Source organism: Musa acuminata, chromosome BXJ3-2 (genome assembly GCF_036884655.1).
Source record: "Musa acuminata AAA Group cultivar baxijiao chromosome BXJ3-2, Cavendish_Baxijiao_AAA, whole genome shotgun sequence".
NCBI classification, from domain to species: Eukaryota; Viridiplantae; Streptophyta; class Magnoliopsida; order Zingiberales; family Musaceae; genus Musa; species Musa acuminata.
In genome coordinates, this window is record NC_088350.1 from 13,603,725 (window position 1) to 13,675,813 (window position 72,089).

The following is a 72,089-nucleotide window of genomic DNA, read 5'->3' on the forward strand; positions in this document are numbered from 1 at the left end:
AACCGGTGACCCCTTAGTCATCCTAGCGCGGAAGAGGCTCTTGGATATCTCATATCGCTGAGTCCTTCCCTATTCCTTAAACAATTTATGGACATATAGGAGAATGGATCTGGCATCCATCTTTTCATGTTGTCTCTGTAACTCAGGAGTCATAGAGCCCAACATATAGCATTGAGAAAGAGTGGAGTCATCAATGTACTTTACGTAGCGAGCGATCTCATCCTCACTTGCCCCTTCTTCGGGCATAGGCATCACTGTATCAAGGACGTACAAGATTTTCTCCGTCGTGAGAAAAATTCTCAAGTTACGGAGCCAATCTGTATAATTTGGACCAGTGAGGCTATTGACATCAAGTATGCCATGTAAGGGATTTGAAAGCGACACTTTCTAAAAATAAAGATGCGGTAGAAATGAATAATATGCAGATTTTGCATGAAGTAAACTATCAAGATATGAACTTCTATCTTAATATGCTCCCACTATTTTACTAACGAGTCACGCGACACCCTCAACACGTGAAACGGAAGTCTCCGATAGACTTCTAGTGGGGATCAGGATCCAATCAGCGTCTTAGTATAACCTCGAGGGACTCGACCAATCACACTAAGCCTAAAAGGTAGGCAACTCTTGCCGATCACAACTCCTTGTGATTCCCGTCCTGTTCGGCCTCCGAATCACCATGGCCTCGAGGGACTCAACCAACCATGATGCTCGGTTAAGTCAACACCTTCGTTACAAGATGAGTCTGATTTGATGATATACCCTCGAGGGACCCGACCAAGCATACCATGTCCTCAGGTCACCGGTGACATCTCTATGTCGTAAGAAAGATAGCGAATCACGATATAGGTGAGTCTCGAGGGACTCGACCAACTCAACCTACACCGGGAATCGGTTCCTACTTATAACGATGGAAGGCCACGTGGGTCAATCTAATTGCCTCACGTTTACCGACTTAATATTATCGAGAGAGATGTTTCTATGATTTGGTCTCCTAATATGACATGTCACACATATGCATATTTAATATATATCTACATTGCATGCAAATGTATATACATATCTAGTATGTGTATAAGCAATCACACCAGATGATCATGGACCACAACCTAATGTGATTAGGCCCGAGCTAGTAGGCCTAATCACTCACATCAAGTTCTATGTGTGCAACGGTACATCTCCATGCCCTGTGATCGTCCATCTCGTCCTCGTTGGTTCCGTCGACATCTTGATGCATCTTCATGCATAGCGATTGTCCGTCTCGTGGGTCCCGCTATCGCATCCATGCTCCCGCTGCGCCTCCTCATGTGATTATAACTTAATCATAGGCACGCAGGCCCGACAATAAACGAGAAATATAATGGAGGCTCATAGACCTCAATAATAATAATCACAAGTACACACATCACATGGTCCATGATCATCCGTCCACACATCATACATCACATGTATAAATAATCATCATCATGTAGGACTACTAGATAATGATAAAAAATGATAATCAATTAAACCTTTTAATTAATTAGTATTTTATGAAATTAGGGACATATAGGAAATTTCTGAATTCATAGGGGTATTTTCATAATTTGGACAAAAGACAGAAAAGTGAATTTATCAAATTCCGAGGGGCAAAACTATCTTTTGTCCAGAAAACCCTAATGCCCTACTCCCCTTTGCTGCTGCCGCCGCCGCCACCCTGCTGGCGACGGGCTGTACGACGGGGCGGGGGCGCCGCCCTTGTAGGTGGGCGCCACCGTGGGTTGGCGCCCCTACGGGTGGCGCTACCCCCGCGAGCGCTGTGCCCGCGGGTGTAGTGCCCCACCGGGCGGCCACCCTTGTGGGGGGGTTTGTGTTAGGATCGAGAGCACTAAGAGGGGGGGGGGGTGAATTAGTGCAGCGGAAATCTTTATGCGATTAAAAACAAAAGCTGCGTTCGATAAAAATCAGTTTTGAAGCAAAAGCCGACTCTAAGATAACTTATGATTAAGTGCAGTTTACGTCTAAACGTAGTTTACATCTAAACACAATTTACGTTTAAATGCAATTTGCGTCTAAACGTAGTTTTACGTCTAAACGCAGATTTACGTCTAAACGCAGATTTACGTCTAAACGCAGATTTACGTCCAAACTCAGTTTACGTCTAAAACGCAGTTTTATGTCTAAACGCAGATTTACGTCTAAACGCAGATTTACGTCTAAACTCAGATTTACGTCTAAACTCAGTTTACGTCTAAAACGTCTAAACACAGTTTGGACAGTTTTACGTCTAAACGCAATTTTACGTCTAGACGCAGTTTCAATGGGATCTAAACTTAGAAACTCGTTTGTAAAAGCGCAGAAGACAGTTTTGCAGAATCAAGGCGTAAACGTAAAGTGCAATGTAAATATCGCACGAAAACACTGGTTTACGTCTGAAAACAGATTTGGAAGGATCAGCACTTAGAAACTTGTTCGTGAAGATGCAGAAGACAGTTTTGCAGAATCAAAACGTAAACGTAAACTGTAATGTACGAAAACACCGATTTACGTCTGAATGCAGATTCTGAAAGAACAGCACTTAGAACTTGTTCGTAAAAGCGCAGAAAGCAGTAGTTATGAAGGAGGTTTGCTGTAATGATAAAGTGCTCAAAATAAATGCAAACCAGAGATTTAGAGTGGTTCGGTCAGTCTTGACCTACTCCACTTTTGGCTTCCTCCACCGACGAGGTCACCGATGTCAACTAGAGGCCTTCCTTCAATAGGCGAAGGCCAACTGCCCTTTTACAGTTTCTCTCCTTTTGACAGGCTCAGGAGACAACCTTTACAGACCTTTCTCTCCTCACTTTACAACTCAAGAACTTGAAGAACAGAAGGAGGAGACTTAAAGGCTTTACAACACTTTTGAGCTCTTAGAATCACAGAAAAGATCAAGATTTCGGTGTAGGTCTGTATCTTTTCAGTACTGAATGGGTGGGGTATTTATAGGCCCCAACCCAATTCAAATTTCGAGCTCAAAACGATCAAATCCCGGAATTCCGGGATCAGGCGGTTGCACCTCTTGACTGGAGAGGTTGCACCGCCTGGCAGAGCTCGAAGACCGAGCACAGGCGGTGCCACCTCTCTGTCAGGGAGGTTGCACCGCCTAGTCTTGCTCGAAGACTGAGCTCAGGCGGTGCCACCTCTCTATCAGGGAGGTTGCACCGCCCAGTCTTGCTCGAAGATTGAGCTCAGGCGGTGCCACCTCCCGACTGGAGAGGTTGCACCGCCTAGTCTCGCTTGGAGGCTTAGCCCAGGCGGTGCCACCTCCTGGCCTAGGCGGTTGCACCTCCTGGTGCAATCAGGGTCCGAATGGTTAGTTCCATTCGGCCCAATTTCAGTCTTTCAGGGGCCCAATTGCCCCAAGATTAAGCCAAAGGGATCACCTCCCATTTTCCAACTTAATCAATGTGCTAACTACGATTAAATCTAAGACAATTTCTGCAGCTTTGCTTCGGTGCGTCAATCGCTTCTTCCGGCGAGTTTCCGGCGAACTTCCGTTGATCATCCGATGAACCCTCGGTGATGCTCCTGCGGACTTCCGGCAAACTCCTGGACTTTGCGACGATCCACTTGGCAAGTTCCGACGAGCTTCGCTTGGCAAGCTTCTGGACTTCTCGGATCTGTTCTCGCAGAACCTCCGACGACCGTCCGAACTTCCGTCGAACTCTCGAACTTCCAATGTGATCATGAACTTGACTCCGGCGCAACTCCTGCTGCTTGTCTAACTTTCATCGTAGATAATCCTGCACACTTATCTCAACACATAGATTAGACAACAAATGACAATTGACTTCATCATCAAAATCCGAGATTCAACAATCTCCCCCTTTTTGATGATGACAATCAATTGATAATTGAGTTATCCTTAACTCCCCCTATCTATATGTCATAGTTGAGATAAGTCAATCTTGAATTCAAGACCTAAGAATTCAAGTGACGTATTGATAAGTTAGATCAGTTAAACTTATCAATACTCCCATCATGATACTCATCATGATGTATCTCTTCAAAGATGATGTCAAGGCTTGACATACATCAACAAGTTTGTATGATTGTGTTTGTAACTATTCATCATGTAGTTTAAACATTATCATATAAAGCTGTGAAACACTATTACATGATGCACACATTTGAAGTATTCTAGCAAGTTTTGCATTTTCTTCACATGATCAATTTAGGGCATAATGCAAACTTCAGCACATGTTCATATGTTCATATATTTCTTGATGATGCAAGGATGGCATAATTATAGCAGTGTTTATCAATTCATATATTTCTCCCCCTTTGTCATCAACAAAAGGCATAGTAATTATGATACCAGAAAAATAAATATTAGCAAGCTTATAGAGGAATTTTACGTAGATTGCTTTAAAAACTTCTTCCCCCTTTATAAAGATTTTGCAGGATGGAGTACATACATATCACTTCATCAAATTTATTCATGAAAGTGTACGAGAAAATCTGTTTTTATAGCATTCGAATAAATAAGATGCATTCGGACAAGATTTTGTTGCAGATTTTCACATAGAAACATGGCAATCAAGTGATGCAATATAGTCCGAAAAATAATTTTAGCAAGTTTATCTATTCGGACATATCAACATTCCTAATTCTCTTCTTATGAAATAAAAGCACAAGGTTTTCAAAACTTTTTAGTTTCAAAGCACAACATTCTTAATTTGGATACATCACATACCAAACAGTAATGATACCATAAAAATCTGAGATAACTTTTACCACAAGGCGCAAGATATAAGTTTATCACAATAGATGCTTATATCAGAAGTTTACAACAACAACAGGTGTTCAACAAGTTCATTGATGAGGTGGAAAATTAAAGTGCCTAAACAAGGAGTCAAATTGACTATGAATTTGCTGGAGCTCAGATAGGATTTGATCTTGTCGTTGTTCCATCCGTTCTTGTCTCTGTTCAAATCGATCCATACGAATCCCAATTTCTTCGATGGATGTATGAGTTTGCTCAACTGGATGTGTTTCCTCAAAGGGAAGGATCGGAGGAGATTGGGTACCCCTAAATACTGGTGTTTCCGGTTCTGGTTCAGGTTGAGGGTGATCAGTCCTTCTAGGGATTCTAACCCAGTTACCATTTCTATAGTAACATCTTAGTTGGTGAAGTAGATTTTTGTTTATTATGCTGAATCGATCTACTTTCATTACTTCTTCTTCTGGTGGTATTAGAATGTCGTAAGCTTTTATTATTCTAGTGATTATACCACCATATGGGAGCATCATATCTTTCTTAGATAATTCTAACATGTTTTGTTGAATAAGATAACCAAGACAGATGTCATGTCCCTTCATGATTAAGTACATAGTTCCTAATTCTAATTGACTTATTTCATCATGATGGTATTGTTTAGGAAGAATTATACTAGTCATGATATGATGGAGTATCTTAGTGTTCAAAGACAATAGATGTTCACAACTTTTAGGAACTAATGCTATGTTAGGATTGGCAAAGATTGTTCCTAAGGCTTCAACATAGGATGTTCCAATACTTTCATCATCCCATGATCCTCTAGAGTAAAGTCCTATGCTTTTTATGGGTATGCCTATCATATCACAAATGAATCTATCAGTGATTGAGATGTGTTGTCCTAAAAGATAGGTGGACATCCGTTCTTCATCATCTATTTGTATGTTATTGTAAAATAATCTAACTAGCCTAGGATAGATGGGTTCGTTAATCTGCAAGATCGGAAGTAGATCTAGGTTTGCAAACCATTGGATAGTCTCTAAGTCTCTTAGTTCATTTAGATCTACGTATTTTCCCTTATTGATACATCTAAGTTCGAAAGAGGGAAATTTTTCAGCATGGTATTTTGAATCGAAAAGAGTGAAATCAAACTCTTCTACTAATCTCCTCTTTCCCTTGTCCCTTGAGGATCTTCTAGATCCCATAACAACTGCTGTTTTGAGGGATGATGATGAGCAAGAGTAAATGAAGAACAAAACAGAATTTAAGGGCTTCTTAGAGAGTACCTTGGTGAAATCTTCAAGAGAAGGAAGGACTCTTGATGTTTTGCTCCGAAATGGGAGGTATTTGGAAAGCTTAGAGGAGTGAAATGAGGATGGAGGAGACTTGGAGGAGTAGAGGAGGGAATGGGAGTGAGTTGGGGTCGGTTTCACCGCCGGCCCTAGCGTGGGTTAAAAAGGCAGAGTTGCGGGCGGTTGCACCTCTGGCTGGAGCGGTGCAACCGCTGGCAACCCGTGGTAGCTGGAGGTGCCACCTCTGGCTGGAGAGGTGCCACCGCCTGCAGCCAGTGAGTACCTAACGTGTTTTAAAACAATTTTAATTTAATTTAATTTTTTTTTGTCTTGAGAAGAGTTTTCATTCAGAGCAATTAACTTTTCTACGTATTTTTATTTTAAGGCAAAGATTCTTGTACAATCAAGATGCATACTTCCAATGTCGTACACATGTTTGTGATAGTTTGTTCAAGTTGGTAACCCTTTCAAGTTCATGACGTGCTCAGTTTCTTCATAATACAAGGATGGATCCAAAGATGATGAATGAATGAAATCGATAGGTTCGAAGATCAAGGGGATATGTGAATTTGGGAATTATACGTTTCTAATTCTGAAAAGTTAAATAAGGTTGTAACCAAATCGCATTTGTGATTTCATGATTTTCACTTGTTATTTAAGCATAGCAAGTTCCTTTATGAATTAAGGAGCAGAATATTATTTCTTGCTCCAGTCTAAAATTTTAATGTTTTTACAGGAAGGGATGATTTTTAGGTACCCATTTGTTTTTGGGTGCCTCACAAATAGATCTATATTTTCTATCATGTTGCATAGAATTTGTCATGGTTCCTTTAGGAACCCAAATCAATTTGTTTGGACTTATATTCTTGAATGGACAACAATGTGTCTTGTGTCCAAATTTGCAACAAAAGTTGCATTTGTTTTGATGTTGAACGTGTAAGATGGAGCCTTTTATGAAGGTGGTTAGATTTTGGTGAGAACTTCTCACGAATCCAATTCCACTTCTTTTGGGAACGTGACCCTTATTTGTAAGGATCATGTTCAATGACTTGCTACCAACCTCGAATTTTTTCAAGGTATCCTTGAGTAGCAGGTTTTTTTTTTGGAAAGTTTCTAAATCATGACATTTGGTACATGAATTTAAACTATCATGACTTTCAACTTTTAACTTGTCAAACTCACAAGTAAGACTATCTATCATGCACCTTTTTCAGCAATTTATATTTTCTACTAATACTCTTGCATTCGTCAAATAAGTCATTGAAAGCATTTAATAATTCATCAAAAGATAAATCAGCATTTAATGAATTCGTTACCTCCTCTCCGATAGCCATTAAGGCGTAATGAGCAACTTGCTCGGTGTTGGACTCCTCTTCCTCAAATGCGCTCGAATCTTCCCATGTTGCTTTGAGTGCTTTCTTCTTTGTTGTTCTCTTTTTGGCTTGGGGACAATCACTCTTGTAGTGTCCCGGCTTTTTGCACTCATAGCAAATAATTTGATCCTTCTTGGGTTCAAGTTTATTTTTAGTATCATTCTTAAACTTGTTTCTTTTAATGAATTTTTAAAATTTTCTAGTTAGAAGTGCCAAGTCGTCGTCACAATCCTCATCACTTGAGTTTTCTCTCAAGTGATCTTCAGAAGTTTTGAGTGCCATATCCTTCCTGTTCTTTGGAAGGATGCCTTCTTGCTCTTCATGAGCTTTACAAGTCATTTCGTAGGTCATTAATGACCCGATTAATTCTTCAAGAGGGAAATTTCGCAGATCTTTTGCCTCTTGAATAGCCGTGACTTTAGGATCCCAACTCTTAGGAAGGGATCTTAGTATCTTATTAACAAGCTCAAAATCCGAAAAGCTCTTTCTGAGTCCTTTTAGACCGTTAACGACATCCGTGAAACGGGTAAACATGTCGCCAATGGTTTCACTCGGTTTCATCCGAAAAAGTTCGAAAGAATGTAACAACAAATTGATTTTTGACTCTTTTACTCTACTTGTGCCCTCATGGGTCACTTTGAGTGTGTGCCAAATATCAAATGCAGTTTCACAAATTGAAACACGGTTGAACTCGTTTTTGTCAAGTGCACAAAATAAGGCATTCATAGCCTTTGCATTAAGAGCGAAAGCCTTCTTCTCCAATTCATTCCAATCGATCATTGGAAGAGAAGACTTTGAAAAACCGTTTTCGACAAGGTTCCACAGTTCAAAATCCATAGAAATAAGAAAGATCCTCATTCGGGTCTTCCAGTAGGTGTAGTCCGTCCCACTGAACATGGGTGGATGAGTAATAGAATGCCCCTCTTGGTTTCCGGCATATGCCATTTCTCTTTGGGTTTTAATCCGTTAGAGAGTTAACCTTGCTCTGATACCAATTGTTAGGATCGAGAGCACTAAGAGGGGGGGGGGTGAATTAGTGCAGCGGAAATCTTTTTGCGATTAAAAACAAAAGCTGCGTTCGATAAAAATCAGTTTTGAAGCAAAAGCCGACTCTAAGATAACTTATGATTAAGTGCAGTTTACGTCTAAATGTAGTTTACGTCTAAACACAATTTACGTTTAAATGCAGTTTGCGTCTAAACGTAGTTTTACGTCTAAACGCAGATTTACGTCTAAACGCAGATTTACGTCCAAACTCAGTTTACGTCTAAAACGCAGTTTTACATCTAAACGTAGATTTACGTCTAAACGCAGATTTACGTCTAAACGCAGATTTACGTCTAAACTCAGATTTACGTCTAAACTCAGTTTACGTCTAAAACGTCTAAACACAGTTTGGACAGTTTTACGTCTAAACGCAATTTTACGTCTAGACGCAGTTTCAATGGGATCTAAACTTAGAAACTCGTTCGTAAAAGCGCAGAAGACAGTTTTGCAGAATCAAGGCGTAAACGTAAACTGTAATGTAAATATCGCACGAAAACACTGGTTTACGTCTGAAAACAGATTTGGAAGGATCAGCACTTAGAAACTTGTTCGTGAAGACGCAGAAGACAGTTTTGCAGAATCAAAACGTAAACGTAAACTGTAATGTACGAAAACACCGATTTACGTCTGAATGCAGATTCTGAAAGAACAGCACTTAGAACTTGTTCGTAAAAGCGCAGAAAGCAGTAGTTATGAAGGAGGTTTGCTGTAATGATAAAGTGCTCAAAATAAATGCAAACCAGAGATTTAGAGTGGTTCGGTCAGTCTTGACCTACTCCACTTTTGGCTTCCTCCACCGACGAGGTCACCGACATCAACTAGAGGCCTTCCTTCAATAGGCAAAGGCCAACTGCCCTTTTACAGTTTCTCTCCTTTTGACAGGCTCAGGAGACAACCTTTACAGACCTTTCTCTCCTCACTTTACAACTCAAGAACTTGAAGAACAGAAGGAGGAGACTTAAAGGCTTTACAACACTTTTTATCTCTTAGAATCACAGAAAAGATCAAGATTTCGGTGTAGGTCTGTATCTTTTCAGTGCTGAATGGGTGGGGTATTTATAGGCCCCAACCCAATTCAAATTTCAAGCTCAAAACGATCAAATCCCGGAATTCCGAGATCAGGCGGTTGCACCTCTTGACTGGAGAGGTTGCACCGCTTGGCAGAGCTCGAAGACCGAGCACAGGCGGTGCCACCTCTCTGTCAAGGAGGTTGCACCGCCCAGTCTTGCTCGAAGATTGAGTTCAGGCGGTGCCACCTCCCGGCTGGAGAGGTTGCACCGCCCAGTCTCGCTGGGAGGCTTAGCCCAGGCGGTGCCACCTCCTGGCCTAGGCGGTTGCACCTCCTAGTGCAATCAGGGTCCGAATGGTTAGTTCCATTCAGCCCAATTTCAGTCTTTCAGGGGCCCAATTGCCCCAAGATTAAGCCAAAGGGATCACCTCCCATTTTCCAACTTAATCAACGTGTTAACTACGCTTAAATCTAAGACAATTTCTGCAGCTTTGCTTCGGTGCGTCAATCGCTTCTTCCGGCGAGTTTCCGGCGAACTTCCGTCGATCATCCGATGAACCCTTGGTGATGCTCCTGCGGACTTCCGGCAAACTCCTGGACTTTGCAACGATCCACTTGGCAAGTTCCGACGAGCTTCGCTTGGCAAGCTTCTGGACTTCTTGGATCTGTTCTCGCAGAACCTCCGATGACCATCCGAACTTCCGTCGAACTCTCAAACTTCCAATGTGATCATGAACTTGACTCCGGCGCAACTCTTGCTGCTTGTCTAACTTTCATCGTAGATAATCCTGCACACTTATCTCAACACATAGATTAGACAACAAATGACAATTGACTTCATCATCAAAATCCGAGATTCAACAGTTTGCCCACAGGAGTAGCGGTCGCAAGCTCCGTTGCCCTGTGGCGCCTCAGCCCGCGGGCGCTGTGGCCACAGGCACCTCGCCCCGCGGTGCCTCTGCCCGCGGGTCCAGCACTCGCAGGTGTCGCCCTTGCGCGCGGGCACAGTGCCCGCATGCAGGTGGCCTCCTTGCCCGTAGCCCTGCCTACCGGTGACGTGTGGCAACGACCGCGGGTGGGGCACCCGCAGGCTGCCAGCCCCACCGGCTGCAAACAGGCCGCCGACCGGCTACTATAGGGGCAGCCCCTGTGCTACCTGCCTTCGACTGCGCTGTATGCATGCAGATCGAGGGCAGCAACTGTTGCTCCCCTTCCTTGTTTTTGCGTTAAAATTCTTCCTTAACACAACACACGCAGTTCAAAACCAATCATTCACACGAACAACCTAGCTCTGATACCACTGTTGGGAAATCTTGATGGGGCGACATCACATGCGTAGCGAAAGAACAAGGAAAAACAAAATCCCCGATTCCCAAAGAGATGTTCGTCATCGTGCGAAGATTGGTGCACAAAATCTGCGAAACTTAAAACTGCGTATAGAGTAGATTGTGTTACCTAGGGAGATCGTATATCCCTGTTTCCTTGCAGATCTGAAGGAGGTCAAGCATCCTCCTCTCTAGCGGTGATCCACACAGTAGGGCTGCGAAGATGCTCCTCAAAACTCTAGGCCTACTTTGAGGTGAAGAGGGGGAGGAGAATAGGAGAGGCAAGCAAAGGCTCTAGCCTATGAGACTCTGAATCCCTCCTATTTATAGAGGTCCCCTGTCAAACCCTAATGGATCCTCCCTTAGTGGGTATTGGATCTGCATCCAATAACCCAAGCCTTTTAGATTAGTGGATCTCTATCCAATAATCTCTCAAGGGCTCTTATTGGATCTCGTCCATAGGATCTAATAATTCAGGGGTTTATTGGATATACAATAAGACAAGGGCTCCATCGGATATCTCATATCTGAACCTCTACTCATCGCAATGCCTACCACATGTGTGTGACCCTCTAGGCCCAATATCGAGCTGGCTATGAGTCATACCTATCAGAACTCCTTCTAACTCGGTGAATTATTATCTTTATAATAATTCACTTAACTCATCGACTACGGACATACTAGGCCACTACGCCGTAGTCCCCAAATGATACAGGGGAATCCAATCTATTGGACTTGTCTGTCCTCAGTTACCATGTACTTATAGTCCATCATCCATCTAATATCCCAGAGACTGTATATCGAGCATGGTGCTGTCAGACCCATACGGTTTCTACTCGAGTCTCGCTCTAATCGGATTCTCCTGGAGAACTCTTTCTCTCCCAACCAAAATGACCCTAGCTAGGGATTTGTTTGAGCAAGAACACATGGGATATTCCTCTCATGACACTGAGAGTGGATGATCCTCTATTGACACTCAATAGCCCTCGTAAGGTCGACTACCACTCCCAATGTCCAACTGTACTAGATTTGGGACAGCCAAACCTATAAGTCTGGTATCAAACTGTGGAGCACTCATACAGGACATCCTTGGTGACTCAAGTCTAAGGACCAGATATACCACTAGGACTATGGAATCGTTGTCTGACAATCAGGCATCATCAACCATCCAGCATTCCGTAAGCGGATCAATCGGTGAACTCATTCTCCAATGAGCACCTGTACTGTATCCCTAGTGTCCCTACATGAGCAGCTATGAGACCAGCTGCATCCATCATATGGACGGGTATACAGCACACTAGTCTGTCCGGTTATTACGATGTCCCTTTCGAGTAACCTATACCGGGATTATTTAGGATCTGTGTTTAAAGGTGAATCGATCTCATTATCGTGATCTCATCACGATCCGATTCCCATTGCACAAATCCAAGGACATCACAATATATATATATATATATATATATATATATATATATATATATATATATATATATATATATATATATATATATATATATATATATATATATATATATATATATATATATATATATATATATATATATATATATATACAATAGTTATAAAGTGATATATGCTAAAATATAATAAGCAAAAAGATTCTGTATCAAATCGCACGTGCCATCACTCACGTGATTGGCTTGTTGGGCACCTATGGCTAGCATTTATACTATTGTACGAGGGTCGATAGCATGTCGGTTTGGTGTGGCTGCTGATTCTTGATGGATGGGACGACACTTTTGATCGGTCGTCGTTTCCGGTGGCATGCGGAGCAATGTCAGACGGCACCGCCCCGAGCTCTCGGGATGGGACATGTGGAACAACTTCTTAGTACACTTCTGACTTGACGTGTGGCGTCAGCTATGACATGTCTTGGGCCCAAAATACGTCGTATCAAATAATACTATATTAAGAGCTAAAATAGCTAAAGAGATGGGGCATAATTATTATGGAGAACCCGCATGGCCCAATGATATTTTATATTTTATTCAATAGTAATTCTAGGTACTATTGCATGTAATGTAGGCTTGGTAATTCTAGAACCATCATTAGTAATGTAGGCTTTGAAAATATTACCAAAATGGTACTTCGTTCCCGTATTATAAATACTCCATACAATACTCAATAAGTTATTAGGTGTTCTTTTAATGGTTTCAATACCAATGAGATTATTAACAGCACTTTTTTTAAAGAATATTAATAAATTTTAAAATCTATTTCATCATCCAATAGCTACAATAGTCTTTTTGATTAGCAGCTCTTTAGTCGGGTGATCCTCGACTTTGGCCCCTTCGATGAGCAAGTCAGTAGTGGGTGGATTGTTTTCTAGTGTAGTTTCTAGTGGATCCTGCTACTTCCTCTCAAATCATATTATACTAATACTATTATTTAATTATATCATTGAATCATTTATTTCTCTTGAAATCATTTGTTACATCACGTACAAAACTTAATTATATACCACTTCTACGAATGGCTCGTAATATGACTAGCAATTGCCGCTAATCATTATATCATCACATTATAGTTTATGCCTTAATGGTATAAACTATAATGTCATGATATAAGAAGTACTGCAGGGGCAAATAATGTTAGTTAAGAAAGCCAGATAAGAATCATGATGTAGGCAAGAAAGAAAAATAAATTTAAACTAAAACATAAAAATGAACCATGTCATAACTTCTCAACGAAAGTGATATTGCCAAAAAGAAAGAAGAAAAGAATGCCTATCATGGAGTAAGAACTTGGGAGATCCAATCTAATCACAAGCTAAGTAAAAGGATCAACATGCAAGACAGTCTCGCCATTAAAATATATCCTACATAAAACATTATAGAAGTCCAACAAAAAATGAAAGTCTTAAAAGGGTGCAATCTGATGTAAGACCTGCGAGTTATGGAAAGACGCTATATTATACAAGGCTACTGTATCAGATGATGTGAGCACCAATGAAATTTTTTTTTTTCACATTTAGATAAGAATTTAAATCGATAATATACATGAATAATTTATGCATCATAAATTAGAAAATAAAAGTCTAAGGTATTTAATCTCAAGAACTTAGGTTCATATATCAATTTTAAACATAAAATCTGTAATATGCTATATGTAATATGAAAAAAATTTAATTAAGAATTAAAATTAAATAATAATATATTGGATCTACAATGCATATCTTTCGATGTCATCTAGAAAGAAGTTTATGAAATCTACAGGGATACCATCTTCGGATCTAAAACCCACTATATATCAATCTAAAAAGAGAACTAGATTCTCTTTTTTCACTCTTTATATATTTTTTTTCATATGATGACTTAGATTTGGAAGTTCAATAAAACAAAATAAGTATTAAAAAGGTATAATCTTGCAATTTACCCTAGTTGGATGTGATACTAGTTACAAGGCTACTATATCAAATAATGTAAGAACCAATTAAAAAAGAAATTCCCATGATATGGTTCAATGTATTGTTAGAATAACAATAATTTCAAAAAAAAAAATATGCCAAAGGGTTAAGCCAAAACATTATAATGATAACAAATAGGGCTGAAAATATTATAATGATAACAAATAGGTCTGATGTCATGAGTAAGAACGTAGCAACCATTGTATAAGCCTATAAGGGCCAACTTGAAACAAATTAATCTTAATATGATGATAATCAATCCATTTAAGTTTATTAGAGCAGAGAGACATTAATTCATGATAGCTTTTGTCAAGTACAAATGGTTAAGACTTTACGATTTTATTATTGTAGTAACAAAAGACTTATGTGTTGCTCAATAATATGTCAACTAAAATATATCATTGGAGTAGGACAAATCACATTTGAAAGGAGAGATCAGCTCAACAAACATGTTAACGTGAATGAATGCACTGTGCAGCCACGTAATCGTCTCAGGCATCACAATTCTTGCACCGGTCAACTCTCCCAACACTGATGGGATCGATCCAGGTGGATATCGTACCTACATTTACTTGGGTTGTAGATTCTATGTTGCTGTTTCGATTGATTCTTTTTGGTGGTTTCTCTCTTCTTCGCAGACTCATCCTCCAATGTCCGCATTGAGGACTGCTACATAGTCTCAGGCGATGACTGCATCGCCATTAAAAGCGGTTGGGATGAGTACGGGATTGCATTCAACATGTCAAGCAAACACATAGTGATCAGACGGCTCACCTGCATCTCCCCCACGAGCGCTGTCATCGCCCTGGGAAGCGAGATGTCGGGAGGAATCCAAGATGTCCGGGCCGAAGACATCACGGCCATCCACTCCGAATCCGGCGTCAGGATCAAGACGACCATCGGAAGGGGAGCTTACGTGAAGGACATATTCGTGAGAAGAATGAATCTGCACACAATGAAGTGGGTCTTCTGGATGACGGGCACCTACGGGCAGCACCCGGACGACAAATTTGATCCGAAAGCCATTCCGGTGGTGCAGAATATCAGTTACAGCAACGTGGTGGCCGAGAACGTGACCATGGCCGCGAAGCTGGAGGGGATTCCCGGCGCGCCCTTCACCGGAATATGCATCTACAATGTGACGGCGGAGGTGGTGAAGTCGAAGAAGCCGATTTGGAACTGCACCGACGTGGAGGGCGTATCGAGTCACGTGACGCCCACTCCCTGTGCGCAGATTCCGGAATATCCAGATCGTATAACGCATTGCCCCTTCCCTGAAGATGATCTACCTGTGAATGGTGTTGGGCTAGAGGAGTGTGCTTATCAGAGAGCCAAACCATGAGTTGAGATGCTTTCTACAACTCATGGTTTAATGGCATAACCTATGATGTCCTGAAGCTTGGCAGATTAAAATGTTTGCCTTGAACAAAGGCAGATGTAATTGATCATATAATATCCAAAGGCAGATGAAATATCCAATAATATTTCATTGCTATAAATATGGATTATTGAAAAAATAAGACATGTTATTTATTTGAATACTTTTCTTCAACTTGGAAGTGTTATATTCTTTATTTGATACGAATAGTTAGAAATGAATTTTTCAAAGAGAGGATGACTTATGATTGTCACTAAAACGATTGATTTTATCCCTAACATTTGAATTCATAACCCAATGTATCTTCACTTTTAAATACCACGTAAGCATCCTATGTTGTAGAGGACAGGTCGATTTATTTGAGGAGAACTTTTTCTATGATCATATCTGAATCATGTTATGCATGAACATGCTTCGTTAGATCCTATAGAATAAAATAAGTGAGGTGGGATGATTCGATATTCCATTTATTCCACTTCCTTATTTACAGTATGGAAACATATTCATTTCCTCTTCATCGATCCAAATCTATAACACTATCAGAGTGAAATAAGAGATCTGAGGAATGAGCGGAGCGAGCATCTGCATCATGCCCACCATGGCTTGCACTTGTTTGGTCAGGTTAACGAATGCCTCGGGTGTCACGGCCGAGGGTCCCATGGTTAGTCCAATAAGATGTGTATATTGGATCTTTTGAGACAATTATTGGTCTTAGAATGTAATTCTGATCGGTCAATAAAAATACATGTCAATATATATATTTTTTAATTAGTTAATCTATCTTGGAAGGCAAAAATGGGTAGAGTAAATCTATTTTTATTTTATTTGAAATTAATGTCCTCTTCCTCTGCATGTAGGAAATGAATAAAATAAATCAATTAAATCATGAGAAGTGCTTCAATAGAAGTTAAACTTCCATTCATCTACATCTCTTGTTTCTTATTCCCATTCCTCCTTCCTTTTGCAAGCTTTCTAATATTTTTTATTGCAAGTGTTCCGATCATTTCTATTGCAAGTGTTTCGATCCTTCCTATTGCACGCTTTCTAATCTTTCCTATTGTAAGTGTCCTAGCCTTTCCTTACTGTAATTTTATCTCTACATTTGCTTTAAATATGAGGAACTTTGAATTGTTCTAGCCTTGCATTTGATATATCTCCTGTTTAGACATAACGATTTGAATCTATGAAACTTCTGAGATTCTAACCTTTCTACCTTGTTATGGTTATAAATTTATGCACTAACCTCTGATTTGGACAAAACTTATTTGATCTGAATATAGACTCATAAACCTTTTTTTCGTTAGTTTATTTTAAGAATTCGGAGTAAGTTTGCCTTTCCAAACTTCTATTTCAAATAAGCCTACGAATTCTGTAAAATAGGGATCGTAATTTATGACCTTTTGATACTGAACTGCCTATAAGTCTTCGTTGGATACTTTGATTTATTCCAAACTTATTTCATTATAAACTAGACACGTAGATCTTTCATTTAATACCTAGATTGAAAGATTTAGAGTCCAAATGCCTGCCCAGTTTTCTATTGAAACTGACCCTGTGAATTCTATAAAATTGAGATTTGTTCTTTGATCTTGGGTTACTAAATCTATTGTAACTCTTTGTTGAAAACTTTGATTCAATGAAAATTATTTTATTTGAAATAAAATTGAAATATCTTTCATAATAGCTTTCTTGAGTATATTGGAGCATGATTGATAGTTTGAATCATTTGTTCAATGTGCATCTCGAATTCTGTTAGAAATCGAGCTTTGGTCGATTTCACATATTCTAGTTTCATTCCTTTGAAAATTGATTTCATTTAGCTTTCTTATCCAATTGAGCTTTATATTACTGCTTTGAATTCTTGTATGCTCTTGTCCTTAAAATTATTTACATTCTTGAAAACTATTGTGTAACGTTTATGCTATATCGTATTAACTCATATAGGCACATGTATATCCCATTGTTCCGCATTTGCTTTCGATATGTACCTATTCCAGTTTCATTCCTTTGGACATTGAATTTTATCTAACCTTCTTATTTGAATTCAGTTATATCTTGGAATCCTTGAATGCTCTTGCTTTCATTTTCTTTCAAATCTGAATATATTTATGAAAGATTATGCTTACATCGTATTAACTCGTAAAGGCGCATGTATGTTTTGTTGTTCCGCGTGTGCTTCCGATATGTGCTATTTATTGTTCATACTGTTCTTTTGTACTTTGGTGTTTATGGGATACTGTGAACCTTTGCCAGAAATGGTAAAAAGAGTTATGCATAGAGCCTGCAATGTTTTACCGGCCCCCTCTGACTTCACCTAGACGTGGGTGGATGGAGCTCCCAAACGTGGGAGACTTCTGTCTGGTGGTCATTCAGAAATGGATGAATCACATTCTGTCTATGGTCCCACTACACTTTCTGTATGTTTGATATGATATCCAGAGCTTTGGTTATGTATTTATGTATGCGCTTTGGATAACAAAGATATGAATGCAACGTCAAATACGACGTTTCAGCTTTTGTTTCATATTCATTCTTTGATATGCTCTGAAATGGTTCATATGTCGTTGATATGTTCTGAAATATTTCCTATGCTATTGATATGTTCTGAGATGCTCCCTATGCCTCTGAAATGTTTCTACGCCATTGATATGCTTTGAAATATTCCATATGCCATTGATATGTTCCGAAATGTTCCATTTGTCATTGATATACTCCGAAACATTTCATACACCGTTAATAAGCTCCGAAATGTTTCATTCGTTATTGATATGCTCCGATGATTCAATATTATATTTATTCCACTTCCTAATTTACAGTATGGAAACATATTCATTTCCTCTTTATCTATCCAAATCTATAACACTATGAGAGTGAAATAAGAGATCTAAGGAAGAATATAGGTTGGACTTTATTAGTAATAAGTAAATATTTTGTACGTAAAAAAATCAAGATATTAGGGGGATAAACACCAATCAAAAAATATGAGACAATCCAAAAAAACACTTTATTATGATCAAATTTATAAGCCGACTTGGATATCGAGCATTTACCTATAAGAACTAAATTAGTTGCAACCCGGGAAAATAGAATTTAGTAAATCTTTTCTTACATAGAGTCATTATATATGATATGTGGAGATATGTATGAAAAGTAGATTTTATACAGATCTATTTTTACCATTCATTTCATTCTTGCTCGAGTCGAATGATGAAAAATTATCATATTTGGTTCCTTCAGGGGGTGGATCAATAAGAATTCACCTATCCCAGTAACAAAAAAACTTGACTAGAACGATAATATATTAGGAGGAAGGTCACAGGGTGGCCGTTAAAAGCCTAGGTCGCACGTTGGTGAGGAAGTTATGCTCGAACTCCCTGGTGAGCTGGTCAAAGGACAAGACCAAAGATTGGCGCAGTCGGCTGAACCACGTTCGTACCGGTCCCCTTAGGGTAGTCGGAAATGCCCAGCACATCAATGCATCGGAGGTGCCATAGAGGGCCATCTGAGCCTTAAATGTGGCAACATGCTCCGCGGCATCAAAGCCGTCGTCATATGTCTCCAATGCCGACAACCTAAAGTTGAGGGGTACCGACTTGTCCTGTACTTCCTGTGTGAATGGGGACCTGCCTGAGCCGCCTTTGCTAGACTCGCTCAGTGATTTTTGGAACTCGTGCTAGAACTCGTCCAGGCATTGGTTGACTCGGGACAACTGGGCCCTGAGCGAGTCGTCCGCCAAGTCAAACGATATGGTGTCAAGCTCGAAGTGGGGTAGTGTGACTTAGCAGGGTGCGGGTATGCTTTGCTCGGGCGGACCTCTCGGGTCCGTCGCTTGCTCTCGGGCTTCCCCCATCTCAACTTGCTACCCACTCGGCCTCTGTCGGGTCGGGTCAGTTGGGGGAGCTGCTACCCATATGATCTGAGGAATGAATGGAGCGAGCGTCTGCATCATGCCCACCATGGCTTGCACTTGTTTGGTCAGGCCGAGGAATGCCTCGGGTGTCACAGCCCAGGGTCCTGTGGTTAGTTCGAGGGGTGACAACCATGGGTCATTGAAAAGGTGCCAGTAGCGATCTGGCGTCGAGGCCGGGATACCCCCATCTCCGAGGGTGGGGAGGGATTGATTTCCGGGCTCGATGGAGGGGAGAACGGTCGGTGGTTCTCCCTCGAGGAGAGCTTCTACTACATGCTTCTACGACATGGCCCTTCTTCTAGCGCCAAAATGTTAGTGAACAAGTATACCATGGTTGATGAGTTAGCACGGTTTGGTCCACGGGTCAATGTCGGGAGCCTTCTATCGAGTGAGCTGGATGACGAGGTGGTCATGCCCTCGGGAAGGGATGCTTGTTAGCGTTGGTCGGGCTCCGGTCGATTGACGACTCGTCCTTGCGCGTTGGATGGCGACCCCTGGGTTGAGACGCTCGCAGCTCGTGAGTGGTCATTCGCTTACAGAAATGGCCCTCGTCGGGTGATCCCCGACTTTGACCCTTTCGTTGAGCAAGTCAGTAGTGGGTGGATTGTTTTCTATTTTTCTTCCCTCCTCTCACCTCTGGCCGGATGCTGGCCAAGGGCTTTATACTATTGTACTAGGGTTAATAGCACGTCGGTTCGGCGTGGCACTCTCGAGGGATGGGACGACACTTATGACCGAGCTCTCGGGATGGGACATGTGGAACAGCTTCTTGGTACGATTCTGACTTGACGTGTGGCTTCAGCTATGACGTATCTTGAGCCCAAAATACATCGTATCAAATAATACTATATTAAGATGTAAAATGGCTATAGAGATAGGGCATAATTATTATGGAGAAACCGCATGGCCCAATGATATTTCAGTAGCAATTCTAGGTACTATTGCATAGGCTTGGTAATTCTAGAACCATTAATGTAGGCTTTGAAAATATTACCCAAATGATACTTCGTTCCGTATTATAAATACTCCATACAATGCCCAATAAGTTATTAGGTGTTTTTTTTAATGGTTTCAATACCAATGAGATTATTGACAACACTTTTTTTTAAGAATATTAATAAATATTAAAATCTATTTCATCATCCAATAGCTACAATAGACTTTTTGATTAGCAGCTCTTTGGTTAGGTATAGGGGCAACATTATCTATTGTTTTTTATTCCCATTCCCATAGGAATGAATACTATGATTCACATTTCGAATAGGCATAGACATATCATCTTTAAGATAACTTCTATCTTGAGAGTTATTCACAATCTCCCCTAATATATAATCTAATTGTTAGGATCAAGAGCACTAAGAGGGGGGGGTGAATTAGTGCAGCGGAAAACTTTCGACGATTAAAAGTGCGTTCGTACGATAAGAGCGATTTCGGTGGAAAAGCCGATTTGTAAATCACTTTAACTTGTGATCAAGCAAGATGCAATTAAAGCAAGTCTATGAAGGCAGTTTGCAGTTATGATGGAAATTAAAATGTAAAAGTAAACTTAAAATATGATGTTCGTACGATAAAACTGATTTACATCTAAAAGTCGATTCGGAAAATACTGAACTTTGAAACACGATCGTAAATGCGCAGAAGGCAGTAAGCTATTGAGGAGGTTTGTAGTAAAGATAATATGCTCAAAGTAAATGCAAACCGAGATTTAGAGTGGTTCGGTCAATCTTGACCTATATCCACTTTTGGCTTCCTCCACCGACGAGATCACCGATGTCCACTAGAGGCCTTCCTTCAATAGGTGAAGGCCAACTACCCTTTTACAGTTTCACTCCTTTTGACGGGCTTAGGAGACAACTCTTATAAACTTTTCTCTCATCTTTTGAAAGATCAAAACTTGGAAGAAAAGAGGGAAGAGAACTTCTAGAATTTACAACACTTTTGAGCTCTAAAATCATAGAGTAAGTTCAAGCTTTTGGTGCCTTTGGGTTACCCTTTCATTGCTGAAAGGGTGGGGTATTTATAGGCCCCAACCCAATTTGAATTTCGAGCTCAAAACTGTCAATTCCCGGAATTCCGGGGTCTAGCGGTTGCACCGCCTGGCAGAGCTCGAAGATTGAGCCTCTGGGCGGTATCACCTCTTGTAAGGGGTGGTTGCACCTCCTGCCAGAGCTCGGAGACCGAGCTCAAGCGGTTGCACCTCGGTTAGAGGTGGTTGCACCGCCCAGCCAGAGCTCGGAGATTGAGCCCTGGGCGGTGCCACCGCCGAACCAGGCAGTGCCACCTCTGGCCAAGTAATCTGGGTCCGAATGGGCTAATCCATTCGGCCCAAGTAATCTTAAGACATTTACTGCAACTTGCTTTGGTGCGTCAATCGCTTCTTCCAGCGAGCTTTCGTCGATCATCCGATGAACCCTCGGTGATGCTTCTGCGGACTTCCGGCAAACTCCTGGACTTGCGACGATCCACTTGGCAAGTTCCGACGAGCTTCTTTGGCAAGCTCCTGGACTTTCTCGGATTTGTTCCCGCAGAACCTCCGACGACCGTCCGAACTTCCGTCAAATTCTCGAACTCCCAACGTGATCATAGTCTTGACTCCGGCGCAACTCCTGCTGCATGTCTTAATTTCATCGTAGTTAATCCTGCACATGTAAAACAAAACTTTGATGGAGATAATTAATCCTAAGCAATTAACCAAGTTGTCCAGCATGTCATTGGTCCCTCGACGTTTCGTCCGATTCTTCCGCGCATCGTCCTCTCCTGCGGCCTATTGCCCAATAGGCCAGTTGACTCTGCAACTCCGATATCCTTGGCATAATACCCGCTCTTCTTGGCCCGATGCCCGAGTCCACGACCCGAAGCCTTTTGTCGATACGTCGACCGATCCACCGGCCCGACATCCAATCTTCTAACATGTTCCTCCAGCACAACATGATTTTTACTACTTTAATTGTCTCATCCTGATCGGAGCATCCTGCGTCACTCAAAACACAAATTAAAACATAAACACATATCAAGTGGTTTCATCATCAAAATACGAGATTCAACAATCTCCCCCTTTTTGATTATGACAACTACTTGATGACGAAGTTATCCTTTACTCCTGGAGTTTAAACAAGCTCCCTCTATCAATATGTCATATTGATAGAACCTTGAATTCAAACTGAATTCAAGTCATTGCAATGTTCATCATGAATACTTGCAACACGTCATCATGAACTTATGCATAGACTTATGCATAACATCATACTTCTCCCCCTTTGTCATCAACAAAAAGGAGAAGTCCAACTATTCTTGTGTTTGAAATATAAGTTTAACTCATTGCATGAAAAATAGAATATCAAGTTTTATCATCATGCAGTTTTGAAGCTAAAAAATTTAGCAAATGTTACATCATGCTTAGAACATTTAAGCTATCATGTTTTAGATATACAAGTTTTACAACATACAAGATAGCAAATTCAAAAATATGCAAGTTGACATATTTGCTTTTCTTTGCGATAGGTAAGATAGCACTTTTGCTTCTAGAAATATGCAAGTTAGCAATCTTTGCTTCTTTTTTTAGATGAGCAATTTCTTGCTTCCCTTACAAACTTTGAGCTAGCAATTTTGCTTCCATTGCAAAGTGCAAGTTAGCATGTTTTGTATCTTGAGATAGGCAAGATAGCATATTTTTGCATTTTCTTGAGATTTTAATCTAGCAATTCTCGGTGATGTTCAAGATAGCAATTTCTTCTCTTTTGAGAAGTGCAATTTTTGCTTTCTTCTTGAATTGTGCAAGCCAGCTATCTCCCCCTTTGTCATTGTCAAAAAGAAGGGAAGACCCTTTATGTCAATTTCTAAATCATGACAAAGGTGAGTAATCATTCTTATTTCAAAATTCCATAATTAAGATAAACCTTGAATTCAAATTAAGGCAATTTTAATCATCATTTACACCATATGCAATACATCACATACATCATAATAAAAAGCATAAGTATTACATGCATCATTTTAGCAACAAATCATAGCATTTCATCACATGGCAAGATATCAGCAAATAAAATTACGATGCAAGTTATTGATATCTTAACATGATTCAAACATTTCAAGTATGTAGCAATCATAGCATTTCATTTATTTCTCATTCAAATATAGTACTCATAGTATCAATTTATATTTTTCTCCCCCTTTGTCATCAACAAAAAGGAGAACGATATAAACAAGTTTTAAATGTAAGTGCGGTAATGATTCATGCCACAACTAGGTTTATGTCATTTTTCAACAATAAGTGATAGGATATCAATTTTACAAACAACTTAAGGAAAACATGACTTAGAGATAGCTTTCATTACTTCTTCCTCTTTATTTGTTATTATCTTTTTTGCATGAAGGAGGAAAGTCACTAGTGAGCTTACTTGAATGAAGTTAAAATTGATAGGATATTAAAGCACACTTCATTTTTACAAGGATCAAGATATGTGTGTGAATCAAATCCTTGCACGTAAAACTATTTCTCTAAAGATATAAGAAGGAATCATCAAATCCATTTCTCGAAAGATATTTTTCATAAGATAAGTCTATGAGAGATGCAATTGCTAGTTGATTCCATATGTCAAAAATCAATGATATTTTTGGATTTTCAATTGTTAGGATCAAGAAAAATGAAATTTAACACTTTCATGCATTCGGACATGGTTTTGCTAAAGATTTTCAAACACAATCATGAAGATAAAACATGCTCATGATCATGGAAATTTTTGTATCCAAAACACATAATTTTCAACATATTATTAAGGCATATAATAGTGTAAAGTTCTCATTATAGCAATTTAGTGAGTGAATTAAGGACGTCCGAAAAATGATTTTAATAAGTTCATGCATTCGGACACATTTTTGCCATATGTTTTTCAAATACACTCATGAAAATAATACATGCTTATCATCATGTATAACTTAAAATTTCATGCATAAAATTATCAATCATAGTATCAAAATATTTAATATTACATCATTATGCTTTTCTTCAAGCATGATTTTATTTAATCAAAATCGAGAAATAACAATGGAAATCAACATGATAAACATTATTACTTCTTAACCACATATAGCATGATATTAAACTTCTTAATATTTTCATTAAGACATTAAGCATGGTTTTAATCAAAATCAGAAATAATCAAAATACACATTTTTTCTTCTTAAGAAAAACATACATAGGATCATTAGATTTAATTCTAACATTTTATTTTATTAACATGAAACATGTAATTTTTATTATTATTTTCAAATTACGAGAATGATCATATTCTTGCATTTTCAAATATTTTTTTAATATGCGATTTTTAAGAAAAATAAATATTCTAAAAAAAGAAAATGCATCATGAAAACATTAAGTAATTTCAAAACAAATTAAGGCGGTTTCAATTACCTCATCGTTGAATGCCGTTAAGGCGTAGTTTGCCACCTCGCCTTTCTTGATTTTCTCCTTGTCTTCGGAGGAGCTCGATTCATCCCACTTTGTGTTCTTCTTCTTGTATTCAAAGTAAGTAGTTCCGTTCTTTTTACTTTTTAATCTTTGTTTCATTTGTAGTTTAAGTTCACCATCACTTGAGCTTATGCTCGAGTGGTGTTCAAATGTTCTATGTCCAAAATCCTTCCTATTCTTTGGAAGGTTGTTTTATTCATTATGTTCATCATGTGCATTGTGCATCATTTCATATGTCATCAATGAACCGATAAGTTCTTCAAGTGGAAAAATATTTAAATTTTTTGTTTCTTGTATTACCATTATTTTAGGATCCCACCTTTTTAAAAGAGATCTTAAGATCTTGCTTACGAGATCAAAAGTCAAAAAATATTTACCAAGAACTCTTTGATTAGTGACGACATCCGTGAAACGGGTGTACATGTCGCCTATAGTCTCGCTTGGTTGTATTCGAAAAAGCTCAAAATCATGCAATAAAATGTTAACTTTTGAGTCTTTGACTCTACTAGTTCCCTCGTGCGTGATTTCAAGTGTTCGCCAAATATCAAAAGTTGTTTCGCACATAGAAATCCAATTGAACTCATTTTTGTCCAAAGCGCAAAATAAGGCATTAATAGCCTTTGCGTTTAAAGAAAAATACTTCTACTCCAAATCCGACCATTCGTTCATCAGTTTAGAGGGAAGTTGAAAACTGTTTTCAATAATATTCCATAAATCCAAATTAATAGAAATCAAGAAAACTCTCATTTGAGTTTTCTAGTAAGTGTAGTCCAATCCGTTAAACAACGATGGACGAACAATCGATAAGCCCTCTTGAAAGCAATGAAGAGCCATTTCTCTCGGGTGTAAATCTGAAATGAGAAATATTGGGCTCTGATACCAATTGTTAGGATCAAGAGCACTAAGAGGGGGGGGTGAATTAGTGCAGCGGAAAACTTTCGACGATTAAAACTGCGTTCGTACGATAAGAGCGATTTTGGTAGAAAAGCCGATTCGTAAATCACTTTAACTTATGATCAAGCAAGATGCAGTTAAAGCAAGTCTATGAAGGTAGTTTGCAGTTATGATAGAAATTAGAATGTAAGCGTAAACTAAAATATGATGTTCGTACGATAAAACTGATTTATGTCTAAACACCAATTCGGAAAATACTGAACTTTGAAACATGATCGTAAATGCACAGAAGGCAGTAAGCTATTGAGGAGGTTTGCAGTAAAGATAATACGCTTAAAGTAAATGCAAACTGAGATTTAGAGTGGTTCGGTCAATCTTGACCTACATCCACTTTTGGCTTCCTCCACCTACGAGATCACCGACATCCACTAGAGGCTTTCTTTCAATAGGCGAAGGCCAACACCCTTTTACAATTTCACTCCTTTTGACGGGTTTAGGAGACAACCCTTACAAACTTTTCTCTCTTCTCTGGAAAGATCAAAACTTGGAAGAAAAGAGGGAGGAGAACTTCTAGTCTTTACAACACTTTTGAGCTCTAAAATCACAAAGTAAGACCAAGATTTCGGTGCCTTTGGGTTACCCTTTCATTGCTGAAAGGGTGGGGTATTTATAGGCCCCAACCCAATTTGAATTTCGAGCTCAAAATTATCAATTCCCGAAATTCTGGGGTCTAGCGGTTGCACCGCCTGGCAGAGCTCGAAGACTGAGCCTCTGGGCGGTATCACCTCTTGTCAGGGGTGGTTGCACCTCCTACCAGAGCTCGGAGACTAAGCTCAGGCGGTGCCACCGCCTGACTAGGGCAGTTGCACCGCCCAACTAGAGTTCGGAGACCGAGATCAATTGGTTGCATCTCTCTCAGAGGCGATTGCACCGCCCAGCCAGAGCTCAGAGACTGAGCCCTGGGCGATGCCACCACTGACCTAGGCGGTGCCACCTTTGGCCAAGTAATCTGGGTCCGAATGGGCTGATCCATTTGGCCCAATTTGGTTCTGTTAAGGGCCCAATTGCTCCAAGATTAAGTTAATGGGATCACCTCCCATTTCTAACTTAATCATCGTACTAACTACGAATTTCTTAAGACATTTACTACAACTTGCTTTGGTGCATCAATCGCTTCTTCCGACGAGCTTTCGGCAAGCTTCCGTCGATCATCCGATGAACCCTCGGTGATGCTCCTGCGGACTTCTGGCAAACTCCTGGACTTGCGACGATCCACTTGGCAAGTTCCGACGAGCTTCTTTGGCAAGCTCCTTATAATCACATCAAATATTTAAGTTAGGAATTGATTTTCTTTCCTTACTTGTTATTACAATTTAAGGAAATCTTAATCTACTTCCTTGTTTGTTGATATGAATTAAGGAAATAACTAGTAAGTATTCCAAATATGATGATATTATATTTGTTAGTATATTAAATGAAAATAATTTATATTAAATAAATATAAAAATTAAAAATTATTTCCCTTAATAGAGGCTCACCTCCTCCTATTTAAAGGGAGGGATTTCTCTCCTTCATTCCTCACCTAGTCCTAGCAGCGGGAGGAACGAGGAGTTATACCATGTTGACAAGAGAACGAGGAGTTACACCCTGTTGACAAGAGGTAGGTTTCCCTGCCTTTCTTAAATTTAAAAGTTTTAGTTTTTATTTTGATACTTTGAATGTTGAAAGCTTGTAGTTTGAAAAATGTTTATCAATTCTTTAAATGTTAAATTTTTTATTATTACATTAAAGTAATCACTTGTATAATGTTGACCCATGATTAAGTTTTTATTGTAGATTTAAAGATGTTAAAAATTTATATATTTTATCTAATATTTCCTGATATTACTATTTATCTTTAATCTTATCTGGATTAAAATATTATTAGATTAAAATATGTTATCTAAAATCTTTTATGATATTCATTAATTTGAAGTTTAAAATGTGCTATTCTGAATGATTTAGAATTTGACTAGAATATGTTGAAATTTTATATGTATTGAAAGCATGATTTTTATGTGAATTTAGAAGGTTATTTTATTATATTAAAGTTTATATCTTTTAATGTATTATGATTTCCATTTAAATTAGAATGTTATTTCCTTGTTTTAAAGCTTATCTCCTTATCTATCATTCAATGCGTTATTATATTTTTTGTTTATATTGCTAATGAATATATGTTGCGGTATGAAATTATATATTATTTGGATTGAAATTGCTCACAGGCTAGGCCCAACCCATAGGTCAGGCCACAGCCTATTGGCTAGGCCTAATCAGTAGACTAGGCCCAGCCCGTAGGCTAGGCCCGACCCACGGATCAGGCCCTGGGCCCGTAGGCTAACCCAGCCTAACCATCATGGGCGGTCACATGCGATGCACATGACCAGTCCATGGGCCAAGGCTGGGCCAGCTTTGTGTGATGCATGCCCAGTCATGTATAATGCACATGACTAGGAGATGAGCTGGCTTAATCTAGCTCAATATTATTGTTGGATTTGAGCCCAAGTATTGATTGAACTAAACTAGGCTTGATTAGTCTAGATCAATTCAGGGTGATTCCAAATTGATTGACTTATTCAAGTTAGTTTAACCTAAATTGAACCTAATCTAATACAAATTATACTAGTCTAGGGTGGTTCCAGACCAGTTAAATAAGGATTAGAGATCGGTTCAGTTAGGTCCTAGTAAATTGAGTTCAATTGGATCAATTGAACTAGAGTTCATGTCAATTGAGGGCTAATTTGTATTATTTGGTATTGATGATATTTGAAAGAAATGTTTAAATGTGTTATTTCATCCCTATATGGACATGACTAGTGTGAGATTATGTTATTTCCCTACCAAGGGCAGGTAGGGCGATTCCCTTCGGGGATTAGCGGGCCGTCAGACGTGGCGGCTGGACGGTTCCTCCATCCGCTGTTGGGAGGAACGTGTCCCCACTTTGGCGGGTGTGGGACACCACTCCATCCGCTGTTGGGAGTGTGATATGAATTTGCCTCCATCCGCTGTTGGGAGAACACAAACTCATCCCGTAGGATAAAGCCTCTCCATCCGTTGTTGGGGGAGTGCTCCTTCTGGTATTTGATATACGCCAATGGGATGATTGATTGAATTTTGATCATGTATTCATCTTGATTTGACTTTTGGGGTTCCTACTTAGCGTTGCTGAATTTTCTTTATTTTTGATTTTCAGAGCAACCTCCCTCTAGTACTAAATCGGATTCCAGTGGAGAGCGAACCTTCCTCTACCGCTAGGTAGAGCCACTTGGATGACTCTTGAAGTTAACATCACTATGTTTACTTTTCTATTTGTAATTTGATGAATAAATGAATTGTAATAAATGGTTATAGATGATGAATAAAGTGATGTTTATCTATTTGGCCTGTGTGGAAATTAAAAAAAAAAAATTCAGGATGTGACATCTTTTTATGGTATTAGAGCATGTTCTAGGGCCTGTAGTTGTATTAGGTCCCTTGATTGATTCTAACCAATGATTGTCTTTAACCTATTATAGGAGTAATGGAGCCAATTCCAGAGATTAGTGGTCCTATCACTCGGGGTGCTTATGGTCGCAATGCTATTGGTCTACGCACTCGGAGAGGTGTTCAAACAAATAATAACTTGGAAGCTCCATGCATCGTAGAGCAAACCCAATCCTCACGTACACCTGTCACTGATTATAGACCAGCTTCTCCGACTTCGCAGAATGCCCCTCATGCCCCAGCACCCGTCAATGCTCAAGATAATGTACACGGAGTCCTCAATGCTATTAGAGGATATTTTGAGCGTCAAGAGGAACGAGATGAAATTCCACGGGGCAGGAATAATACTTTAGATCACTTTAAGAGATTGGGACCACCAGTTTTTGAAGGCAAGCCAGATCCAATCTTTGCTGAACGTTGGATTCATCAAGTGGAAAAGACATTCGAAGCTATCGAATGTAGGGAAAATCAGAAAGTGCCTTTTGCTTCTTTCATTTTGGAAGGGAAGGCAGACACTTGGTAGACCTAAAAAAGGAGGATGTTAGAGGCTGGAGGTAATGTGGTAACTTGGGAGCAGTTTAAAGATTCATTTTATGAGCAGTTCTTTCCTGATTCAGTTCGCTTTGAGAAACAACAAGAGTTCCTTAGCATCCACCAAGGAAATAGAACTGTAATAGAATATGATCATCATTTCACTGAGTTGGCTCAGTTCTCTCCACATATTGCTTTTAATGAAAGTCAAAGAGCTCGTCATTTTGAGAGGGGACTTCGATCATCAATTAGAAAGTCTGTTGCAGTACTGATTTTACCAACATATGCTGAAGTGTTAAATCGAGCTTTGGTGGTAGAGAAATTGGATAATGAATTACAACAAACAAAGGATCGAAAGCGACCTTTTAGTGCTGCACCATTTACGTATGGGGGATCACATTCTGGACCCTCAAAGAAAGGAAAAGGCAAACAGTTCGGGCATTAACAAGCTGGAGCTCCTAGCAATCAAGTTGTTATAAGATGTTATTTCTGTGGGAAGACAAATCATGTTTCCACCTCATGCCCCATGGGACAACGCGTATGTTTTTATTGTCAACAACCCGGGCACATGTCGAAGGATTGCCCACGGAAGCAACATTAACGCCGAGCTCCACCCCAAACAACTGGACAACAACAGCTACGACCCAGAGAGGAAGGACAGGCAAGAGTCTATGTACTAACTCATCAAGATGCTGAAGCCTCGGGATCTATTATTAAAGGTATCATCACACTCTGTGGTATGCCAGCATCTGTGCTTATTGATTCTGGTTCTACACATTCTTTTATATCACCCTATTTTGCTATGAAATTACATAAGAATCGTGAGACAATGAATAATGCATTAATGGTAGTAACACCGGTTGGAAACTCTTTGATAGTTGATCAGATATATAGAAACTGTGTTATTACTATTGAAAGTCACGATTTGCTAGTAGATCTTATTCTACTAGAATTTCAAGATTTCGACGCTATCTTGGGTATGGACTGGCTTTCCGCATACCATGCAAGTGTCGATTGTTTTCAGAAGACTATTACTTTCTCACCTCTAGATCAACCACCTTTCAAGTTCATTGGGATTCAAGAAAAGTTCCCTTCTATTATTTCATCCTTGAGTGCTACCCAACTATTACTGAAGGGATGTCAGGGATACTTGGCCTTTATTTCTGGAGAAGAATCTAAGAAGCCAGTATTAAAGGACATCCCCATTATACAGGATTTTCCAGATGTTTTTCCTGAAGATCTACTTGCACTGCCACCAAATAGACAAATTGAATTTACAATTGATCTTCTACCTGGTACTGCACCTATTTCTAAACCTCAATATAGAATGACACCAATTGAGTTGGAGGAGTTAAAGAAACAGATCCAAGAGCTTTTGGACAAGGGTTTTATTCGACCTAGTGTATCACCTTGGGGTGCCCTTGTCCTATTTGTGAAGAAGAAAGATGGATCTATGAGACTATGCATCGATTATAGACAACTCAACCAAGTGACCATAAAGAATAAATATCCTCTTCCTCGAATAGATGACTTGTTTGATCAACTTCAAGGTACTCAGGTATACTCAAAGATTGATTTGAGATCCGGGTATCATCAACTAAAGATAAGAGAAGGAGACATACAGAAAATTGCCTTTAGAACAAGATATGGTCATTATGAATTCTTAGTAATGCCTTTTGGACTCACAAATGCACCAGCTGCCTTCATGGATCTCATGAATAGAGTATTCCACCCTTATCTCGATAAATTTGTAATTGTATTTATTGATGATATCTTGATCTACTCCAAAAGAATAGTAGAGCATGAACACCATCTTAAGATAGTTCTGGAAGTCCTAAGGCGAGAGAAACTATATGCCAAGTTAAGTAAGTGTAACTTTTGGCTCAATGAAATTATGTTTCTCGGTCATGTAATTTCGAGTGCTGGTATATATGTTGACCCTCACAAGATTGAAGCTGTGATAAAATGGAAGCAGCCTTCTAATGTTTCAGAGATTAGAAGCTTCTTGGGTTTGGCTGGATACTATAGAAGATTCGTAAAAGGCTTTTCAAAAATAGCAGCACCATTGACCAATTTGACACAAAAGAACATAAAATTCATGTGGGATGATAAATGTCAACAAAGTTTTCAAGAATTGAAGAAGAAATTAACCAGTGCTCCTATCTTGGTGATTCCTTCAGGGGGCGAAGGTTTTGTAGTGTATAGTGATGCCTCACTACAAGGGCTTGGTTGCGTTCTAATGCAAAACGAGAGGGTAGTTACTTATGCATCGAGGCAATTAAAGCCTCATGAAAAGAACTATCCTACTCATGACTTAGAGCTAGCAGCTATCATTTTTGCACTGAAAATTTGGAGGCATTATCTATATAGACAGACTTTTGAAATCTTCACAGATCATAAGAGTCTCAAATATATTTTCACACAGAAAGATTTAAATATGAGACAAAGAAGGTGGTTGGACTTTCTAAAGGATTATGATTTTAATATCAACTACCATCCTGGGAAAGCTAATGTAGTTGTTGATGCCTTAAGCAGAAATACCTACAGTCTTGTAGCGTATATGAATATTCAAAGGAATTCTATGATAACGGAGTTAGCAGACTTAAAACTTAAACTTTTATCGGAGACAAATAAAGGTTTTCTTGTGTGTTTGATGGCAGAATCATTTTTGGTGGAAAAGGTTAAAGAAGGTCAAAAGGAAGATACATATCTTCAAATGATAGTTAAGGAAATAGCTCAAGGATCTAGACCTGAATTTCTCCAAGCCGAAGATGGTTCTATTACATTCCACAATCGACTTTGTGTTCCCGAAAGCCATCCAATAAAGATGCAATTATTAGAGGAGGCACATAGATCAAAATTTAATATCCATCCCGGGACTACTAAGATGTATCGAGATTTACGTCAAAACTATTGGTGGCGTGGTATGAAGAGAGATATAGCAGAGTTGGTTTCTAAATGTCTGATATGTCAACAGGTGAAGATAGAACATCGAGTACCTGCGGGAAAGTTGCAAAGGATTTCGATTCCTGAATGGAAGTGGGAGCAAGTCACTATGGATTTTGTGACAGGATTACCCAAGACTGTGAAAGGATATGACGGAATTTGGGTAATAGTAGACAGACTTACTAAATCTGCTCACTTCCTTCCTATTAACAAGAAGTATTCATTGGATAAACTAGCAAGCTTATATATTAAGGAAATCATTCGATATCATGGGGTGCCAGTTAGCATTATCTCAGATAGAGATCCAAGATTCACCTCTAAATTTTGGGAAAGTTTACAAAAATCTTTGGGCACGCAGTTAAAATTTAGTACAGCTTTTCACCCCCAAACTGATGGCCAATCTGAAAGGACAATACAAACTCTTGAAGATCTCTTAAGAGCATGTGCTTTAGACTTTGGTGGGAGTTGGGATATGTACTTGCATCTAATTGAGTTTTCTTATAATAATAGTTACCACTCTAGCATGCAGATGGCTCCATTTGAAGCTCTTTATGGAAGAAAGTACAGATTACCTGTATATTGGGATGAGGTGGGAGAACGAAAGCTTTTGGGGCCTCAGTTAATTCAAAAAGATGCTGATAATATTCGAATTATACGCCAAAGATTATTAATAGCTCAAAGTCGTCAGAAAAGTTATGCAGATCGAAGGCGAAGAGATCTAGAGTTCGAAGTTGGTGAGCATGTCTTCTTAAAGGTGTCGCCAACCAAGGGAGTTATGAGGTTTGGTCAAAGGGGAAAGTTAGCCCCAAGATTTATTGGCCCATTTGAGATCTTACAAAAGGTTGGGCCTGTAGCATACAGATTGGCATTGCCCCCGGCTTTGGCTAGCATCCATGATGTATTCCACGTGTCAATGCTTCGAAGATATATCAGGGATCCATCACATGTCATATCTTACCAACCTCTACAATTGTGAGATGATGCCACTTTTAGAGAACAACCAACCCAGATCATGGAAAGAAAAGAACATGTTCTAAGGAACAAAATTATACCTTTGGTAAAGATTTGTTGGCAACACCATTCAGACCAAGAGGCAACATGGGAAAGAGAAGAAGAAATGCGAGAGTAGTATCCTCATCTATTCTATTAAGGTAAGCTAAATTTGGGGACCAAATTTCCTATAGGAGGGGAGAAATGTAATCACATCAAATATTGAAGTTAGGAATTGATTTTCTTTCCTTCCTTGTTATTATAATTTAAGGAAATCTTAATCTACTTCCTTGTTTGTTGATATGAATTACGGAAATAACTAGTAAGTATTCCAAATATGATGATATCATATTTGTTAGTATATTAAATGGAAATAATTTATATTAAATAAATATGAAAATTAAAATTTATTTCCCTTAATAGAGGCTCACCTCCTCCAATTTAAAGGAGGGATTTCTCTCCTTCGTTCCTCACCTAATCGAGCCTGGCAGCGGGAGGAACGAGGAGTTACACCCTATTGACAAGAGAACGAGGAGTTACACCCTGTTGACAAGAGGTAGGTTTCCCTGCCTTTCTTAAATTTAAAAGTTTTAGTTTTTATTTTGATTCTTTGAATGTTGAAAGCTTGTAGTTTGAAAAATGTTTATCAATTCTTTAAATGTTAAATTTTTTATTATTACATTAAAGTAATCACTTGTATAATGTTGACCCATGATTAAGTTTTTATTGTAGATTTAAAGATGTTAAAAATTTATATGTTTTATCTGATATTTCCTGATATTACTGTTTATCTTTAATCTTATCTGGATTAAAATATTATTAGATTAAAATATGTTATCTAAAATCTTTTGTGATATTCATTAATTTGAAATTTAAAATATGCTATTCTAAATGATTTAGAATTTGACTAGAATATGTTGAAATTTTATATGTATTGAAAGCATGATTTTTATGTGAATTTAAAAGGTTATTTCATTATATTAAAGTTTATGTCTTTTAATGTATTATGATTTCCATTTAAATTAGAATGTTATTTCCTTGTTTTAAAGCTTATCTCCTTGTCTATCATTCAATGCGTTATTATGTTTTTTGTTTATATTGCTAATGAATATATGTTGCGGTATGAAATTATATATTATTTGGATTGAAATTGCTCACAGGCCAGGCTCAGCCCAAAGGTCAGGCCACAGCCTATTGGCTAAGCCTAATCAGTAAACCAGGCCCAGCCCGTAGGCCAGGCCCAGCCCGTAGGCCAGGCCCAACCCACGGATCAGGCCCTGGGCCCGTAGGCTGACCCAGCCTAACCATCATGGGCGGTCACATGCGATGCACATGACCAGTCCATGGGCCAAGGCATGTATGCCTTGTGTGATGCATGCCCAGTCATGTATAATGCACATGACTAGTAGATGAGCTGGCTTAATCTAGCTCAATATTATTGTTGGATTTGAGCCCAAGTATTGATTGAACTAAACTAGGCTTGATTAGTCTAGATCAATTCAGGGTGATTCCAAATTGATTGACTTATTCAAGTTAGTTTAACCTAAATTGAACCTAATCTAATACAAATTATACTAGTCTAGGGTGGTTCCAGACCAGTTAAATAAGGATTAGAGATCGGTTCAGTTAGGTCCTAGTAAATTGAGTTCAATTGTATCAATTGAACTAGAGTTCAAGTCAATTGAGGGCTAATTTGTATTATTTGGTATTGATGATACTTGAAAGAAATATTTAAATGTGTTATTTCATCCCTATATGGACATGACTAGTGTGAGATTATGTTATTTCCCTACCAAGGGCAGGTAGGGCGATTCCCTTCGGGGATTAGCGGGCCGTCAGACGTGGCGGCTGGACGGTTCCTCCATCCACTGTTGGGAGAACACAAACTCATCCCGTAGGATAAAGCCTCTCCATCCGTTGTTGGGGGAGTGCTCCTTCGGGTATTTGATATACGCCAATGGGATGATTGATTGAATTTTGATCATGTATTCATCTTGATTTGACTTTTGGGGTTCCTACTCAGCGTTGCTGAATTTTCTTTGTTTTTGATTTTCAAAGCAACCTCCCTCTAGTACTAAATCGGATTCTAGTAGAGAGCGGACCTTCTTGTACCGCTAGGTAGAGCCACTTGGATGACTCTTGAAGTTAACATCACTATGTTTACTTTTCTATTTGTAGTTTGATGAATAAATGAATTGTAATAAATGGTTATAGATGATGAATAAAGTGATGTTTATCTATTTGGCCTGTGTGGAAATAAAAAAAAATAAAATTCAGGATGTGACACTCTTGGACTTCTCGGATTTGTTCCCGCAGAACCTCCGACGACCGTCCGAACTTTCGTCGAATTCTCGAACTCCCAACGTGATCATAGTCTTGACTCCGACGCAACTCCTACTGCATGTCTTACTTTCATCGTAGTTAATCCTGCACATGTAAAATGAAACTTCGATCGAGACAATTAATCCTAAGCAATTAACCAAGTTATCCGGCATGTCATTGGTCCCTCGACGCTTCGTCCGATTCTTCCGCGCATCGTCCTCTCCTGCGGCCTATTGCCCAATTGGCCAGTTGACTCCACAACTCCGATATCCTTGGCACAATACCCGCTCTTCTTGGCCCGATGCCCGAGTCCACGACCCGAAGCCTTCTGTCGATACGTCGATAGATCCACCGACCCGACGTCCAATCTTCTGACATGTTCCTCCAACACAACATTATTTTTCCTGCTTTAATTGTCTCATCCTGATTGGAGCATCCTGCGTCACGCAAAACGTAGATTAAAAACATAAATACATATCAAGTGGTTTCATCATCAAAATACGAGATTCAACAATCTCCCCCTTTTTGATGATGACAACTACTTGATGACGGAGTTATCCTTAACTCCCGGAGTTTAAACAAACTCCCCCTATCAATATGCCATATTGATAGAACCTTGAATTCAAACTGAATTCAAGTCATTGCAATGTTCATCATGAATACTTGCAACACGTCATCATGAACTTAAGCATAGACTTATGCATAACATCATACTTCTCCTCCTTTGTCATCAACAAAAAGGAGAAGTCCAATTATTCTTGTATTTGGAATATAAGTTTAACTCATTGCATGAAAAATAGAATATCAAGTTTTATCATCATGCAGTTTTGAAGCTAGAAAATTTAGCAAGTGTTACATCATGCTTAGAACATTCAAGCTATCAAGTTTTAGATAGGCAAGTTTTACAACGTACAAGATAGCAAATTCAAATATATGCAAGTTGGCATATTTGCTTTTCTTTGCGATAGGTAAGATAGCACTTTTGCTTCTAGAAATATGCAAGTTAGCAATCTTTGCTTCTCTTTTGAGATGAGCAATTTCTTGCTTCCTTTGTAAAGTTTGTGCTAGCAATTTTGCTTCCATTGCAAAGTGCAAGTTAGCATGTTTTGCATCTTGAGATAGGCAAGATAGCACATTTTTGCATTTCTTGAGATTTCAATCTAGCATTTCTCGGTGATGTTCAAGATAGCAATTTCTTCTCTTTTGATAAGTGCAATTTTTGCTTTCTTCTTGAATTGTGCAAGCCAGCTATCTCCCCCTTTGTCATTGTCAAAAAGAAGGGAAGACCCTTTATGTCAATTTCTAAATCATGACAAAGGTGAGTAATTCATTCTTATTTCAAAATTCCATAATTGAGATAAACCTTGAATTCAAATTAAGGCAATTTTAATAATCATTTACATCATATACAATACATCACATACATCATAATAAAAAGCATAAGTATTGCATGCATCATTTTAGCAACAAATCATAGCATTTCATCACATGGCAAGATATCAGCAAGTAAAATTACGATGCAAGTTATTGATATCTTAACATGATTCAAACATTTCAAGTATTTAGCAATCATAGCATTTCATCTATTTCTCATTCAAATATAGTACTCATAGTATCAATTCATATTTTTCTCTCCCTTTGTCATCAACAAAAAGGAGAACGATATAAGCAAGTTTTAAACGTAAGTGCGGTAATGATTCATGCCATAACTAGGTTTATGTCATTTTTCAACAATGAGTGATAGGATATCAATTATACAAATACCTTAAGGAAAACATGACATGGAGATAGCTTTCATTACTTCTTCCTCTTTATTTGTTATTATCTTTTTTGCATGAAGGAGGAAAGTCACTAGTGAGCTTACTTGAATAAAGTTAAAATTGATAGGATATTAAAGCACACTTCATTTTTACAGGGATCAAGATATGTGTGTGAATCAAATCCTTGCACGTAAAACTATTTCTCTAAAGATATAAGAAGGAATCATCAAATCCATTTCTCGAAAGATATTTTTCACAAGATAAGTCTATGAGAGATGCATTTGCTAGTTGATTCCATATGTCAAAAATCAATGATATTTTTGGATTTTCAATTGTTAGGATCAAGAAAAATGAAATTTAACACTTTCATGCATTTGGACATGGTTTTGCTATAGATTTTCAAACACAATCATGAAGATAAAACATGCTCATGATCATGAAAATTTTTGTATCCAAAACACATAATTTCCAACATATTATTAAGGCATGTAATAATGTAAAGTTCTCATTATAGTAATTTAGTGAGTGAATTAAGGACGTCTGAAAAATGATTTTAATAAATTCATGCATTCGGACACATTTTTGCCTTATGTTTTTCAAATACACTCATGAAAATAACACATGCTAATCATCATGTATAACTTAAAATTTCATGCATAAAATTATCAATCATAGTATCAAAATATTTAATATTACATCATTATGCATTTCTTCAAGCATGATTTTATTTAATCAAAATCGAGAAATAACAATGGAAATCAACATGATACACATTATTACTTCTTAACCACATATAGCATGATATTAAACTACTTAATATTTTCATTAAGACATTAAGCATGGTTTTAATCAAAATAAAAAATAATCAAAATACACATTTTTTCTTCTTAAGAAAAATAGACATATGTTCATTAGATTTAAATCTAACATTTTATTTCATTAACATGAAACATGTAATTTTCATTATTATTTTCAAATTACGAGCATGATCATATTCTTGCATTTTCAAATATTTTTTTTAATATGTAATTTTCAAGAAAAATAATTATTCTAAAAAAAGAAAATGCATCATGAAAAACATCAAGTAATTTCAAAACAAATTAAGGGGGTTTCGATTACCTCATCGTTGAATGCCGTTAAGGCATAGTTTGCCACCTCGTATTTCTTGATTTTCTCCTCGTCTTCAGAGGACCTCGATTCATCCCACTTTGTGCTTTTCTTCTTGTGTTTAAAGTAAGTAGTTCCATTCTTTTTTATTTTTAATTTTTGTTTCATTTGTAGTTTAAGTTCACCATCACTTGAGCTTATGCTCGAGTGGTCTTCAAATTTTCTATGTCCAAAATCCTTCCTGTTCTTTGGAAGGTTGTTTTGTTCATTATGTTAATCATGTGCATTGTGCACCATTTCATATGTCATCAATGAACCGATAAGTTCTTCAAGTGGAAAAATATTTAAATCTTTTGTTTCTTGTATTACTGTTATTTTAGGATCCCACCTTTTTGAAAGGGATCTTAAGATCTTGCTTACAAGATCAAAAGTCGAAAAAGATTTACCTAGAACTCTTAGATTATTGACGACATCCGTAAAACGGGTGTACATGTTGCCTATAGTCTCGCTTGGTTGCATTCGAAAAAGTTCAAAATCATGCAATAAAATGTTAACTTTCGAATATTTGACTCTACTAGTTCCCTCGTGCATGATTTCGAGTGTTCGCCAAATATCAAAAGCCGTTTCGCACATAAAAATCCGATTGAACTCATTTTTGTCCAAAGCGCAAAATAAGACATTCATAGCCTTTGCGTTTAAAAAAAAATACTTCTTATCCAAATCCGACCATTCGTTCATCAGTTTAGAGGGAAGTTGAAAGCTGTTTTCAATAATATTCCATAAATCCAAATTCATAGAAATCAAGAAAACTCTCATTCGAGTTTTCCAGTAAGTGTAGTCCAATCTGTTAAACAACAATGGACGAACAACCGATAAGCCCTCTTGAAAGCCATGAAGAGCCATTTCTCTCGGGTGTAAATCCGAAATGAGAAATACCGGGCTTTGATACCAATTGTTAGGATCAAGAGCACTAAGAGGGGGGGGTGAATTAGTGCAGCGGAAAACTTTCGACGATTAAAACTACGTTCGTACGATAAGAGCGATTTCGGTAGAAAAGCCGATTCGTAAATCACTTTAACTTGTGATCAAGCAAATTATAGTTAAAGCAAGTCTATGAAGGCAGTTTGCAGTTATGATGGAAATTAGAATGTAAGCGTAAACTGAAATATGATGTTCGTATAATAAAACTAATTTACGTCTAAACACCAATTCGGAAAATACTGAACTTTGAAACACGATCATAAATGCGCAGAAGGCAGTAAGCTATTGAGGAGGTTTGCAGTAAAGATAATATGCTCAAAGTAAATGCAAACTGAGATTTAGAGTGGTTCGGTCAATCTTGACCTACATCCAATTTTGGCTTCCTCCACCGACGAGATCACCGATGTCCACTAGAGGCCTTCCTTCAATATGCAAAGGCCAACCACCCTTTTATAGTTTCACTCCTTTTGACGGGCTTAGGAGACAACCCTTACAAACTTTTCTCTCCTCTCTTGAAAGATCAAAATTTGGAAGAAAAGAGGGAGGAGAACTTCTAGACTTTACAACACTTTTGAGCTCTAAAATCATAGAGTAAGATCAAGCTTTCGGTGCCTTTGGGTTACCCTTTCATTGCTGAAATGGTGGGGTATTTATAGGCCCCAACCCAATTTGAATTTTGAGCTCAAAACTATCAATTCTCGAAATTCTGGGGTCTGGCGGTTGCACCGCCTGGCAGAGCTTGAAGACTGAGCCTCTGGGCGGTATCACCTCTTATCAAGGGTGGTTGCACCTCCTACCAGAGCTCGGAGACTGAGCTCAGGCGGTGCCACCGCCTGACTAGGGCAGTTGCATCGCCTAGCCAGAGCTCGGAGACCGAGATCAATTGGTTGCATCTTTGTCAAAGGCGGTTGCACTGCCCAGCCAGAGCTCAGAGACTGAGCCCTGGGTGATGCCACCGCCGACCCAGGCGGTGCCACCTCTGGCCAAGTAATCTGGGTCCGAATGGGCTGATCCATTCGGCCCAATTTGGGTCTGTCAAGGGCCCAATTGCCCCAAGATTAAGTTAATGGGATCACCTCCCATTTCTAACTTAATCATCGTGCTAACTACGAATTTCTTAAGACATTTACAGCAACTTACTTCGGTGCGTCAATCGCTTCTTCCGACGAGCTTCCAGCGAGCTTCCGTCGATCATCCGATGAACCCTCAATGATGCACCTGCGGACTTCCGGCAAACTCCTGGACTTGCGACAAACTCCTGGACTTGCGACGATCCACTTGGCAAGTTCCGACGAGCTTCTTTGGCAATCTCCTGGACTTCTCGGATTTGTTCCCGTAGAACCTCCGACGACCGTCCGAACTTCCATCGAATTCTCGAACTCCCAACGTGATCATAGTCTTGACTCTGGCGCAACTCCTGCTACATGTCTTACTTTCATCGTATTTAATCCTGCACATGTAAAACAAAACTTCGATCGAGACAATTAATCCTAAGCAATTAACCAAGTTGTCCGGCATGTCATTGGTCCCTCGACGCTTCGTCCGATTCTTCCGTGCATCGTCCTCTCCTACGGCCTATTGCCCAATCGGCCAGTTGACTCCGCAACTCCGATATCCTTGGCACAATACCCGCTCTTCTTGGCCCGATGCTCGAGTCCACGACCCGAAGCCTTCTGTCGATAAGTCGACCGATCCACCGGCCCGACGTCCAATCTTCTGACATGTTCCTCTAGCACAACATGATTTTTTCTGCTTTAATTGTCTCATCCTGATCGGAGCATCTTGTGTCTCTCAAAACGCAGATTAAAACATAAATACATATCAAGTGGTTTCATCATCAAAATATGAGATTCAACACTAATATATAAATCAATTGATTCCGTCAGATTAGTGAGATGATATCTGGAGCAATTATGTATTTAGGGCCCTTTATGCAAATGGATGCATCTCTAACTCTATATATATTACTTCTTATTACAATTTCTATCAAATTTAGTAAAATTTTATGTATCGATTCTTCAATACTTATTATCGTAGAATATCCATGCAACACTTTCTCAGAGTTTGCACATGGGATACATGTTCCTTCTAATTCTCAATCCCATGTTCCTTCTAATTCTCAAGTAAAGCCCTTTGCATTGTAATAGCTATGGTATTGGCTTGACCTTTCATAAGGGATGATAGAACGAAAAGACTATTATAAAAATATTTATGTCTATTCTTGATTCAACATACCTCTACTGTAGTGTTCTAGTGGATCCTACTACTTCCTCTTAAATCATACTATACTAATACTATTATTTAATCATATCATTGAATCATTTATTTCTCTTGAAATCATTTGTTACATCATGTACAAAACTTAATTATATACCACTTCTACGAATGGCTCATAATATGACTAACAATTGCCACTAATCATTATATCATCACATTATAGTTTATGCCTTAATGGTATAAACTATATTGTCATGATATAAGAAGTATTGTAGGGGCAAATAATGTTAGTCAAGAAAGCCAGATAAGAATCATGACATATGTAAGAAAGAAAAATAAATTTAAACTAAAACATAAAAATGAACCATGTCATAACTTCTCAACAAAAGTGATATTGCCACAAAGAAAGAAGAAAAAAATGCCTATTAAGGAGCACGAACTTGGTAGATCAAATCTAATCACAAGCTAAGTAAAAGGATCAACATGCAAGGCAGTCTCGCCAATAAAATATATCCTACATAAAACATTATAGAAGTCCAACAAAAAATGAAAGTGTTAAAAGGGTGCAATCTGATGTAAGACCTGTGGAAAGATGCTATATTATACAAGGCTACTGTGTCAGATGATGTGAGCACCAATGAATTTTTTTTTTTCACATTTAGATAAGAATTTAAATCGATAATATACATGAATAATTTATGCATCATAAATCAGAAAAGAAAAGATCTAAGGTATTTAATCTCAAGAACTTAGGTCTGATATCAATTGTAAACATAAAATCTGTAATATGCTATATGTAATATGAAAAAAATTTAATTCAAAATTAAAATCAAATAATAATATATCGGATCTACAATGCATATCTTTCGGTGTCATCTTAGAAAAAACTTTATGAAATCTATAGGGACACCATCTTCGGATCTAAAATCCACTATATGTCAATCTAAAAAGAGAACTAGATTCTCTTTTTTTCACTCTTTATATTTTTTTTCATATGACGACTTAGATTCAAAAGTTCAATAAAACAAAAAAAGTATTAAAAAGGTGTAATCCCACAATTTACCCTAGTTGGATGTGATACTAGTTACAAGGCTACTGTACCAGATAATGTGAGAGCCAATTAAAAAAGAAATTCTCATGATATGGTTCAACGTATTGTTAGAGTAACAATAATTTCAGAAAAAAATATGCCAAAGGGTCAAGCCAAAACATTATAATGATAACAAATAGGGCTGAAAATATTATAATGATAACAAATAGGTCTGGTGTCATGATTAAGAAAGTAGCAACTATTGTACAAGCCTATAAGGGCCAACTTGAAACAAATTAATCTTAATATGATGATAATCAATCCATTTAAGTTTATTAGAGTAGAGAGACAGATTAATTCATGATAGCTTTTGTCAAGTAAAAATGGTTAAGACTTTACGATTTTATTATTGTGATAACAAAAGACTTATGTGTTGCTCAATAATATATCAACTAAAATATATCATTGGAATAGGACAAATCACATTTTAAAGGAGAGACCAGACTGTCTCAACAAACATGTTATTTTCAACCAAGGATAATATAACTATCTAAAGTTATGCATACTCTAGTTTGCAGAATAAATAATCTATAATTAGCTCGAATCAACATACTGAAATTAACTAATTACATAACATAATTTATAATTAGCCTTCCTCTCTCTCTCTCTCTCTCTCTCTCTCTCTCTCCATCTCTCTCTATATATAGAACAAGAGCCGAGCCGTGGAAGCATTCTGTTTCCGACACATCTCTCTGACAATGGAGCACTCGCAGCCAATATTCCGTGTAACACCTCTTCTCCTTTTCTTTTCTTTTTCCCAGTAATCCTATCTCAAAGCTTTAATCCTTCAAACTCCAACTTTTCTCGGTTACGTGCAGGTGTTGATGATTTTAGTGCTGTTGACGGTGGTAACAGCGGCGTATATAGGGATCGTTGAGGGCCATCGCCACCACCGGCGGGCAGGTGGTGTGACGGAGGATGCCGGGCCCACGTGGCCAGCCTGACGGACTTCGGCGGGGTGGGCGACTAGGTGACCTCCAACACGGCGGCCTTTGCGGCGGCCATGGCCAACCTCAGTAAGGTGGCGTACGACGGCGGCGCGATGCTGGTGGTGCCAGCCGGTCGGTGGCTCACCGGGCCCTTCAACCTCACCGACCACTTCACCCTCTTCCTCGACCACGACGCCGTCATCCTCGCCACTCAGGTCCGCCTCCCTCCTCCGCCCCCTTCCCCCACCTTCTCCTCCATCTATTTCGATGGAGAGTGCATGTTCATAATCGTTCACGGCATGTTTGCCATTACCATCGCCTCTATCATCCGCATTGCTTTCATCCTCGGTGGTGATTATGGCTAGTAGCCCTTCCCATAGAGTCCGTTCATCTGACAGCTCTCGCCAGATGAACGATGAGGATGAAGAATAGATTCGTCACTGGTGAGCCCCAGCAGAACGTTACATAGCGAGTGTATACTATTCTAACGTTTCCTTCATCTCGTCTCCAAGGAGAATTCACAAGTCTAATCCGATGTGCATAGTCACCGCTTTGGACTGATGAGGGAAAAGAAGTGAAGTAAGCCACTACAAATCTAAATTTGTCTTGATAATATTAATTTCTGAAATATTTACAATTTGTATGGTAGATTTTTGACTATTTAGTATCTCTACTTTGATCTCTCAAAATAAGAAAACAGTAATATTTGTTTTGTTTTATTATTATTATTATTATTATTATTATTTCTCTTGTATGTCATATCTGAACATCAATAATCTTGGATTAGAATCCACATAAAAAATTTCCTTTCAAATTTCAAGATCTTGAAGATAACGCTCCAAAATTAATAAGTTTTAATTGAGAATGACATTCTTTCCGAGTGTAAGAACTTTAAGGTAGGAAAGGATGCGAGGAAACTAACATAAGAATGGAATGCAGTGTGGACCTTACCCTTACATGAATTTTAGGCTCCACCATCAGTCTAAAAGTTAGGTGGATGACTTTCTAACACAAAACTGCTCTCAAAACACAAACTCTCTCTTTGATATTTTGTAGGAAAGAGTACTGTCATCCAATCTCTCAGTGTTTTCTTTTTGACTAAACCTTATAGATCTGTGTAGCTAATTGGGTTGACTAAACCTTATAGATCTGTGTAGCTACTTGGATAACATTGCTTATGAATTGCATGGATACTCTTTTTTTTTTTTTTTATTGGTAGCTAATAGAGGCTTTAATACTATGTTCTTTTGTTCAATCTGCATCAACTAAGACAATTCATATCATGGTGATATGCTTGTGCAGGATATCAACGAGTGGCCGATCATTGACCCTTTGCCCTCCTACGGTAGAGGAAGAGATGCGGCTGGGGGTAGATACAGTAATCTCATCATGGGATATAACCTAACCGATGTGGTCATAACAGGTAGTATATACGTTGCATATTTTCGGTACTTCTATCACATTACTTCTAAATTCATAAAGCCTGCGTCGTGTTGTCATTCTATGATCCCCTAAAATTTAGATAAAAAAAATTATTTTTAGTCAAAAACTATAACATTTAATTCAGTTTATGATGTTTTGGCGTGCTTTGATTGACAAGAAGACACATATATATCATCATCTAACTTGTTTGCATCATAGATGGGGAACAGAATATAATTTGATTGCAACATACCACGTCCTGATGCTAACAAGTTTTATTGTTATTTTTAGGGAATAATGGAACTATCGATGGACAAGGTGAAACCTGGTGGAAAATGTTCCGTAACAAAGAACTCAATTACACTCGTGGATACCTCATTGAATTGATGTACTGCAAACAAGTGCTGATTTCCAACATTACATTGGTTAACTCTCCATCGTGGAATGTCCATCCAGTGTACAGCAGGTTTATATTAATAATCTACTTTCAGAACACTTGAAGGCTTCTTTTGCTTTCCATTCTATTGTTACAATCTGATGTTAACGTGAATGAATGCACTGTGCAGCCACGTAATCGTCTCAGGCATCACAATTCTTGCACCGGTCAACTCTCCCAACACTGATGGGATCGATCCAGGTGGATATCGTACCTACATTTACTTGGGTTGTAGATTCTATGTTGCTGTTTCGATTGATTCTTTTTGGTGGTTTCTCTCTTCTTCGCAGACTCATCCTCCAATGTCCGCATTGAGGACTGCTACATAGTCTCAGGCGATGACTGCATCGCCATTAAAAGCGGTTGGGATGAGTACGGGATTGCATTCAACATGTCAAGCAAACACATAGTGATCAGACGGCTCACCTGCATCTCCCCCACGAGCGCTGTCATCGCCCTGGGAAGCGAGATGTCGGGAGGAATCCAAGATGTCCGGGCCGAAGACATCACGGCCATCCACTCCGAATCCGGCGTCAGGATCAAGACGACCATCGGAAGGGGAGCTTACGTGAAGGACATATTCGTGAGAAGAATGAATCTGCATACAATGAAGTGGGTCTTCTGGATGACGGGCACCTACGGGCAGCACCCGGACGACAAATTTGATCCGAAAGCCATTCCGGTGGTGCAGAATATCAGTTACAGCAACGTGGTGGCCGAGAACGTGACCATGGCCGCGAAGCTGGAGGGGATTCCCGGCGCGCCCTTCACCGGAATATGCATCTACAATGTGACGGCGGAGGTGGTGAAGTCGAAGAAGCCGATTTGGAACTGCACCGACGTGGAGGGCGTATCGAGTCACGTGACGCCCACTCCCTGTGCGCAGATTCCGGAATATCCAGTTCGTATAACGCATTGCCCCTTCCCTGAAGATGATCTACCTGTGAATGGTGTTGGGCTAGAGGAGTGTGCTTATCAGAGAGCCAAACCATGAGTTGAGATGCTTTCTACAACTCATGGTTTAATGGCATAACCTATGATGTCCTGAAGCTTGGCAGATTAAAATGTTTGCCTTGAACAAAGGCAGATGTAATTGATCATATATCATACTTGGGAGGAACAAAGGCAGATGAAATATCCAATAATATTTCATTTCTATAAATATGGATTATTGAAAAAATAAGACATGTTATTTATTTGAATACTTTTCTTCAACTTGGAAGTGTTATATTCTTTATTTGATACCAATAGTTGAAATGAATTTTTCAAAGAGAGGTGACTTATGATTGTCACTAAAACGATTGATTTTATCCCTAACATTTGAATTCATAACCAAATGTATCTTCACTTTCAAATACCACGTAAGCACCCTATGTTGTAGAGGACAGGTCGATTTATTTAAGGAGAACTTTTTCTATGATCATATCTGAATCATGTCATGCATGAACAGGCTTCGTTAGATCCTATAGAATAAAATAAGTGAGGTGGGATGATTCAATATTCTATTTATTCCTCTTCCTTATTTACAGTATGGAAACATATTCATTTCCTCTTCATCGATCCAAATCTATAACACTATCAGAGTGAAATAAGAGATCTAAGGAAGAACATAGGTTGGACTTTATTAGTAACAAGTAAATATTTTGTACGTAAAAAATTTAAGATATTAGGGGGATAAATACCAATAAAAAAATATGAGGTAATCCAAAAAACACTTGATTATGATCAAATTTATAAGCCTACTTGGATATCGAGCATTTACCTATAAGAACTAAATTAGTTGCAATAAATAGTTGCAACCCTAGAAAATAGAATTTAGTAAATCTTTTCTTACATAGAGTCATTATATATGATACATGAAGATATGTATGAAAAGTAGATTTTATACGGATCTATTTTTGCCATTCATTTCATTCTTGCTCGAGCCTAATGATGAAAAATTATCATATTTGGTTCCTTCAGGCAGTGGATCCATAAGAATTCACCTATCCCAATAACAAAAAAACTTGACTAGAACGATACTAAATTAAGAGGAAGTTCGCAGGGTGGCCATGGAAGGCCTAGGTCACACGTTGGTGAGGAAGTTCTGCTCAAACTTACGGGTGAGCTGGTCAAAGGACAAGACCGAAGATTGGCACAGTCGGTTGAATCACGCTCGTACCGATCCCCTCAGCATGGTCGGAAATGCCCAGCACATCAATGCATCGGAGGTGCCATAGAGGGCCATCTGAGCCCGAAATGCGGAGACATGCTCTGCGGGATCGGAGCCGCCGTCATATGTCTCCAATACCGACAGCCTGAAGTTGAGGGGTACCGACTTGTCCTGTACTTCCTGTGTGAAATGGGACCTGCTTGAGCTGCCTTCGCTAGACTCGCTCGGTGATTTTTGGAACTCGTGCTAGAACTCGTCTAGGCGTTGGTTGACCTGGGACAACTGGGCCCTGAGCGAGTCATCCACCAAGTCAACTGATACGGTGTCAGGCTTGAAGTGGGGTAGTGTGACTTAGTAGGGTGCGGGTATGCTCTGCTCGGGCGAACCTCTCGGGTCCGTCGCTTGCTCTCGGGCTTCCCCCATCCCGACTTGCTACGCACTCGGCCTTTATCGAGTCGAGTCAGTTGGGGGAGCCGCTAGCCACACGATCTGAGGAATGAGAGGAGCGAGCGTCTACATCATGCCCACCATGGCTTGCACTTGTTTGGTCAGGCTGAGGAATGCCTCAGGTGTCACGGCCGAGGGTCCCATGGTTAGTCCAATAATATGTGTATATTGGATCTTTTGAGACAATTATTAGTCTTAGAATGTAATTCTGATCGATCAATACAAATACATTTCAATAAAATATTTTTATTTTTTTTAGATTAGTTAATCTATCTTGGAAGGTAAAAATGGGTAGAGTAAACCTATTTTTATTTTATTTGAAATTAATGTCATCTTCCTCTACATGTAGGAAATGAATAAAATAAATCATTTAAATCATGAGAAGTGCTTCCATAGAAGTTAAACTTTCATTCATCTACATCTCTTATTTCTTATTCCCATTCCTCCTTCCTATTGCAAGGTTTCTAATCTTTTATATTGCAAGTGTTCCGATCCTTTCTACTGCAAGTGTTCCGATCCTTCCTATTACAAGCTTTCTAATCTTTCCTATTACAAGTGTCCTAACCTTTTCTTACTGCAATTTTATCTCTACATTTGTTTTGAATATGAGGAACTTTAAATTATTCTAGCCTTGTATTTGATATATCTCCTGTTTAGATATAACGATTTGAATCTGTGAAACTTCCGAGATTCTGACCTTGTTATGGTTATAACTTTATGCACTGACCTCTGATTTGGACAAACTTATTTGATCTGAATATAGACTCATAATTCTTTCTTTTGATAGCTTATTTTAAGAATTCGGAGTAAGTTTGCCTATCCAAACTTCTATTTCAAATAAGCCTACGAATTCTACAAAATAGGGATCGTAATTTCTGACCTTTTGATAATGAACTGCCTATAAGTCCCTATTGGAAACTTTGATTTATTCCAAACTTATTTTATTTTAAATTAGACACGTATATCTTTCATTTGATACTTAGATTGAAGGATTTAGAGTCCAAATGCCCTCCTAGTTTTCTGTTGAAGTTGACCCTGTGAATTCTTTAAAATTGAGATTTGTTCTTTGATCTTGGGTAACTAAATCTATTGTAACTCTTTGTTGAAAACTTCGATTCATACGAAAATTATTTTATTTGAAATAAGATTGAAATATCTTTCACAATAGCTTTCTTGAGTATATTGGAGCACGATTGATAGTTTGAATCATTTGTTCAATGTGCCTCTCGAATTCTGCTAGAAATCGAGCTTTGGTCGATTTCACATATTCTGGTTTTATTCCTTTGGAAATTGATTTCAGTTAGCTTTCTTGTCCAATTGAGCTTTATATTACTGTTTTGAATTCTTGTATGATCTTGTCCTTAAAATTATTTGTATTCTTGAAAACTATTGTGTAACGTTTATACTATATCGTATTAACTCATATAGGCACATGTATATCCCATTGTTCCGCATTTGCTTTCGATATGTGATTGCTAGGAATTTTTGAATGCTCTTGCTTTCATTTCCTTTCAAATCTGAATACATTTGTGAAAGATTATACTTGCATCGTATTGACTCGTAAAGGTGCATATACGTTTTGTTGTTTTGCGTATGCTTCCGATATGTGCTATGCATTATTCATACTGTCCTTTTGTACTTTAGTGTTTGTGGGATACTGTAAACCTTTGCCAGAAATGGTAAAGAGAGTTATGCATAGAGCCTGCGATGCTCTACCGGCCCCCTCTGACTTCACCTAGATGTGGGTGGATGGAGCTCCCAAACGTGGGAGACTTATGTCTGGTGATCATTCAGAAATAAATGAATCACATTCTGTCTGTGGTCCCACTACACTTTCTGTATGTTTGATATGATATTCAGAGCTTTGGTTATGTATTTATGTATGTGCTTTGGATAAGAAAGATATGAATGCAACGTCAAATACGACGTTTCAGCTTCTGTTTTGTATTCGTTCTTTAATATGCTCTAAAATGATTTATATGTCGTTGATATGTTCTGAAATATTTCCTACGCTATTGATATGTTCCGAAATGCTCCCTATGCCTCTGAAATGTTCCTACGCCATTGATATGCTTTGAAATATTCCATATGCCATTGATATGTTCCGAAATGTTCCATTTGTCATTGATATGCTCTGAAATATTTCATACGCCGTTGATAAGCTCCGAAATGTTTCATTCATTATTGATATGCTCCGATGATTCAATATTGTATTTATTCCACTTCTTTATTTACAGTATGAAAACATATTCATTTCCTCTTCATCTATCCAAATCTATAACACTATTAGAGTGAAATAAGAGATCTAAGGAAGAACATAGGTTGGACTTTATTAGTAACAAGTAAATATTTTTTACGTAAAAAAAATTAAGATAATAGGGGGATAAACACCAATAAAAAAATATGAGGCAATCCAAAAAACACTTGATTGCGATCAAATTTATAAGCCGACTTGGATATCGAGCATTTACCTATAAGAACTAAATTAGTTGCAATAAATAGTTGCAACCCTAGAAATTAGAATTTAGTAAATCTTTTCTTATACAGAGTCATTATATATGACATGTGAAAATATGTATGAAAAGTAGATTTTATACAGATCTATTTTTTCCATTCATTTCATTCTTGCTCGAGCCGAATGATGAAAAATTATCATATTTGGTTCCTTTAGGGGGTGGATCCATAAGAATTCACCTATCCCAATAACAAAAAAACTTGACTAGAATGATACTATATTAAGAGGAAGTTCGCAGGGTGGCCATGGAAGGCCTAGGTCGCACGTTGGTGAGGAAGTTCTGCTCAAACTCCCTGGTGAGCTGGTCAAAGGACAAGACCGAAGATTGGCGCAGTTGGATGAACCACGCTCGTACCGGTCCCCTCAGGGTGGTCAGAAATGCCCGGCACATCAATGCATCAAAGGTGCCATAGAGGGCCATCTGAGCCCAAAATGCGGAGACATGCTCCGTGGGATCGGAGCCGCCGTCATATGTCTCCAATACCGACAGCCTGAAGTTGAGGGGTACCGACTTGTCCTGTACTTCCTGTGTGAAATGGGACCTGCCTGAGCTGCCTTCGCTAGACTCACTCGGTGATTTTTGGAACTCGTGCTAGAACTCGTCTGGGCGTTGGTTGACCCAGGACAACTAGGCCCTAAGCGAGTCGTCCACCAAGTCAAACGATACAGTGTCAGGCTTGAAGTGGGGTAGTGTGACTTAGCAGGGTGCGGGTATGCTCTGCTCGGGTGAACCTCTCGGGTCCGTCGCTTGCTCTTGGGCTTCCCCCATCCCAACTTGCTACCCACTCGGCCTCTATCGGGTCGAGTCAGTTAGGGGAGCCGCTAGCTACACAATCTGAGGAATGAGCAGAGCGAGCGTCTGCATCATGCCCACCATGGCTTGCACTTGTTTGGTCAGGGTGACGAATGCCTCGGGTGTCACGGCCGAGGGTCCCATGGTTAGTCCAATAATATGTGTATATTGGATCTTTTGAGACAATTATTGGTCTTAGAATGTAATTCTGATCGGTCAAGAAAAATACATGTCAATATAATTTTTTTTTAGATTAGTTAATCTATCTTGGAAGGTAAAAATGGGTAGAGTAAACCTATTTTTATTTTATTTAAAATTAATGTCCTCTTCCTCAGCATGTAGGAAATGAATAAAATAAATCGATTAAATCATGAGAAGTGCTTCCATAGAAGTTAAACTTCCATTCATCTACATCTCTTGTTTCTTATTCCCATTCCTCCTTCCTATTGTAATCTTTCTAATCTTTTCTATTGCAAGTGCTCCGATCCGTTCTATTGTAAGTGTTCCGATCCTTCTTATTGCAAGCTTTCTAATCTTTCCTATTGCAAGTGTCCTAACCTTTCCTTACTGTAATTTTATCTCTACATTTGCTTTGAATATGAAAAACTTTGAATTGTTCTAGTCTTGCATTTGATATATCTCCTGTTTAGACGTAACGATTTGAATCTATGAAACTTCCGAGATTCTAACCTTTCTACCTTGTTATGGTTATAACTTTATGCATTGACCTATGATTTGGACAAAACTTATTTAATCTGAATATAGACTCATAATCCTTTCTTTCGATAGCTTATTTTAAGAATTCGGAGTAAGTTTGCCTGTCCAAACTTCTATTTCAAATAAGCCTACAAATTCTGCAAAACGAGGATCGTAATTTCTGACCTATTGATATTGAACTGCCTATAAGTCCTTGTTGGAAACTTTGATTTATTCTAAACATATTTCTTTTAAACTAGACAAGTAGATATTTCATTTGATACTTAGATTGAAAGATTTAGAGTCCAAATGCTTGCCCAGTTTTCTGTTGAAACTGACCCTGTGAATTCTATAAAATTGAGATTTGTTCTTTGATCTTGGGTTACTAAATCTATTGTAACTCTTTGTTGAAAACTTCGATTCATACGAAAATTATTTTATTTGAAATAAGATTGAAATATCTTTCACAATAGCTTTCTTGAGTATATTGGAGCACGATTGATAGTTTGAATCATTTGTTCAATGTGCCTCTCGAATTCTGCTAGAAATCGAGCTCTGGTCGATTTCACATATTCTGGTTTCATTCCTTTGGAAATTGATTTCATTTAGCTTTCTTGTCCAATTGAGCTTTATATTACTGCTTTGAATTCTTATATGCTCTTGTCCTTAAAATTATTTGCATTCTTGAAAACTATTGTGTAACGTTTATGCTATATCGTATTAACTCATATAGGCACATGTATATCCCATTGTTCCGCATTTGCTTTCGATATGTGCCTATTCCAGTTTCATTCCTTTGGACATTAAATTCTATCTAACCTTCTTATTTGAATTGAGTTATATATGATTGCTTGGAATTCTTGAATGTTCTTGCCTTCATTTCCTTTCAAATCAGAATACATTTGTGAAAGATTATACTTGCATTGTATTGACTCGTAAAGGCGCATGTATGTTTTGTTGTTTTGCGTGTGCTTCCGATATGTGCTATTTATTGTACATATTATTAGGATCCAGAGCACTAAGAGGGGGGGGTGAATTAGTGCAGCAGAAAACTTTCGACGATTAAAATCGCGTTCGTACGATAAGAGCGATTTCGGTAGAAAATCTGATTCGTGAATCACTTTAACTTGTAACCAAGCAAGATGCATTTAAAGCAAAGATATAATGGCAGTTTGCAGTTAAGATAGAAATCAGAACGTAAACACGAATTGAAATATGATGTTCGTACGATAAAAATGATTTACGTCTAAACGTCGATTCGGAAAATGCAGAGCTTGAAACACGATCGTATATGCGCAAAAGGCAGTAAGCTATTGAGGAGGTTTGCAGTAAGGATAAGATGCTCAAAGTAAATGCAAACCGAGATTTAGAGTGGTTCGGTCAATCTTGAGCTACTCCACTTTTGGTTTCCTTTACCGACGAGGTCACCGACGTCAACTAGAGGCCTTCCTTCAATAGCGAAGGCCAACCACCCTTTTACAGTTTCACTCCTTTTGACGGGCTTAGGAGACAAGCCTTACAGAATTTTCTCTCCTCTCTTTAAAGCTCAGAACTTGGAAGAAAAGAGGGAGAAGAACTTTTGGCCTTTACAACAATTTTGAGCTCTAAAAATCACAGAACAAGATCAGGATTTCGGTATATATGCTGTGCCCTTTCAGTGCTGAATGGGTGGGGTATTTATAGGCCCCAACCCAGTTTGAATTTGGAGCTCAAAACTATCAATTCCCAGAATTCTAGGATCTGGCGGTTGCACCGCCTAGCAGAGCTCGAAGACTGAGCCTCTGGGCGGTGCCACCTCCTGTCAGGGGCAGTTGCACCTCCTGTCAGAGCTCGAAGACCGAGCTCAGGTGGTGCCACCTCCTGACTGAGGCGGTTGCACCGCTCAGCTAGAGCTCGGAGACTGAGCCCAGGCGGTGCCACCTTTGTCAAGGGCGGTTGCACCGCCCAGTCTCGCTCGGAGACTGAGCCCAAGCGGTGCCACCTCCTGGCTAGGGCGGTTGCACCACCTAGTCTCGCTTGAAGACTTAGCCCAAGCGGTGCCACCTCCTAGCTTGGGCGGTTCAACCGCTTGGCAGAAATCAGGGTCCGAATGGGTTAATCCATTTGGCCCAATTTGGGTTTTTCAGGGGCCCAATTGCCCCAAGATTAAGTTAATGGGATCACCTCCCATTTCCAACTTAATCATTGTGCTAACTACGATTTTTCCTAAGATATTTACTGCAACTTGCTTCGGTGCATCAATCGCTTCTTCCGGCGATCTTCCGACGAACTTCCGTCGATCATCCGATGAACCCTCGGTGATGCTCCTGCGGACTTCCGGAAAACTCCTGGACTTGCGACGATCCACTTGGCGAGTTCCGACGAGCTTCTTTGGCAAGCTCATGGACTTCTCGGATTTGTTCCCACAGAACCTCCGACGACTGTCCGAACTTCCGTCGAACTCTCGAACTCCCAACGTGATCATTGTCTTGACTCCGGCGCAACTCCTGTTGCATATCTTATTTCCATTGTAGTTAATCCTACACACTTATCTCAACATATAGATTTGATAACAAATGACAATTGACTTCATCATCAAAATCCGAGATTCAACAATCTCCCCCTTTTTGATGATGACAATCAATTGATAATGGAGTTAACCTTAACTCCCCCTGTCTATATGCCATACTTGAGATAAGTCATTCTTGAATTCAAAACCTTTGAATTCAAGAGACATATTGATAAGTTAAAATCATTTAAACTTATCAATACTCCCATCATGATTCCCATCATGATGTTTCTCTCTGAAGATGATGTCAAGGCTTGACATTCATTTTCAAATTTTACATAATAGGTTTGAATGATGGTAATAGTAGCAATTCATCATATTGTAAGATATCAACATGTAAAACTGCGAAGTAAGATTTTGATATCATTACATGATACAAACAAGGCATAATGCAAATTATAGCAATCATAGCATCAATTCATATATCTCTTACTGATGCAAGCATAGCATTAATACTCATATATTTCTCTGTGATGCAAGCATGGCATTAATACTCATATATTTCTCGGTGATGCAAGCATGACATTAATACTCATATATTTCTCCCCCTTTGTCATCAACAAAAAGCATGGTAATTGTGATAGCAGGAGAACAATAAGCAAATTTTGAGCATAAGTGTTATAGTTGCTCATGCCTTTACATATTATTTTCCAAGCATATAAAGGAAAGCATGATACATAGATTGCTTTGAATACTTCTTCCTTTTTATTTGTTATAATCTTTTTGCATGAAGGAGGAAGGCTATTTGTGATTTTACTTTGAGTGAAGTTAAAATCGATGAGAGATTAAATCATGCTTCATTTTTACAAGGAACAAGTCTTTGCAAGTAAAAACACTATCATCCATATTTCAAGATGGAATTTATAAGCAGGAATCATTTCATCAAATCCATTTCAGAAAAATATTTTTCATAAGTGTATAAGAAAATCCGATTTTTAGGATACCAATTGTTAAGCAAATCCAAAAATGAAATTAACACTTTCATGCATTCGGACAAGACTATGCTATTGATTTTCAAATACAATCATGAAGACAAAACATGCACATAATTTCCAACATGTTATTTAGGCATGTAATGACAATCAAGTGATTTGATCATTCAATAAAGTCCGAAAGATAATTTTAACTAGTTTATGTATTCGGACACATCAACATTCCTTATTCTCTTCTTATGAAATCAAATTGTTCTTCACTTAGAGGTTTTGTAGAAATATCAGCTAGTTGATGTTTGGTAATATGACGCATCAACTGCATTGGTATATCATTTTCTCAAATTATATTTATCATGGAAACCAAAACATTTAATTTCAATATAAAATCCGACAGTGAGTAACGAGATTAAACAATGAGTGATGTTCGTAACTCTGCTCACAAACAAATACATCAGGTAACCATATCAAAGATCAAGGCACAGGGCATTGTGATGAGTAACATAAAGAGTTTACAATAACAATAGGTGATTGTGTTTACATACAAGCTCATTCAGGGGGTGGAAAATTAAAGTGCCTAAATAAAGAGTTAAATTGTCGATGAATTTGCTGCAGCTCAGATAGGATTTGATCTTATCGATGTTCAAGCCGTTCTTGTCTTTGTTCAAATCGGTCCATCCGAATCCCAACATCTTCGACAGATGATGCAGTAGCTTGCTCAAATGAATGTGTTTCCTCAAAGGGACAGATCGGAGGAGATTGAGTACCCCTAAAGACTGGTGTTTCCGGTTCTAGTTCAGGTTGAGGGGGGTCGGTTCTTCTAGGCATTCTAACCCAGTTACCGTTTCTATAAACGCATCTTAATCGGTGAAGTAGATTTTTGTTTATTATGCTAAACCTATCTACTTTTATTACTTCTTCTTCCGGTGGTATTGGAATATCGTAGGTTTTCAGTATTCTAGTAATTATACTACCATATGGAAGCATCATGTCTTTCTTAGATAGTTCTAACATGTTTTGCTGGATAAGATAACCAAGACAGATGTCATGTCCTTTCATGATCCAATACATAGTTCCTAATTCTAATTGGCTTACTTCATCATGATGGTATTGTTTAGGGAGAATAATGCTAGTTAGGATATGATGAAGTACCTTAGTGTTTAGTGGTAGTAGATGTTCACAACTTTTAGGAACAAATGCGAAGTTGGGATTGGCGAAAATTGTTCCTAAGGCTTCAACATATGTTGTCCCAACAGTTTCATCATCCCATGATCCTCTAAAGTAAAGTCCTCTATTTTTTATGGGAATGCCTAGTATGTTGCAAATGAATTTATTCATAATGGAGATGTGTTGTCCTAGGAGATAGGTAGACATTCTTTCTTCTTCATCTACTTGTATATTGTTGTAAAACAATCTAACAAGTCTTGGATAGATGGGTTCACTAATTTGTAAAATAGGGAGTAGATCTAAGTTTGCAAACTATTGGATTGTCTCTAAGTCTTTTAGTTCATTTAAATCTACATGTTTTCCCTTATTGACACTCCTAAGTTCGAAAGAGGAAAATTTTTCAGCATGATATTTTGAATCAAAAAGGGTAAGATCAAAATCTTCCACTAATCTCCTCTTCCCTTTGTCCCTTGAGGATCTTCTAGACCCCATAACTACTGCTATTTAAGAGGATAGTAATGAGCAAGAGTAAATGAATCAAAAACAGAATTTAAGGGGTTCTTAGAGAATACCTTAGTGAGATCTTCAATAGAAGGAGAGATTGTTGATCTTTTGCTTCAAAATGAGGAGTATTTGGGATGCTATGAGGGATGAAATGGAGGTGGCGAAGCTTTGGAAGAGTAAAGAGGGGAAGGGAGTGAGTTGGGGTCGGTTCCACCACCGGCCCTAGCTCGGGTTAAAAAGAGGAAGAATTGCGGGCGATTGCACCGCTGGCTGGGGCGATGCAACCGCTTGCAACACGTGACAGTCGGAGGTGCTACCTCCAGCTGGGGCGGTGCCACCGCCTGCAGGCGGTGAGCACTTGTTCTGACCGTAGTGTGATCTGATTTGAATGTTTTTGACTTGAGAAGAATTTTCATTCAGAGCAATCAACTTTACTTACGTAATTACGTAAGAATTTTCATTGTAAGATAAGAAATTTTGCATGATCAAGATAGATCTTGTGACGTGCATACTCTAAATGTCGTGTACATGTTTGTGACAGATTGTTCAGGTTGGTAAGCCTTGCAAGTTTATGACAAACTTCATGATATAGTTGGATTTGAAAGTAACGAACGGATGAAATCAATGAGTTTGAAAATCTAGAGGATATGTGAAGTTTGAATCATGGGTTTCCAATTATGAGAGATCAAATAGGATTGTATCTATATCACATTTGTAATTTTAACCTTCTAATCCTCTTCTGTTATTTAGGCTAGAGAGCAACGCGAGTTCTTTTTGGATCTCGGGTCATGAATATCGAGAATCCAAAGAGCAAGATATTATTTCGTGCTCCCAGCTTAAGATGTTTTATGTCTTTACAAGAAAGGATGTTCTTTAGGTACCCATTTGCTTTTGGGTGCCTCAAAAATAGATCTACATTGTTTACCATATTGCATAGAATTTATCATGGTTCCTTTAGGAACCCAAATTAATTTGTTTGGACTAATTTTCTTGAATGGACAATAATGCGTTTTGTGTCCAAGTTTGCAACAAAAGTTGCATTTGTCTTGGTGTCGAACATGTAAGATGGGGTCTTTTATGAAGATGGTTGGATTTTGGTGAGGACTTCTCACAAATCCGATTCCACTTCTTTTGGGAACGTGACCCTTGTTTGCAAGGATCATGTTCAAGGACTTGCTACCAACCTCGAATTTCTTCAAGGTGTCCTTAAGTAGCAAGTTTTCCTTTTGGAGAGTTTCTAGATCACGGCATTTTATGCATGAACCTAAACTATCATGATATTCAGCTTTTAACTTATCAAAATTACAAGTAAGACTATCATGCTCCTTTTTTAGCAATTTATATTTTCTACTAATAATCTTGCATTCATCAAATAAGTCATGGAAGGCACTTAATAATTCATCAAATGATAAATCTGCATTTATTAAATTCGTTACCTCCTCTCCGATGGCCATTAAGGTGTAATGAGCAACTTGCTCGGTGTTGGACTCCTCTTCTTCGGACGCGCTTGAGTCATCCCACGTTGCTTTGAGCGCCTTCTTCTTTGATGTTCTCTTTTTGGCTTGGGGACAATCACTTTTGTAGTATCCCAGCTTTTTGCACTCGTAGCAAATAACTTGGTCCTTCTTGGGTTCAAGTTTATTTTTTGTGTCATTCTTAAACTTGTTTCTTTTAATGAATTTTTTAAAATTTCTTGTTAGAAGTGCCAAGTCATCGTCACAGTCCTCATCACTTGAGTTTTCTCTCAAGTGGTCTTCTAAAGTTCTGAGTGTCATATCCTTCCTGTTCTTTGGAAGGATGTCTTCTTGCTCTTCATGAGCTTTGCAAGTCATCTCGTAGGTCATTAATGACCCGATTAGTTCTTCAAGAGGGAAGTTATTTAGATCTTTCGCCTCTTGAATAGCAGTGACTTTAGGATCCCAACTTTTAGGATGGGATCTTAGAATCTTATTTATGAGCTCAAAATCCATTTTCGACAAGATTCCAAAGTTCAAAATCCATAGAAATAAGAAAGATCCTTATTCGGGTCTTCCAATAGGTGTAGTCCGTCCCATTGAACATGGGTGAACATGTAATAGAATGGCCCTTTTGGTTTCCAGCGTATGCCATCTCTCTTGGGTTTTAATCTGTTTAAGAATTAACCCCGCTTTGATACCAATTGTTAGGATCAAGAGTACTAAGAGGGGGGGGGTGAATTAGTGCAGCAGAAAACTTTCGACGATTAAAATCACGTTCGTACGATAAGAGCGATTTCGGTAGAAAATCCGATTCGTGAATCACTTTAACTTGTAACCGAGTAAGATGTAGTTAAAGCAAAGATATAAAGGCAGTTTGCAGTTAAGATAGAAATCAGAACGTAAACGCAAACTGAAATATGATGTTCGTACGATAAAAATGATTTACGTTTAAACGCCGATTCGGAAAATACAGAGCTTGAAACACGATCGTATATGCGTAGAAGGCAGTAAGCTATTGAGGAAGTTTGCAGTAAGGATAAGATGCTCAAAGTAAATGCAAACCGAGATTTAGAGTGGTTCGGTCAATCTTGACCTACTCCACTTTTGGCTTCCTCCACCGACGAGGTCACCGACGTCAACTAGAGGCCTTCCTTCAATAGGCGAAGGCCAAACACCCTTTTACAGTTTCACTCTTTTTGACGGGCTTAGGAGACAACCCTTACAAAATTTTCTCTCCTCTCTTTAAAGCTCAGAACTTGGAAGAAAAGAGGGAGAATAACTTTTGGCCTTCACAACAATTTTGAGCTCTAAAAATCACATAACAAGATCAGGATTTCGGTGTTTATGCTATGCCCTTTCAGTGCTGAATGGGTGGGGTATTTATAGGCCCCAACCCAGTTTGAATTTGGAGCTCAAAATTGTCAATTCCTGAAATTCCGGGATCTAGTGGTTGCAACGCCTGACTGGAGCGGTTGCACCGCCTGGCAGAGCTCGAAGACTGAGCCTCTGGGCGGTGCCACCTCCTGTCAGGGGCGGTTGCACCTCCTGCCAGAGCTCGAAGACCGAGCTCAGGCGGTGCCACCTCCTGACTGAGGCAGTTGCACCTCTCAGCCAGAGCTCGGAGACCGAGCCCAAGCGGTGCCACCTCTTTCAGGGGTGGTTGCACCGCCCAGTCTCGCTCGGAGACTGAGCCCAGGTGGTTCCACCTCCTGGCTGGGGCGGTTGCACCGCCCAGTCTCGCTCGGAGACTTAGCCCAAGCGGTGCCACCTCCTGGCTTGGGCGGTTCAACCGCCTAGCAGAAATCAGGGTCCGAATGGGTTGATCCATTCGGCCCAATTTGGGTTTTTCAGGGGCCCAATTGCCCCAAGATTAAGTTAATGGGATCACCTCCCATTTTCAACTTAATCATTGTGCTAACTATGATTTTTTCTAAGATATTTACTGCAACTTGCTCCGGTGCGTCAATCGCTTCTTCCGGCGAGCTTTCGGCGAACTTCCGTCGATCATCCGATGAACCCTCGGTGATGCTCTTGTGGACTTCCGAAAAACTCCTGGACTTGTGACGATCCACTTGGCGAGTTCCGACGAGCTTCTTTGGCAAGCTCATGGACTTCTCGGATTTGTTCCCGCAGAACCTCCGACGACTGTCCGAACTTCCGTTGAACTCTCGAACTCCCAACGTGATCATTGTCTTGACTCCGGAGCAACTCCTGCTGCATATCTTACTTTCATCGTAGTTAATCATGCACACTTATCTCAACATATGGATTAGATAACAAATGACAATTGACTTCATCATCAAAATCCAAGATTCAACACATACTTTCTTTTTGTACTTTGGTGTTTGTGGGATACTGTGAACCTTTGCTAGAAATGGTAAAGGGAGTTATGATTAGAGCCTGCGACGCTCTACCAGCCCCCTCTGACTTCACCTAGATGTGGGTGGATGGAGCTCCCAGACGTGGGAGACTTCTGTCTGGTGATCATTCAGAAATGGATGAATCACATTCTGTCTGTGGTCCCACTACACTTTCTGTATGTTTGATATGATATCCAGAGCTTTGGTTATGTATTTATGTATGCGCTTTGGATAAGAAAGATATGAATGCAATGTTAAATACGACGTTTCAGCTTCTGTTTTGTATTCGTTCTTTGATATCATCTGAAATGGTTTCTATGTCGTTGATATGTTCTGAAATATTTCCTACGCTATTGATATGTTCCAAAATGCTCCCTATGCCTCTAAAATGTTCCTACGCCATTGATATGCTTTGAAATATTCTATATGCCATTGATATGTTCCGAAATGTTCCATTTCTCATTGATATGCTCTGAAACATTTCATACACCGTTGATAAGCTCCGAAATGTTTCATTCGTTATTGATATGCTCCGATGATTCAATATTATATTTATTTCACTTCCTTATTTATAGTATGGAAACATATTCATTTCCTCTTCATCTATCCAAATCTATAACACTATCAGAGTGAAATAAGAGATCTAAGGAAGTGTTGGGTCCAGCCCATATGTGGGCTTGGACAATTGGGCCTACTGAGCCCAAATCACTAATTGAAAGAAAGGGCAAAAGGTGAGGGTAGCAAAAAAAAATGAGAGTGTACAGCGTGCGTGTGTGCAGATGAGCATGCAGCGAGAGAGAGAAAAGAGGAGAGAGAAGAAGAGAGAAAGATTAGGTTTCTGAGTTTTTTGCTTGACGATCGGCAGCCAAATGTTGTCAGTTTTGGTCCAAATTTTATATGAAGAATCCTTGCTACAAACTCTATAATCCTAACGTGTTGATCTATAATTTACCCTCTCTAAGGTACTTTCCTACTATATCTACTCTGTGAGACCTAGAATTCTCTTTTGAGGAGATCCATCCGATATGCTAGAGCCAAGATCTATGTTCTTGATGTTATTGTGATCCTTTGATTATTCTAGAGAAGTCCTATTGTAAATATGTTATCATTATTATTGATAGTGGAAGTTTAAAATGGACTACGGTCCCGTGGTTTTTCCTACACTAGGTTTTCCACGTTAAAAGATTTGGTCTCACTATGTGATTGATTTTTTGCTCTATTGTTTATGCTGTGCTGGTTGATATTTTCATTTGGATATCAAGTTAGTATTTTGATGAGAAACCCATTTTGATACATATAGAGGGAAAAGAATATTCCGCTTTAACAGGTTTTTTCCCAACAAGTGGTATTAGAGCAACAGGTTGTTTGGTGCTAGTTTTTCTTGTGTGATTGAAATGGAGCAGTCAGATGGTATGATTAAATTGAACTCATCAAATTATTCCACTTGGAGGCATCTAATGGAAGATTTGCTCTATTGGAAAGATTTATATAAGCCTATCAAGGTTAAAGATAAACCTTCTACTATGGACGATGAAGAATGGGAAGTTCAACATAGAAAAACTATTGCCTATATTAGAAGATGGATGGATATAAACTTGCATGAGCATATTTCTGATGAAACCAGAGCTGATGTTATTTGGCAAAGGTTAGAAAACCTCTTTGCGAAAAAGACAGTGGGAAATAGAATTTCTCTCCTCAGAAGGCTTGTAAATTTAAAGTATAAAGATGGTGGTAACATTATTGAGCATATAAGCCTATTTCAGAGTCTTGCAAACAAGTTGGTTGCTATGAAAATGAATATAGATGATGAGATGTAAGGATTACTACTTCTCAGCTCTTTACTAGAAAGTTGGGAAACGTATGTGGTGACTATTTACAACTCCACGCTAGAGGGAACTCTAACTATAGATATGGTTAAAGATAGTTTACTAAATGAAGATGCCAGAAGGAAAGAATAGGATGAATCTTCTTCTGGGGCATTTGTTACTGAAAAACAAGAAAAACGTGGAAGAAGTCATAGCAGAAACCCACATGGATATAGAGGAAAATCTAAGTCTAGAAGAGATATCAAATGTTTTCACTGTAACAGGCTAGGTCATATGAAGAAAGAGTGTAGGTTTTAGAAGCGAGAACAGAATGAAATGAAGAAAAATGATAAAGAGACCAATACAGTTGCTGCTGAAGGTAATATCACTATTGTTTGTGATGAAGGTTGTGTTAGTCTTGTAGCTTAGGACAGTAATTGGATAATTGACTCTGGTGCTTCATTTCATGTTATTTCTCATAGTGATTTCTTTAGATCTTACACTGTTGGTAATTTTGGTAATGTTAGAATGAGAAACAGTGGTACATCTAAGATTGTGGGTATTGGAGATATTTGCTTAGAGACCAGTATTGAGAGCAAATTGATACTCAAAGATGTAAGGCATGTTCTAGATATTTGTCTTAACTTGATATCTACAAGTAGACTTGATGATGATGGCTTTGCACACTATTTTGGTGAAAGCAAATAGAAACTCACTAAAGGTTCTCTGATTGTGGCAAAAGGAAAGAAACTTAACTCTTTTTATGTCATGGAAGCTGAGCTACACAAAGGAGAGATTAATGCAATTCAAAAATGTGAAAGTATAGATTTTTGGCATAAGAGGCTTGGACATATCAGCGAGAAGGGACTTCAAACTCTTGCTAGAAAGCAGTCCTTACCAGAGTTGCAAGGTACATCTCTTAAATCTTGTGATCATTGCTTAGTTGGAAAAATACATAGAGTTGCATTTCAGACATATCCATCATCTAGAAGATCAGATGTTATTGATTTAGTTCATACTGATGTTTGTACTATGCAAACTAGAACTCTTGGAGGTGCTCTTTATTTTGTTACTTTTATTGATGACCATTCTAGAAAAGCGTGGGCTTTTGCTTTGAAATCTAAAGACCATGTACTCGATGTTTTCAAGGAGTTTCATGTCAGTGTTGAAAGTGAAACTGGCAGAAAACTAAAGTGTATTCGATCAGATAATGGTGGCGAGTATAGGGGTCCTTTTGAGAATTATTGTAGGTTTCGTGGTATCAGGCTTGAGAAAACAATTCCTAAAACTCCTCAATAAAATGGTGTGGTAGAAAGGATGAACAAAACCATTGAAGAAAGGATTAGGTGTATGCTTTCCCATGCCAAGTTACTAAAGTCATTTTGGGGGGAGGCTATGAGAACTACAATTGATCTGATAAATCTTTCTCCATCAGTTCCTCTGAAAGGTGATGTTTCAGAGAGAGTATCGAGAGGAAAAGATATATCTTATAATCACTTAAGAGTCTTTGGGTGTAAAGCATTTGTTCATATTCCCAAAGATGAGAGGTCCAAGCTTGATAGTAAAGCAAAAGCATGTATCTTCTTGGGATATGGTCATGAAGAGTTTGGGTACAGATTATGGGATCCAGTGAACAAGAAGATTATTAGAAGAAGAGATGTTGTGTTTCTTAAAGACCAATTGTTTGATGATGGTGATAATATTGAGAAGCCAAAAACCTCTGTTTATATTCCTTGGAGTCTGGGTCCAGTTCCTTCACCTATAGTTCATGATGATCATTGGGGAGATGAACAAGAAGATTGTAGTGAGAATACTAGTGATGATACACCTACAGTTGATGATGCTGAACCAACTGAACAAGCACCTCCACTACCAGTTGAGATTCCATTGAGAAGATCCACTAGAGAGCGACAACCATCTACCAGTTATCCTCCACATGAGTATGTTATGCTTACTGACGAGGGAGAGCCAAAAACTTACCAAGAAGCTATTCTACATGAGAATAAGAATGAGTGGGTTAAAGCCATGCAAGAAGAGATGAGATCCTTGTTTGAGAACCACACCTATGACTTGGAAAAGTTGCACAAAGAGAAGAAAGCTCTTAAGAATAAGTGGGTTTACAAATTGAAGACCGAAAACAATAGCTCACAACAAAGATACAAGGCACGACTTGTAATATCCCATTAGTCCCACATCGGAAGTGGGCAATGTGTATGATTAGCTTATAAGGGCCTGATGAGTGTACTACGTTAACTCTCGCTTATGCATTTTGGTTTGCGACCTAGCATTTGGGTAGGGTGAGAGTGCTCGAGTAGGAAAGGGCTACCCGTGGATGGAGTCAGAGAACTCATCACGGTGTGGAGCCACCACTGAGTTAATCCTCACATGCACTATGCTGAAGGACCAAAATGGAGTTATTAGCCAGTTGGCTCATTAGACTCGGGTCATGACACGACTAGTTGTGAAAGGATTCAGTCAGAAGAAAGGTATTGACTTTGAAGAAATATTTTCTCCAATTGTGAAAATGTCCTCTATCCGAATTATTCTTGGTTTGGTCGCTCGCTGAATTTAGAAGTTGAGCAACTTGATGTAAAAACAGCATTTCTTTAAGCAACTTGATGTAAAAACAGCATTTCAAAGTTAAGGGAAAAGAAAATATGGTGTGTAAGCTTAGGAAAAGCTTATATGGACTCAAACAGGTACCTAGATAGTGGTATAAGAAGTTTGATTCCTTTATGATGAGCTAAGGGTATGATAGAACCACATCTGATCATTGTGTGTTTATGAAGAAATTTTTAGATGATGATTTTATTATTTTATTACTATATATTGATGATATGCTGATTGTTGGCCATGATATTGGAAAAATTGGAAAGCTTAAAAGAGAGCTAAGTCTTTTGCCATAAAAGACTTGGGATCGGTGAAACAAATACTTGAAATGAAGATTCTTCATGATAGGAAGAAAAGGAAGATTTGGCTATCTCAGGAGACTTACATTGAAAAGGTTTTTGAAAGATTCAACATGAGTAAAGCCAAAGTAGTTTGTTCTCCACTTGCAGGTTATTTCAAGCTTAGTTTGAAACAATGTCCTACAAGTAAGAAAGAAAAAGAAGAAATGTCCAGAGTGCCTTACTAATCTACAGTAGGCAGTTTGATGTATGTTATGGTTTGTACTAGGCTAGATATAGCTCATGTAGTTGGAGTTGTCAGTCGATTTCTCTCTAATCCTGGAAAGGAACTTTGGGCAGTAGTGAAATGGATATTAAGATATCTAAGAGGTACTTCCAGGTTATGTTTATGTTTTGGCAGTGATAAACATGTGTTAGAATGTTACACAAATGCAAACATGGCAGGTGATACTGATTCTAGGAAGTCTACTTCAGGATTCTTGATGACATTTGCAGGAGGAGCAGTCTCTTGGCAGTCTAAGTTATAGAAGTGTGTTGCTCTATCAACCACAGAAGCAAAATACATAGTAATTACTAAAGCCTATAAGGAAGCTTTATGGATGAAAAAGTTTCTACAGGAATTGGGCTTGAAACAGGAAGGATATACTGTTTATTGTGACAGTCAGAGTGCCATTCACCTCTCCAAGAATTAAATATACCATTCTTGATCCAAGCATATTGATGTGAGATATTACTGGATTCGTGATGTGCTTGAGTTGAAAGAATTACAGTTGGAAAAAGTGCATATCAATAAGAATGGTTCAGATATGTTGACAAAGTCTTTACCTAAAGAGAAGCTTGAAGCATGTAAGCAAAGAGCGGGCTTGGTACAGCCCATCATATGAGCTGGAGGGGGAGGATTGTTGGGTCCAGCCCATATGTGGGCATGGACAATTAGGCCTATTGAGCCCAAATCACTAATTGAAAGAAAGGGCAAAAGGTGAGGGTAGCAAAAAAAATGAGAGCGTGCAGTGTGCGTGTGTGTAGATGAGCGTGCAGCGAGCGGCGGCGCAGAGAGAGAAAAGAGGAGAGAGAAGAAGAGAGAAAGATTAGGTTTCTGAGTTTTCTGCTTGATGATCGGCAGCCAAACATTGTCAGTTTTGGCCCAAATTTTATGTGGAGAATTCTTACAGCAAACTCTACAATCCTAATAGTGTTGATCTATAGTTTACCCTCTCTAAGGTACTTTCCTAATATATCCAGTTTGTGAGACCTAGAATTCTCTTTTGAGGAGATCCATCTGATATGCTAGAGCCAAGATCTATGGTCTTGATGTTATTGTGATCCTCTAATTATTCTAGAGAAGATCTATTGTAAACCTGTTATCATTATTATTGATAGTGGAAGTTTAAAATGGACTACGGTCCCGTGGTTTTTTCCACACTAGGTTTTCCACATTAAAAGATTTGGTCTCATTGTGCGATTGATTATTTGCTCTATTGTTTATGTTGTGCTGGTTGATATTTTCATTTGGATATCAAGTTGGTATTTTGATGAGGAACTCATTTTGATACACAAAGAGGGAAAAGAATATTCCGCTTTAACAGGTTTTTTCCCAACAGGAAGAACATAGGTTGAACTTTATTAGTAATAAGTAAATATTTTGTACGTAAAAAAATCAAGATATTAGGGGGATAAACACCAATCAAAAAATATGAGACAATCCAAAAAACACTTGATTATGATCAAATTTATAAGCCGACTTGGATATTGAGCATTTACCTATAAGAACTAAATTAGTTGCAACCCTAGAAAATAGAATTTAGTAAATCTTTTCTTACATAGAATCATTATATATGATATGTGGAGATATGTATGAAAAGTAGATTTTATACGGATCTATTTTTACCATTCATTTCATTCTTGCTCGAGTCAAATGATGAAAAATTATCATATTTGGTTCCTTCAGGGGGTGGATCCATAAGAATTCACCTATCCCAATAACAAAAAAACTTGACTAGAACGATACTATATTAAGAGGAAGTTCGCAGGGTGGCCATGGAAGGCCTAGGTCACATGCTGGTGAGGAAGTTTTGCTCAAACTCCCTGGTGAGCTAGTCAAAGGACAAGACTGAAGATTGGCACAGTCGGCTGAACCACGCTCGTACCGATCCCCTTAGGGTGGTCAGAAATGCCCGGCACATCAATGCATCGGTGGTGCCATAGAGGGCCATCTGAGCCCGAAATGCGGAGACATGCTCCGCGGCATCGGAGCCGCCGTCATATTTCTCCAATGCCAACAGCCTAAAGTTGAGAGGTACCGACTTGTCCTGTACTTCCTGTATGAAAGGGGACCTGCCTGAGCCGCCTTCGCTAGACTTGCTCGGTGATTTTTGGAACTCGCGCTAGAACTCGTCCAGGCATTAGTTGACCCGGGACAATGGGGCCCTGAGCGAGTCATCCGCCAAGTCAAATGATACGGTGTCAAGCTCGAAGCGGGGTAGTGTGACTTAGCAGAGTGCGGGTATGCTCTACTCGGGTGGACCTCTCAGGTTTGTTGCTTGCTCTTGGGCTTCCCCCATCCCGACTTGCTACCCACTCAGCCTCTATCGGGTCGGGTAAGTTGGGGGAGCCGCTAGCCACACGATCTGAGGAATGAATGGAGCGAGCATCTGCATCATGCCCACCATGGCTTGCACTTGTTTGGTTAGGCTGAGGAATGCCTCGGGTGTCACAGCCAAGGGTCCCATGGTTAGTTCGAGGGGTGACAACCCCGGGTCATTGAAAAGGTGCTAGTAGCGATCTAGCGTCGAGGCCGGGATCCCCCCATCTCCGAGGGTGGGGAGGGACTGATTTCTGGGCTTGATAGAGGGGCGACCGGTCGGTGGTTCTCCCTCGGGGAGAGCTTCTAAGACATGCTTCTGCGATATGGCCCTCCTTTTAGCACCAAAATATTAGTGAACAAGTATACCATGGCTGATGAGTTTGCACGGTTTGGTCCACGGGTCAATGTCGGGAGCTTTCTGTCGAGTGAGCTGAATGACGAGGTGGCCATGCCCTTAGGAAGGGATGCTTGTTGGCATTGGTTGGGCTCCGGCCGATTGACGGCTTGTCCTTGCACATTGGATGGCGACCCCTGGGTTGAGACGCTTGCGGCTTGCGAGTGGTCTTTCGCCTACAGAAATGGCCCTCATTGGGTGATCCTCGACTTTGGCCCCTTCGATCAGCAAGTCACTAGTGGGTGGATTATTTTCTATTTTTCTTCCCTCCTCTCCCATCTTGCCGGATGTTGGCCAGGGGCTTTATTGTTGGGAAATCTTGATGGGCCGATATCACATGCATAGTGGAAGAACAAGAAAAAACAAAATCCTCGATTCCCAAAGAGATGTTCGTCGTCGTGCGAAGATTGGTGCGCAAAATCCGCGAAAATTAAAACTGCGTATAGAGTAGATTGTGTTACCTATGGAGATCGTATATCCCTATTTCCTTGCAGATTTTTAGGAGAGGGTGAAGGAGGTCAAGCGTCCTCCTCTCTAGCGGTGATCCACACATTAGGGCTGCGACGACGCTCATCAAAACTCTAGGCCTACTCTGAGGTGAAGAGGGGGAGGAGAATAGGAGAGGCAAGCAAAGGCTCTAGCCTATGAGACTCTGAATCCCTCCTATTTATAGGGGTCCCCTGTCAAACCCTAATGGATCCTCCCTTAGTGGGTATTGGATCTGCATCCAATAACCCAAGCCTTTTAGATTAGTGGATCTCTATCCAATTATCTCTTAAGGGCTCTTATTGGATCTCGTCCATGGGATCCAATAATTCAGGGGCTTATTGGATATTCAATAAGACAAGGGCTCCGTCAGATATCTCATATCCGAACCTCTACTCATCGCAATGCCTACCATGTGTGTGACTCTCTAGGCCCAATATCGAGCTGGCCATGAGTCATACCTGTCAGAACTCCTTCTAACTCAGTGAATTATTATCTTTGTAATAATTCACTTAACTCATCGACTACGGACGTACTAGGCCACTACGCCGTAGTCCCCAGACGATACAGGGGAATCCAATCCATTGGACCTGTATGTCCTCAGTTACCGTGTACCTATAGTCTCTCATCCATCTAATATCCCAGAGATCATATATCGAGCATGGTGTTATTGGACCTATATGGTTTCTACTTGAGTTTCGCTAGTCATAGGTGCCCAGCAAGCCAATCACGTGAGTGATGGCACGTATGACTTATACAGAATCTTTTTGCTTATTATATTTTGGCGTATATCACTTTATAACTATTGCATAAATACATACATATATTGTGATGTCCTTGGATTTGTGCAATGGGAATCGGATCGTGATGAGATCATGATAATGAGATCGATTCACCTTTAAACACATATCCTAAATAATCCCGGTCATAGATTACTCGAGAGGGACATCGTGATAACCGGACAGACTGGTGTGCTGTATACCCGTCCATATGATGGATGCAATTGGTCTCATAGCTGCTCGTGTAGGAACACTAGGGATACAGTATAGGTGCTCATTGAAGAATGAGTTCACTGATTGATCCACTTACGGAATGATGGATGGTTGATGATGCCTTATTGTCAGACAGCGATTCCGTAGTCCTAGTGGTATATCTGGTCCTTAGACTTAAGACACCAAGGATGTCCTGTATGAGTGATCCACTCTTTGATACCAGACTTATAGGTTTGGTTGTCCCAGATCTAGTACAACTGGTCATTGGGAGTGGTAGTCAACCTTACGAGGGCTATTGAGTGTCGATAGAGGATCATCCACTCTCGGCGTCATGAGAGGAATATCCCATGTGTTCTTGCTCAGACAAATCCCTGGCCAAGGTCATTCGGGTTGAGAGAGAAAAAGTTCTCCGGGAGAATCCGATTAGAGCGAGACTCGAGTAGAAACCGTATGGGTCTGACAGCACCATGCTCGATATACAGTCTCTGGGATATTAGATGGATGAGGAACTATAGGTACACGGTAACTGAGGACAGACAAGTCCAATGGATTGGATTCCCCTGTATCGTCTAGGGGCTATGGCGTAGTTGCCTAGTACGTCCGTAGTCGATGAGTCGAGTGAATTATTACACAGATAATAATTCACTGAGTTAGAAGGAGTTCTGACAGGTATGACTCACAGCCAGCTCGATATTGAGCCTAGAGGATCACACACATATGGTAGGCATTGCGATGAGTAGAGGTTCGGATATGAGATATTCGACGGAGCCCTTGTTTGATTGGATGCAGATCTAATACTCACTAGGGGAGGACCCATTAGGGTTTGACAGGGGACCTCTATAAATAGGAGGGATTCAGAGCCTCATGGGCTAGAGCCTTTGCTTGACTTTCCTATTCTCCTCTCGCTCTCCACCTTAGAGTAAGCCTGAAGTTTTGAGGAGCGTCGTCGCAACCCTGCTGTGTGGATCACCACTAGAGAGGAGGACGCTTGACCTCCTTCACTCTCTCCTAAGGATCTGTAAGGAAATTGTCACGCCCCCCCGAATTATCACATTCAGGAAGTGTGACCCTGTCTAAAATCAATAATACTATAATTCATCATCAATTCAATCCAGGATCCAATCTAACAATTTGAGGATACTAAGAATCATTCAAAAATCAATATTCACAATTCATAAACATGTACGTTACATAAATCATAATCCACTTCACTTAGAGATTCACAAAATCCAAAGGCAAAC

General features: G+C 39.1%; 1 protein-coding gene and 1 pseudogene across 1 annotated transcript; both read left to right on the forward strand.

The window, feature by feature from the left end:
* Positions 1-14,669: 14,669 nt before the first annotated feature.
* On the forward strand, positions 14,670-15,550 carry LOC135630750 (probable polygalacturonase). The gene is made up of 2 exons (XM_065137914.1): positions 14,670-14,757; positions 14,847-15,550. The coding sequence occupies exons 1-2, from the start codon at positions 14,670-14,672 to the stop codon at positions 15,548-15,550; spliced, it is 792 nt and encodes a 263-aa protein (XP_064993986.1).
* Positions 15,551-19,980: 4,430 nt separating this feature from the next.
* On the forward strand, positions 19,981-47,104 carry LOC135630751 (probable polygalacturonase; annotated as a pseudogene).
* The last annotated feature ends 24,985 nt before the right edge of the window (positions 47,105-72,089 follow it).

Coding starts and splice junctions, on each gene's coding strand:
- LOC135630750 (XM_065137914.1), top strand. CDS start 14,670: ATGAATGCACTGTGCAGCCACGTAATCGTCTCAGGCATCACAATTCTT. Junction 14,758..14,846: donor CACTGATGGGATCGATCCAG/GTGGATATCGTA, acceptor TCTTCTTCGCAG/ACTCATCCTCCAATGTCCGC.